General features: G+C 41.0%; 1 protein-coding gene across 1 annotated transcript; it reads right to left on the reverse strand.

Moving 5' to 3' along the window:
• Positions 1-21,623: 21,623 nt before the first annotated feature.
• Positions 21,624-33,344, reverse strand: BMP2 (bone morphogenetic protein 2). Its single transcript, XM_028112929.2, has 3 exons — positions 32,885-33,344; positions 31,353-31,702; positions 21,624-23,612 (listed from the first exon to the last, which is right to left on the reverse strand). Exons 2-3 carry the CDS (start codon positions 31,693-31,695, stop codon positions 22,768-22,770), a joined length of 1,188 nt encoding a protein of 395 aa, XP_027968730.1. The 5' UTR covers positions 31,696-31,702; positions 32,885-33,344; the 3' UTR covers positions 21,624-22,767.
• Positions 33,345-72,089: the final 38,745 nt, after the last annotated feature.

The raw sequence follows: 72,089 nt of genomic DNA on the forward strand, positions 1-72,089 counted from the left end.
GTATAACAGTATTCTTATGATAAAGCCAAAGAAAAGAAAATATTAAGAAAATCATAAAAGAAAATATTTTTACAGTACTGTAAAAAATCCATGTGTAAGTGAACCTGGGCAGTTCAAACCCATGTTATTCAAGGGTCATCTGCATTGAACTGTAAGAGCTCTTTATATGTAATGAATAAAGACCCTTTATCAGCTGTGATTTCAAATATTTTCATCCAGTTTGTGACCTGTTTATTTTCTTAATGGTGTCTTTTGAGGTGCAAAAGATTAATTTAGATGAAGCCCACATAAATTTATGAAATTTTATGAATCTCAATTTTGGTTTCATATCTAAGAATCATCTGCCTATCCCAAAGTCATGAACATTTCCTCTTATGTTTTCTTCTAGAAGTTTTATAATTTTTTACATTTAGATGGTGTGTTACATTAATTAATCTTCAGGTATAAAACCAACTTTGCTTTCCTAGAACAAATGGTACTTGGTCATGATGTATAATCTGTTATATATGCTGCTGGATTTGGTATGCTAAGTTGTCCGATTTGCTGACATCAAATTCTCCATAATATTCCTTTCTAAGCCCTTTAAATTCTTCAGGGTTAGCACAAAACTCCCCTCTTTTCATTCCTGATTTTGATAGGGTCTGGAAGGGAGGGGGTGTCACACTAGTTGTCTTTTCAACTTTTCAACTTTTGGCTTCATTAACACTCTCTACTGCTCTTCTGTTTTCCATTTCATTGATTTTCACTTCAATCTTTATTGTTTACATTATTCTGCTTTCTTTGCATTTAGTTTGTTCTTCTTTTCCTAGTTTCTTAAGGCAAAAAGCTAGGTTATTGATTTGAGATCTTTCTTCACTTCCAATGTAGGTGTTTAAAACTTTAAGTTTTTCTTTAATCACTGCTTTGGCTGCATCCCACAAATTTTGATATGCCATGCTTTTATTGTTTAAAATATTTTCTGATTTCCATGTGATTTCTTTTTTGATCATGGATTATTTGAAACGTTATTAATTTCCAAATTGAGGATTTCCTAAATTTGTTTCTGTTGTTGCTTTCTAATTTAATCGTGTTGTGGTCTGAGGACAGAATTGTATGATTTCAATCCTTTTAAATTTAGTGAGTCTTATTTATGGCCTAACATATAGTCTACCCTGGAAAATGTTCTATGTGTGCTACTGTTGGGTTAAGTATCCCACAAGGTGTTGGTCCATATTGGTTGACAGTATTATTTAAGTCTTCTGCATGTTTCTTAATTTCTATCATATAAAATACCATTTAATAAATTATTGAAAATAGGCTTTGATGTTTTCAACTGTTATTATTGAGTGGTCTATTTCTTCTTTCAATTCTTTCTTTCTATTTTTGCTTCATATATTTTGGGGATCTGTTATTAGGTGTTTACACTTTGATAAGTGTTATATCTTCCTGACTAATGGGCCCTTTTACATTATTAAATACCCTTCTTTGTCTCTAGTAACATATGTCGTCTTAAAGCCTCTTTTTTCTCATAATTGTAGAGCCATTCCAACTTGCTTAAGATTATCGTTTACATGGTACATCACTGTCATGCTTTTGATTTTTACCTATTTGGATCATAACTGTCGTTCTTATAGACAGCACACAGCTTGAACTTAAGTTTTATCCAGTCTGACAATCTCTGCCTTTGACTACAGTTTTCAATTCATTCACATTTAATGTAGTTATTGATATGGTTTCATTCACATCCGCCACTTTGCCTCTCTTGTTTATCTGTTTGTCTGCTACTACTTTCTGTGGGAGTAAACAGTAATTTTACAATGAACAATTTTAATTATTTTGTTAGTTTTTGCTTAAATATTTTGTGGGGTTTTTTTAGTGGTTGATTTAGGACTTGCACTGCAAGTTCTTAGATTACGACCTACTTCAGATTAATACTTACTTAATTCTTACAAAATACAGGAACTTATTCCAGTATAGCTCCATTTTTTCCTCCTTCTTTTTTGCTATTATTTTCATACATATTACATCTTTACCTGCTACAAGTTCAGTAGTGCAGTTTTATAAATATTGTTTTATGCAATCTCATATATTTTCAAGCAGTTAAAAGAAAAAAAAATTTTTATACAGTCTTATATATTTACCTGTATATTTATTTCTTGCAGTGTTATTTCTTCATGTGGAATCTACGTACCATCTAGTAAAATTTCCTTTCAACCTAAAGGAATACCTTTAGTATTTGTTATAAGACAGGTCTGCTAGCAACAAACTCACTCATTTTTTAATCTGGGAATGTCTTTCTTTTTGAAATGTCAATTCTGAAGGATAAATTTAATGGATTTAGAATTCTTGGAATGTCTTGAAGGATAATTTTAGTGGATTTATATCTTGGTTGACAGTCATATTCTTTCAACATTTTGAATATGTCATACCACTGCATTCTGGTTTCTTTTGTTTTGAATAAGAAGTAAGCTGTTAATCATAGTGTCGTTCTCTTATATATGATGAATCATTTTTCCTTTCTTCTTTTCAAGATTTTCTTTGTCTTTGGTTTTCAGCAATTTGACTACGAAGTATCCAGGTGTGACTCTCTCGGCACCTATCATACTAGGAAGTCACTGAGTGTTGGATCTGTAGATTCATTTTTATTTTTTTATTTTCATTATTTTAAAAGATTTATTTATTTATTTTAGGCAGGGAGGGGCAGAGGGAGAGAGAGAATCCTGAAGCAGGCTCCCTGCTGAGCTCGGAGCCCAATGCAGGGCTCTATCCCAGGACCCTGAGAGCATGACCTGAGCTGAAATCAATAGTTGGGACACTTAACAAACAGCCACCCAGGTGCCCCTATAGATTAGTTTTTAATCGGATTTGGAAAGTATTTGGCCATTATGTCTTCAAATATTTTTTTCTGATATTTTCTTTCTCCCCTCTTATCTGAGACTCCCAATTTGTGTATGTTAGTATGATTGATAGTACCCCATAAGTCTCTGAGGCTCTCATTTTTCTTTTTTTTTTCCTTTATCTTCTCCTGCTTGAACAAATTCTACTGATCTATCTTCAAATTTGCTGATTCTTTCTTCTGCAATCTCAAATATGCTGTAGAGCCCCTATAATGATTCTTCACTTCAGTTATTTTACTTTTTTATATACAGAATTTCCATTTATTTTGTATAATGTATATCTCTATTAAGAATCTCTATTTAATTAATAATTATCATCATATTGTTCTTTCATTGCTTGATAGTTACCTTTAGTTGTTTGAACATATTTATAATAGCTGCTTTGAAGTCTTTGTCTACTGAGTCCAACAACTGGACTCTTCAGAGATAATAGGTATTGGCTTTTTTCTTCCTGAACATGAGTGATACTTTACTATTTCTTTGTATAACATCTGGCATTCATTGTACATACTTTTTGCTGTTATTATTGAAAACTGTACACTTTGTTGAAAATTGGACATTTCAGATAATGTGGCTACTTAAGATTTCTATTTTTTCTTCCTGGGCACTATTATTGTTGTGCTTTTTTTAAGTGTTTAGTCATTTGCCTGAACTAATCTACAGAGTCTGCCTCCCTCACGGTGTGTGACCACTAATGTCCTTGCTCTGGTATTTTCTTTATTCTTGCTTTGTTAAGCCTGACTTCCTCAGGGTTTGCCCTTGTATTGGCATAGCTTATGGTCAACCAAGGATTGGTCAGAGGTTGTACTCAAACACCTTGAACCAGTCTACCATTTTAAGATAGATCTATGTGTAGGCTGGGAAAGGCATTTAAACTTCAGGTGGTTCACAAGACTGTCTCTGACTTTAACTTTCTGTGTGTGCAAAGACTCACAATCAGCCAGGATGAATATATAGCCAGGGATCTGTCCAGTCTCTATGAGTATGTGCAGAGCCTAATCACGTACACAGCCTTCCAGATGACCAGAGAGATTTTGGAGCTTATCAAGGCCCACTATGGCTATCTCATTCCCTGGCTCTCCCTGCTAAAATGTTTTCTCCAACCAGGATCACAGCTTCAAGCTAGTTGCAATGTTGGCCTTCCTTCTTTGTTTGCTACTGAAATCATACAATTTTCAATAACACTTAGGAATGTGATTTTTTTTTTTTTACCCCGTTCCAAATCAAGTCATTCCCCTCTAGCAGTGAAGCTGCTAGTTTTCTCAACTTGCCTTGTCCTAATAGAACTTCTGCACAGACTGAAATGGATCTTGTGGATAGAATGAATGGAAGCATCCCAGGCTAAAATGCCACAGATTTTCACAGTTCTAACTCAAGGTTCAGTAGAATTTTAAAAAATAAATGATTCTAAATTTGTTTTTATATCTTTGGTGGACTTATTTCAAGAGTTCTAAAATGGTTTTCATAATTTTGTTCAGTTTCATCATTGCTTTTTGTGGACATTTACCATCCTCCTCACTTCTACCTAGAAGCCTTTCTCTCTAGATTAAAATGTGTGTCATCAGAACCCCAGCAAAGAGATTACTAGCGGGAAGGTATCTAAAAATGATCACTTTATTTTTATTTTTTTAAAGATTTTATTTATTTATTTGAGAGAGAGAGAATGAGAGACAGACAGCATGAGAGGGAAGAGGGTCAGAGGGAGAAGCAGACTCCCCGCTGAGCAGGGAGCCTGATGTGGGACTGCATCCCGGGACTCCAGGGTCATGACCTGAGCCAAAGGGAGTCGCTTAACCAACTGAGCCACCCAGGTGCCCAAAATGATCACTTTATTACAAAATAAAACAAAAATCAACAATTAACCTAGAGTTTGGAAAATCTGATTGAATAGCGATAAGAAAGAGTAAAAGAAAAAAGAAAAATGTTTTATCTGAGAATTAAGATAACTGGGTTCTGGTTCTGATACTGCAAATTCTATTACATTGCTTCATCTTGCTGAGCCTCATATTCTCAGCAATCCAGATAAATAAATAAATAAATAAATAAGTGGAGTTGGGAGCACCTGGGTGACTCAGTTGGTTAACCAGCCGACTCTTGGTTTTGGCTCAGGTCATGATCTTGGGGCACCTGCATCAGGATCTGCACTCCATGCAGAGTCTGCTGGACATTATCTACCTCTCCCTCTGTTCCTCCCCCTCCTCCTTTCTCAAATAAATAAAATCTTTAAAAAAAAATGGCATGTGGAATCGTATTACCTACAAGCGTCTTTCTACATCTAATATTTGTATTTCAGATGAAAATGGCAAAACATGGCAGGGAGATGCTTAAAGGACCACAGTAACAGTGAAAATACAAGCAAGTCTATTGCACTAAAACACTTAGAGCTACTTTCTTGGTAAAACTCTCCGGTAAGCATATATTTGGCTCAGTGCACACTCAGAAACACGAATGTGTCACTCGACCCAAGCACTCATAGTCCTTTGACATGCTCATATAATCAAAATGTACAAGCAATGGCTTGCTTGAGAATATAAATAATAAGTAGATAACCAAGGCCTAAGCATCACAAATTATTGTGTAACATGATGTCTGTCCATCTAAAGACAAGATTTCAAATCTCTACTCCCCACTTAGTAACTGCAGGTAAGAATCCTTACTATTCTAGGCCTCAAGTTCCTCATCTGAAAAATGAGTGTAAAATCATTAAAACAAATACGGCATTTCAAATATACAGCACAGAGCCTGGATATAAATGCTCCATAAATTGTCATAGTTATAATGATTTCATATACCCAGGGGTGGTCCTCTGGGTTGACAACAGAGGTATCTGTGTGCATGAAGGTGGGAATCCACACCCAATCTCTCTCCCCTTTACTGGACTGATGCTAGAGTAAGTCATGCTAAGAAAGCCCTCCTAAAAACAAACATCAAGGACCCATTATAGTTTCACAACCCTATTGTGTGGAATTGGAAAAAGTGCAACTGGGTGAGATGGGAGGAGAAGTAGGAAAGATGAGAAAGGAGAGGGCACTAAACAGAAGGTGCAGAGGGCCACTGATTTGCCTTGGGTGGTACAAGCAGCAAAGTGAGAGCAATTGAGGGAAGCAAGACGCAGGCAGGGAGCAGAGAAGACTGATTCGGCCTCAGGCCACCTCATAGATCCCATTTCAGGAATCCAAGGGTTTCTCCCTTCTCTTTCACAACAACCCCAAGCATCTGTATATCTCTATGACTCACCATTCTCTCTCCTCTATCAGCATAACATGTAGTTTCACTCCTCCACCTTGCCTTCCAATTTGGTCCCAAGCCCAGCGATTTCCCAAAACTGTGTCTCATTTATCCCCCTTGGCGGGCGGCAATAAGGGTTGACATAATGCTGACCAAGTTCACCTATTCTGGTGTGTGTTGTTTTTTAACACATGGGCCTTTCTACTAAGGTTCTAGGATATAGCCTCTTCTCAGTTAGGATGTTAGGAGATATATTGGCTTCTATAACAGACAAAGTCCAGGGGTAGGATATAGTTCAATCCAGGTTCTGAACCAAGTTCCTGTGATGCTCTTGCCTCTGCCCATCCTCACCTGCATCATCAGGCTGCAGCAGTTTCAGGAATTAAACCTGGACATCATAGTAGACAAGAGTTTGAAGTAAGGGACTATTCCTTCCTCTGGCTCTCTCTATAGAGAAAAGAACTTCCTTTACCAGCATCTCCTTGAAAACATACCCATTTCTGGCCCAATTCCTATGGTCCAAGAAATGGCACACAATCGTTGGCTATACCCTGAGTTCTTAAACTGACTGGCAAAATTCTCAGGATTTCATGCCCACATGAATACTCTGGGAATCTTGGTAAAATGCAGATTCTGGTTCAGGAAGTTTGGAATGGAGTCTAAGATTCTGCATTTCTAGTATCCCAGGTGACACTGATAGTCTGCACTTTGAGTACAAAGGAATAGTGGGTATGTGGATTAGATAGGGAAGGGCTTGTAAGCTTTTATCCACCAATGAATTCACAGGGCCTATAATACTACACAGTGCACAAAAGGTATCCTACAAATATCTGTTAAATTTTGAAGAGTATCTTCCCCAAAATTGAAAAATTGACGCATAGTTAGGTAACAGATCTTTGTTATCCATTAGCCCTTCTCAGACACAACTGTCAACCTCTGAGCTTTTCAAAATTATTTAAAACACTCAATAGATTCTGAAAGCTGAAAATGAGTAAGAGATAGAATACTTGTACTTTGAAACTGAAGTTACGGAAACCTTCCTTCCTTGTGAACATGTGTAAGAGATAAGCTCAATAACCCTACTGAAATATCAATATTTAGACACACAGATCTTTCAGGTGCACAAAATTTTGCAATTAGATGTATTATATACAAAGTTACTAAATATTTGAGCCTAGAAGTAAACTGCATTATTCTTTGCAAACATTTTAGCGTGGCTTCTGGTATGGAACAAGGATAAGTGGAATGTGGAAAAAAAAATTTAAATGACACAAAGTATCCAAATTCAAACAGAGATACAGAAATGAATGCTGAAATAGATACTCTCTTGTTCACACAGGGTTCTCTGATTCATTAGGAAACATTCATTCTTACTGTTTGCAGCAGTAGCTTTGTGTTCTAGAGAGGGAGCGAAGATACTTGGATAGATTCTTCCAGAATTCCATTATACTCACCCAGAATGATGGCTCTTGAGAGAAACCATTATCTCCAAAAGAAATCCCTCAAAAGGAATACTGTAAAACATTAAAAAAAAGAGGGGGGACCCCTGGCACTTGCCAACTCTGATTCCCTACTAAAGCAACTTTTCTGGAGTTACAGAAGATAACCATCTTTATAGCAGGCAATGCCAATGGCTAACATAAACTATGCATGTACCTCCTATCTCATTTATCTGCTGAGTAGCAGGTCTCAGAAGACTGTCAGAGGCCCAGTCAGTTCCTGTGAAAGGGCTAATCCCCAATCCCCATTTCCTCATTCCCCTGCCCTTATCAGGGCAAAATGCATATTTATTCCTTCTGGTCTGATTTCTGGAGGTGATAATTAGTCTCATGGAAATGACTACAAACCTGTAACTGAGATTTCGCAGTTGCCCCTAAGCTCTAAGCCTGCCTCCTGCCAAGTTCATAGGTTCCTCTCTGGCCAGGCAGTTTAAATATGGCTGAATTTCTTCAAGTATAGCTGGAAAAAAAAGAAAAGAGAAAGCAGGAGACAGATATCATCATCTACTTTTCCTTTCTCCAAGCAAAAATCGGCCTAACCCCTCCAACAAAGGAAGTGTATGGAAGCAAGGCTTTCCCTGGCAATTAAAGTAACAAAAAAGCTTCTTGAACCAAAGTTGAGACAACTTTGAATGCCTCAGTGGAGCCAGTTCTACAGCTGAGAGGCTGGAAAACCCCATAAACAACTTAGAAAAAAAAAATCCCTACAGCTAAAATTCCTAAAAAAAACTAAAAGTTGCTGCCTTCAAAGAGACTTTTTTCCCATTGCATTCTCTAGGAAGACTGGGGGACTGGATGGAAGACAGAGACACTCCAGGAGGTTCCTGGACAGTAGGTAGCTTAAATGGCACCCCAAATTCCTTAGTAAAACCACAACTGTCAAAACTCTTGACTCAGAACCAAAGCATATTTTCCATAGGAATGATTGTATCTTTACTTCATTCTACCCTCCCAACTGCCCTCTAGTGTGCCCTATATTCTTTTCTAGAACTTAGTTTTGCTCACTCTCTCTTCCTACGCCAGGTCTGAACTCCTAAGAACTGGATGAACCAAAATGGCCACAAAAAGATAAAGAAGATAGTTCAGTTCACTTGTTCCTAAAAAGTCTTCCCCATTTCCCATTCCTTATTGATTTTAGACTCAGGAATTCTGAAGAGTGGTGTTAGTGATCAAGACAAAATTAGGGAAAGAGGGGCTGTGAATGGTCTATCTATTAGGAAATATACTAGCATTAGGAAAATTTGCTCAGGGAAGTTAATTCTCTGAGCTTATCACTGCCTTTGCAATATTGCAAATCTTTCAGCAACTCTAAATAATGGGCTTTAAGAGAGCGTTCTAAAATAAAATCTTCTTTGAAATACTAAACAATCTAGAGAATTTATAGGACCAAAAGTATTCAGATGAAAGTTTTATACCAGCTTTCATCACTGCAAAGTGACGAAAAATTTCCCCATCCTTCCCAGTTCTATGCAAATCTTTAATTAAGGAGGTGGCAGTGACTACTAAATATGTACCTTGCCACTTGAGTTTCAGGACACAGAACAAATAATTGAAGTCATTCCTTTACAAGATGAGACAAACGAGTAACTATGAAGATCATATAGTCAATCTGTATAAATTAACATTTAAAAGTCAATTAAAATCCACCTAAAAAGTCCTAGTTTTATAATTCTAAACAGTTGCTGCTTCTGAACAAAAAAAGTAATCCTTTAGTCTTCTCTTTGGTAACTATTCCTTCCTTCCCCACTCTCATTAGCCCTACTCCCAGATTTTTCTTTCTAACAAACAGAAAGAAAAAGGAAAAGCAAAATAACAACTGTTAAAATTCCAAGATTTTACTTCAAGCCAAGGCCACATTTCTAAGCAACTTTGATCAGGCAAATTACCTCTAAGTGTCTCAATTTTTCCCTCAGAAAATTGAAATAATTTATCACCTTTGATCTGCAAATTTGTGAGGGCATTTAAAGATCGAAAGAAACTTACCTGCTGGTATTTGTTTCCAGGAAGATATAGTAGGCATACTTTTCCGTATTCCTCCTGCTAAGTTCAACTAAAAACCCTGGACATTATACATAAAACAAACATCAGCAGATCTGAAAGGTTAATTAGAGGAAGGCAGTACAGCTAGGGACCTTGGGCTGGAAGAACATAGGTGGTAAGTTCTCTGGGGCTTCTTTCTGCTTCACATATTCCAGACTAGATACTGGAGAACTGGCACTTCATGATCATAGACACAAAGGAAAAGGAAAAGGAAAAGGAAAAGGAAAGGGAAAAGAAAAGAAGAAAAAGAGGAAGGAAGGAAGGGGAAGAGGCCCAAAGGAAAGTCTGCCCTCTCTTGCCAAAGGACCAGGGAAGAGTTGTCTAGAAATACAAAAATTTTTAGATAATACAAGGTCTACTCCAGCCAAACAACACAGAAAAGAACTGCAGCCCACCCCCCACTTCTGCCAGCAAAAGCCAAATGGAGAGCCTAGACATGCACCCTTAGCAGGCTATGACAAGGTGCTCCAACTCTCTCTCCCTTGAGAGTATGTCAAAGGAAGCCTAATGGAGACTCAGAATTTTTACCAGTATTCAGTGGTAACAAGAATACCCCAACTCACAGTTGTCAATGGAAGCCATAAGGGAACCCTGAAATTCCACCCCATCCAGCAGTATGAAGAAGCCCCATACCCCCTGGGTGTCACAGGGGAAAACCTAGCAGCAGGAGGTGGCACCCCCACTTCACCGACCAAAGCACTGGCAGAGGAGGCCTGTTACACAAGACTTAAGTAAGATCTAGAATCTTGTACTACCCGAACTGTTCAGGTTTCAATAAAAAAATCACTTGTTATACCAAGAACCAGGAAGAACTCAAACTAAATGAGAAAAAACAATCACGAGATGCTGCTCCAAGATGATACAGATGTTAGAATTATCGGACAAGGATTTTAAAGCAGCCATAAAAAAACTGCTCAGAAGAATAGTTACACACATACTTGAAATAAACGAGTGTACAAAAAGTCCTGGCAAAAAAATAGAAGATATAAGGGAAAAACCAAATGGAAATTTAGACTGAAAAACAAAACAACTGATAAAAGAAACTCCACAGATGGGCTCAACACCAGAATGAATAAGGCAGAGGAGAGAATCCGTGAACTTGAACATAACAGAAATTATTCAACTCAAGCAACAGAGAACAGACTGAAAGAAATGAAGTCTCGGGGATATATGGAACTGTAACAAGAGATCTTGCCATTGAAGTCCTGGAAAGAAAGGGGAGAGAAGATGAGATTGAAAAGAACAGTCAAAGACATATGGCAAAAAATTTCCTAAACTTAGAAAGAAGGGGGGGCGGGGGGCGGCCTCCAAATTCAAGCAGAGTGAACTTCAAACAAACAAAAAAACCAAAAAAATCCATTCTGAGACACACCACAAACTTCTGAAGACTAAAGGCAAAGAAAATCTCAAAAGCAGCCTGAGAAAAATGACTCATTGCTTATAGGGGTAAAAAACAATTCAAATAGCAGAGCATTTCTCACCAGAAACCACAGAAGGCAGAGGAAGTAGCACAGTGTTTTTTATACGTTGGTGGGGCGGGGAGGGGAAAAAAAAAAAAAAAAGATCAACCCAGAATCCTATACCCAGTTGACAGTACCCTTCAACAACGAAAGCGAAACCAAAACATCCTCAGGTGAAGAAAACCTAAGAGAATTTGTTGCCAGCAGACCTACCTTAAAAGAGTAACCGAAGAACAGCGCGTACCACGGGACGGGGAAACCACAGCCCCAGGCACCCAGCGGCACTGAGAAATCGCTGCCAAGCCGCCAAGTCGCCATGCCGCTCTGGCGGGACTCTCGCCGCCTCCAGCTCTCGCGGGAGTGCCGTCCTGGGTGCGCGCGCATCCAGCCGCTGCAAGGGCTGCTGCCGTGAGCGCGAGAATCGATCAAAGGACTTCGTGGAACTTTCATAACGAAGAGGGTCCACAGAAAGAACAGATATATGGGGTAAGTACAATAGGCTTTCCTTTTCTTACTGACTTTTCTAAATTATGTTCAATGGTGGAAGCAAAAATTATAACCTTGTCTAACATGGTTGGCAATGAATACAAGGAAATATTTGAGACCCCCATGTTCTAAATGACGATGGGTAAAGGGAGGTAAGATTTCTTCACTTTAGTTTCCCCAGTACCTAGTTATATACTAAAAATGCCTTACAGAGAGATGCACTAAAAAAAAAAAAAGAAAAACTATAGGTAAGTTAAAATAGAATTCTAAAAAAGGTTCAAGTAAGACAGGCAGGAAAAAGAAAACAAAAGGCAGTGAGTACAAAGAGAAATGATAAAAAGACAGACTTATGCAGTTATCAATAACGTATTGCATGTCATTAAAAAGACACTGTAGCATTAAAAGACAAGGGTTTACAGAGTGGCTTAAGAAATATGACCCAACTATGTGCAGTCTATAAGAAAGTAACTCCATATATAAGGATTTAGGTAGATTGAAAGTACAAGGATGAAAAAAAATGATGCAGGATATTTTATGTTTATGCATATTTAAGGCAAAAAATTGACAGGAAAAATCAAAAAATCCACTGTTACAGTTAAATACTTCAACACCTTTCTCTCAACAATTTATAGAATAACTAGACATAGAGTGAGCAATGATGTAGAAAAATTCAATATTATCAACCAACAAATTCTAAAGACATTCACAGAACACTCCACACAACAGCAGAATTCACATTGTCTTCAATTACTCACATAATATGTAACAAGATAAACCAAATCTTAGCCATAGAATGGATGCCAACAAATTTAAAAGATTAGAAATTGTATAGAGTATATTTGACCACAATGCAATCAAACTAGAAATCAGCAGCAGAAAAGCAAAATGAAAATATTCAAACACTTGGAAACTAAACACTTCTAATTAATCCCTCGGTCAAAGGGAAATTCTCACTGGCAAAAAAAAAAAAAAAAAAAAAGTGAAACTATAACACCAAAATGTTCAAGACACAGAAAAAGTAGTGTTGAGAGGGGAATTTGTAGTACTAGATTGCTTACAGGAAGAGGAAAAGTCTCGAATCAATAAACTAAGCTCTCACCTGAAGAGCACAGAAAATGAAGAGCAAAAATAAACCCAAATAAGAAGGAAGGAAATAACAAAGAGCAGAAATTAAGAAAATCAAAAACAAGAAAAAATTAGAGAAAATCAATGAATAGAAAGTTTAGTTTTTTGAAAAGATCAATAAAATCTATAAATCTCTAGCAAGACTGACAAAAGAAAAAAGAGAAAAGACACAACTAGTAATATCTAAAATAAAACAAGATACCACTACAGATTTTGCAGACACCAAAAGAATAAGGAAATATTACAAACATCTCCACACATATATTTGAAAACTTAAATAAAATGAGCCAATTCCTTAGAAGTAAAAACTGTCACAAATCATCTAATATGTAATAGATAATTTGAATAGCCCTCTATTTTAAAAATTGAAATTGAATTCATAATTAAAAATCTCTCCAAGAAAGAAATCTTCAACCCAGATGTTCACTGAAGAATTCTACCAATGCTTAAAGAATTAATGCCAAATTTATACAATCTCTTCCAGAAAATTCAAGAAGAGGGAACGCTTTCTAATTCATTCCAGGAAGCCAGTATTACCCTTATAACAAAACCAGACAAAAATAATACCAAAAAAACCCACTGCAGACCAGTATCCCTCATGAATATGGATGCACAATTTTTTAATAATATATTAGCAGATAGACTTCAGCAATGTATAAAACTATTATGCCATGACCAAGTAGGGATTATTCCAGTGATACAAGTCCAGCTGAATTTTTTGAAAACCAATCAATGTAATCTACCACATTAACAGACTTTCTGAAAAAGAAAAATCATATGATCACAGCAACGGAAACATAAAATGCATGAAAACATGCATGTTAAAAGCTCTCAAAACACAGGAATAGAGGGGAATTTCTTCAGCGTGATAAGGAAACATCTTTTTTAAAATACCTACAGCTAACCTCCTATATAACGAGGAAATGAATTCAAGATAAGAAAAACGTTAAGATGAAACAGGCTGCCTGATAGTTGGTCAACATTAGTAAGAAGGTCAGCTAGGGTAGAAGCACATATTGGAGCTAGGAGGGCAAGGGTGGGAGAAATGCCCCTTCTTTTTTTTTTTTTTTTTTTTTTTACCCTAATGAAGTCTTAAGGGCATCTTGTGTATGGGAGGATAAAAGTGTATTCTACCTGGTGAATGTTTTAAGTTCCTAAAAAGTAAATAACTGTTTCAGCCTTTTAAATTCCATATGAAATTATCAAATGAGTCATGAGAAAAATGCTAATGTCAAAATTAAAATTAAATGAATCACTGTTTCTGGCTGCAAAGCGGAGCACTTTGCTCTGTGCTTACACTCCACAGAAGGCCAATTGGCTCCCTGCTCCCTCCCTCCCTCCCCCACTCACTGGAGCGGCCCTTCTCCCCAGCACCTCAGAGGCTGGGTTATGGCTTGGAGGGGCGCCATATCTCACCCCACAACAAGCATTTTCCACGAGGTAAGTCTGTGAAGTTACTTGTCTCCCAAAACTCAGTCCCATCACCATGGAAATGAAAAATAACAATAGGATTTTGTGCCTTCTCCAAGTTGGCATCTCAGAAGAGACCTTCAGCACAGTTTCAGTTGTGTTCAACAAACTCTCAGGTTTGTGATGACAGAGGACCAAATCCCTCTCACTCCATGTCAGGTTGGTTTTTCCAGCTCCTCTTTTACTAACATATTTCCTTATCTCCCAGAAGGTCCTAATACCCAGAGGAAGGAAATGAGAAAGAGAGCTAATGTGAAATAGAACTATAGGAAAATTCTAATTGGTTTGGAGGATCAGGTTAAGTGATGGGTACAAAACCAAAGGTACCAATTTGCACTCCAGCCAGAGAAGGACCACGACTTAACTTACCTCATCACTGGACAGCCTTGTGAATCCCAACTCCTTTGGGACCCAGAGGTCAACGCCCCACAGATCTACGAGGCAGGAGCCTTCCTGAGAGTTGTGATTGGGCAACAGCTGTTATAGAGGGAGGCTCTTAGTTTTACACCACTGAGGCTGAAACACTGAACTTCCCAGAAATGGCACATAATACATGGACTTGTCCCCATCCTAAGAAGTTCCTTAATTACTATCCCCAAGGTGAACAGCAGTTTGTTTGTTTTTTTAAGATTTGTTTTAGAGAGAGCATGCTAGAGAGAAAGAGAGTGAGAATGTGCAAGCAGAAGCAGGAGGAGGGGCAGAGGGAGAAACAGACTCCCTGCTGAGCAGGGAGCCTAATGTGAGGCTCGATCCCAGGACCCTGGAATCATGACCTGAGCTGAAGGCAGATGACTAACCAACTGAGCCACCCAGGCGCCCTGGAAGTTTCATTGTCCTGTTTTTAAAAGTTCTAGAAATGGGAGCTCTTTGAGATACTGCTCACCATGCTATGAAAATGCACCTAATTGTACTTTAGGAATGTCTATCAGTATCCCTTCTACTCCTTCACACTATGTCCTAAAATTACCTTAGTGAACCCAAGAGTACGTCAAGGGGTGAGGTTAAACAGATCCTTCCGACATCCAGACCTCAACCTGGCCTCATCCGTGAAAGTGATATTCAGGCCTGAAAGGTACTCACAAAAGAGAGAGAGAGAGTCTGGAGCTCATTTCCATATTATATGATGACAACCTTCCAGAGATATATTTCCCCAAAAAGGCAGGGTTATCTTTTCTTTAGGATTGCTGTTGTTGGTAAAAGGATTCTAGAATTCTTTAGCTCAAAAACTTCTTTCTTCCCAGTTATATAAAAAGGGAGCCATCAAAAGTAACTTCTAAGCCTTTCTCTACACAGGTAAAATGTTCTGTAACATCACAATGGAAAGGGTTATGTGGAGCCCCACACTGGGCTCCCTGCTCAGTGGGGAGTCTGCTTCGCCTTCTCCCCCTCCTCCGGCTTGTGCGAGCCCGCTCTTGCTCTTTCTCTCTAGTATGCTCTCTCTCAAATAAAATCTTAAAAAAAAAAAAGAAAAGAAACTAACACTACTGTTCATCTTAGGGATAGTAATTAAGGAAACTTCTTGGGGTGGGGACAAGTCCATGTATTATGTGCCATTTCTGGGAAGTTCAAGGGGATGGCGGTGTTTCAGCCTCAGTGGTGATTTTTCATGAGTGATTTTTGAATATCATCATATCTGTTTTTTGTGTGATCAAAGATCTTGTGTGTGTGTGTGTGTGTATTAAACCACAAAAAAACCCCTAGCTTCTCCAATGTTCTCCATTTTCTTTTATTCAGCCAAGCTATCTTCAGGCAGCAAACACGCACTTAATCCTACGAGATTAGAAAATATTAGACTCTTCTCCTGGGCCTATTTTCCTATCTCTATTTAGCTCATCTATTGATTGTCATGAGGTTTGCAGTCCAATTCATTTCAGGGTCCTGGTGTTTAAGTATTGTACCTTCTAATATTGATAATACTAATGTGCTGGTGAGAACTTGCAGGTTTACTGCTTAAACCAGGCGACTGAGCAATTTTTAAGTCAGTGGTAAGGTTTCTTTATAGGAGAACATTTTGTCAAATTTATATGTACAGGCTAGACAGGCTTCAGAAGATCCTCATTTCCAAGACAGCCTGTGATGAACAAACTTTAGGGCTCCCTGTTTGATCCCCATGCCAGGAAATCCTGCCTGTAAATGAATCAGTAAAGTTGGTCAAGTTTTCCATGGATTTGACCGAATTCCAGCATGGGGAACCCTGCGAAGAGGAGAGACAGGGAGGCAGCATCTCAGAAGATGAACAAGGGAAAAGGGCAGACCCAGAGTGAGGAAAGCACGTCGGCTACAAACTGTATACACATGCAAGGCGAACTTGTGAACACACGTCCAACTTGGCAGATGTATAAAGATCGTGTATTTATAACACGCTCCTGAAACACCTTACTAAAATGAGCAATTTACATGACTTTGATTTAAAATTAGGCTTTTAAGAATTTTTAGAAACATTTCCAATCCGGTCCACCAAAAAACCAAATGCAGCTCCTCAGAGACGGTGTTCTCCACAAAGCCTGGACGTTGCCTCAGAAAGCAATCTCTTCTCCACCTCTTTGCCCCACAACAATCAAAGTGGCTGGGAGCTGGAGCTCAACTTTATTAGTGATTTAAAACACACCCTTGGAAACTAAGCTGGCTTTTTCTTGTCCATTCAGGTGGGAAGTGTGTTCCAGCAAACGGGAACAACACTTAAGATAGTTCTCAAGCAGATAATACCTTAAGAGCTCGACTTCAAAAAAAATCTCCTACCGGCCAACTACCCAACAAAAGGAAGGGTAACCTGGTAAGAAAACTAAGCCTTCCATATTAAGACAAAGATAAAATAGTTCAGCCGCCAGGATTCGACATCTTTAAAAATGCCTTTTCAATCTTTAACTTGTGTCTGCTTGGTTGTCTAGCAACCAAGTGCAGACAAGAAACTCCACCCAAAACAAAGTGAAACAATACAGACACTTAACTTCATGAGTGTGTGCGCGTGTATGTTAAGATCCTCAGCATGCAAAGATAGAAACTTGCTTTCAGGCAATTAAAACAGAAAAAGTCCTGATTGTCGAGGGCAGGAAAGGAAGTCAGGAGTGAGTAAAAAGCAACTTGGAAATGCGTAATGCGGGATGAGGGTCTAGTTTCCACACACCGGGCTAAAGCAAGGTTTACACTCTTAAGTAGTAAAAACAAACCATTAAGCTAGGCCCAGCACTGTCAGGAAGTATAAAACAGTTCTTGAAACTTTGCAGTTACTATACAAAAGCTTTTCATAAACTCTGTTTCCTGATCTTCATTAAACGTTCACATCAAGTTGCCATGGGGCAATTAGCTTGCCTCCTGAAATCAATAAAAAATCAACAATTTGGAAATAGTTGTACAGTAAAATAGTTCAATAATTATTCTCTCATAGTGTTGTGGCCAAGTGGTTCCAGTGTAAATGCAGTCCAGATGAGATCCTGCTCCTTATGAGGGAAGCTTTGAGCAAATCGGTGGTTTGCAGAGAGATCTCCCCATCGGAGCGGACTGCAACAATAATGGACTCCTGGCCCTGCCTTGGAGTGGGGCCCAGGGCGAGGGGCAAACACAGCCCTGACGTGGGGGTTCGAGTCAGCATCTGGCATACTGCTCAAGCACCTCAGAGGGACTCCACCTACATGAAATGATAAACCCAACAACAACAAGATACTAGGTGCCCTCCACTCAGCATATGGACTCGAGACAGGAGCAAATCAAAATGTTTCCTTTGGCTATATGGGGAAAAGATCTATGTGTATATGTGTGTGTGTGTGTGTGTGTGTGCGTGTGTGTGTTAGGCACGTGTACAGATATACAGTGTATGTTGATATATTAATATATATATTATACATATATACACACACAAAGGGTGTTGGAGGTTAGGAATTCATTCATTCCAACATTTCCACAAATTCTCAAATCTGTGTTGCTTATAAGAAATCTTCATAGCAGGACGCTTGGGTGGCTCAGTTGGTTAAGCAACTGCCTTCGGCTCAGGTCATGATCCCGGAGTCCTAGGAGCCCCACATCGGGCTCCCGGCTCAGCGGGGAGCCTGCTTCTCCCTCTGACCCTCTCCCCTCTCATGCTGTTTCTCTCTTTCTCTCTCTCTCTCTCTCAAATAAATAAATAAAATCTTTAAAAAAAGAAATCTTCATAGCAGTCCCCTAAAAAGTAAAAATGAAGTTGCTGAACACACAACCCTCATAGGACATTTTGCTGAAAAGGAGGCACCAACACGAAGTTATTTCTTTGCTGACCCCCCCACCTCACAGGGAAATCAGTTCCTTTTGCTTTTTCTAGCCTGAGCCCATTTACCTCAGTACCTTATTCATCATAAATTCCAATATCCATTAAATCAAACCTCAAATACCAGCCTGGGAAGCTTTGTATCACCCTCTAGGCTCAGTGGTGTTCTACAGTGAACTTAGAACTTAAAAAAAAAAAAAAATCAAGTATCATTTTTAGTATAAACAAATGCTTCAAATGTATGACATCTATTTGCTGCCTTCAAAGGGAAAACTTTTAACTCAGACGCTTGGCACTAAGATCACACGGGATCAACTCAGTGGACTGACTTAAGTGTTAAACTTTTTTAAAGTACGTTAAGGGCTTGCACCTGCTCCCCCATCCACATAGATGTACTGACACGTATTTGACTAAACTGACTGCGTACATGCCCAAGCAAGCAAGCAGAGCAGATTTTACAAGATAAGCAACCAAGTGTTTTCATGTCTGAGGGTGGCTAGAACACAAAATTGCCAGTCATCTTGTGGGGGAAAAGAATGCCTTTGAAAAAAATATGTAGAACATCATTTCAGATATGGTGAAATGTATTCAAATACCATCCTGTATACAGGTTTTGTTGTTTTTTTTCCCTTAAGTACTACTTCTTAGAGAGGGGCCTCAACTCAGTCCAACTTTCTGCTCTTGTGATTGAGAAGATAATTATCAGAACCTTGCTATTCAAAGTGTAGTCCATGGGCTAGTGCGTCTTAGAAATGCAGACTCTCGGGCCCCATCTCAGATTCATTGAAACAGAACCTATGTTAGAACATGATCTCAAGGGGTCTGTGTACACATCGATTTGCATTCCCCTTGAGGCAGTACTGGTGATTCATATGCACATTAAAATCTAAGATGTTTTCTTTAGAGCATTGGTCCCCCAAGTTAGGTAGGAGTTCACTTTGAAATTTGCAGAGCAGGGAGATAGTTTAAAACAACAACAACAACAACAACAACAAAACTCTGCCCTGGAGAATACCGTAAAGGCTATAATTTGTGTCAACAAAGTAGAGATGAAAAGGAAAACCATTTTACATGAGTGAAGCAGACTTGTGTTGTATCCATCTCATCCTACTCGCCCCCTAAACAAATAAACCAGGAAAGGAATAGGGCAATCTTGGTTCTTTGTAATTACCCATCTGTATCATACTTATTCTACACTTCAATTATTTATTGCAAGGCTATGTTCCTTTTGCCTTGTGACAGATTGGGCGCTGTGGCATCTAACATTCAGTGAACCAATATCTTAACATTAATGACTGCAGAAAAGAAACACACTCTTTAAGAAAGCACAAATGATTTCTCCACCTCCAGTAAAAAATTGAGGGAAAAGACATAGATCATTAAGATTATCTAGCGATAATCTTGGCCTCTTGAGGTACAATTCAAAGCAGCAATTGGAGTAGAAATTATGAAAAGATGGAAGTACAGATAAATTTGTAAATTTCCACCTTCCCCCTCCCCAATTTTGAAGGCAAAAAATGAAAAGAGCAATCTGGACCTGATGCACAGGTTAAAACCATGCCACGGAGAGCACACAGCCCAAGACGAGCGCAAAAACACATGACACAATTTAATCAATTTTGAAAGGTGATCCTCCAAAATTCAGAAACTAATACATTTTTTTTAAAGCCAACTCTAAAAGGATTCAAAGATTCCTACAGAATAACCGCTGAAGATTCAGAAGATTCAGTGTTACGGAGTTAGTTATGACACTTTTTCTCAGAATGGAGAGTGTGAGCCGAAACATCTGTGAGAATGTAGAATGTATGTAAGAATATTCTGTTTCTCAAATGAGCTGCCAAGGTCAGAGTCCTCAACTATTACAAAATCTCTGAGACTAAACTGAAGCTGAAAATACCATCATGTATACATATGTAATATATATCACATATCTTCGTAGGTTTTTATACAAATTACGTATATGTGTATATATTTACATGTTTGTGTATAGTTTATATACACACATATAAAACACGCAAGAGAACACATTTGAGTTGATATCACTGAAAACCATTTTCACAAAGAAAATCAGAACCAATGAAGCAGAAAAATCAAAAGAATGGGTTGAATTGCCAAATGGATGGAAATTCTTGTGCTATAATCTAACGCTCTCATCTAGAGTGTTTGGAGATGAGAAAACATGGGTTATTTATTATTTAAGATGTTAAAACAGTGCAGTCTGTCCCCCACCTCCATGCCAAGTGAGGGTGAAGGGTGGCTGGAGGACAGAGATCATCCTGCCCTCCAAAGTTAGTTCTAACACGATTGACTCTCACCTATGCAAGAGCAACGGGGATAGGCATGAAAGAGAATAGAAAGACTTCTAAAGCGGAAGGAGTAAAAGATAACTAGTGTTAATTCAAAAACACAGTCTACCTACTCTCAAGGCAAGGGTTAAATCTCTCGCAATCAAAATGTAACTACATTCATGGTCATCACAAGTTAATTCCAGGGGAGAACCTGATTATAAAAGTCTGTTCCTTGACCAGCACACTCTTTTTTTCAGCCAATTCCAACGCAAGGCTAGGGAAGATTAGAACTAGGCCTCATCAATCACAGCAGGATCAGAGGCAACACAGAGTCCTAGACGTTGACCTAAAACACTTCCAATAAAATAGTGGGGAGTTGTGGGTTGCCTGGCTGTACAGACATACCCACCGAACCCTTCTGTGGGTCTGATTTCGACACAGAGCACAGAGGCCCTGCCGCTGCAAGAGTTCACACTGAATGGCCTAATTTGACTTCGTTCTGCTTGGGCTTCTGTCCAATTGGCAGATATCCTTGTAGAAGCTGATCTTAGACACTTTCCCTTTCTAATTTTTTGGCACCATTGCCTCTGTTGCATGGGATATCATCTCTGAAACTTTATCTTGGGTTTCCCAGGTTTTGCTTATTTTGGAGCTTTGGTTTGCTCTTAAATCTTTCTCCTAAATCATGAGCCCCAAAGAGGGTCGCGTGAAATACTAAATCGTGGCTAATTCCTTTGAGGCAAATATCAATTATCAAGTGACTTGCTCGCACATTTCCAACCATTCCTTGCCTTTTCCCCACCCCCCTCCAAAACAAGTAACTTCAGAAGCAAAAAGGAAAACACGAGGTAATCATCATGAATGCTGTACAAATGCACCATTTTCTCTTACAGGTTGGACTTTATAGAATGAAATGCCAGGGCTCTGATATTTATTATCTGAAAGAGATTTGACATTTGGAGAAATGTGTTCACATAACCTTGGAAAGAAAAACAAGCTGATCCAACAGAAGAGGAGGTGGGCAGAAAACATGATGGACACAATTTTGCTGTGTGTTGGGCAAAGTCAGAAAACTGGGTCCTTCTGAGCATAAAGAGCTCCCAGATGAGGTAACAGTTAAATACAAATCAATTTCCAGCTCTTCATGAGAGCCACTACATATCAATTTTAAATATACATGACCACAATATTAATAATGAAGAAATCTTATGTTTTATTTAATACTTTGGCCAGACCAGCCCCTTTGAAGGGATCACTAGTTTAGGAAAGAAGAACAACAAACCATCATTCACTTTCCTGCAGGTTTCTCATTTTCCTAATTATTTCTATTGGTCCTGCTTTATTCTTTCTGCAAATTAAGGGGTAGGGGAGTGTTTCTAAATTAGATCAGCAATTTCTGGTTCTTATCCAAATATTCTACCTAATAAGGACGTAAGTTCTCATGGATTGGACAACCACTCTGCAACATTCCTGAGAATTGAATAATATAATAATCTTGAAAGTCAGCAGAGTGGATTATCCACTTTTTTTTTCTGGACTTGAACTTGTGACCTTAACAGTAGCACTGCAAAAAAGCAAATGTGCTAAGCACTTTGCCGGAGTAACCTTCCATGTAGACTTTTCATCTTAAATACACACAACTGAAAACAACTACAATTTTTGGAAAATTATGTACAAACCCAATACTTCTTTTGATTACATATAAATACAAATTAGCTATCTTTCCTAAAAAGTGGTTATAATAGTAAATAAATACAAAATAAATCTGACCATTATACTTCATGTGCTGGGGTTGAACCCATATAAAATGTACAACTAAATGCACTTTAAAATCTTTAAGGAATAATTCTCTGATTAAAATATTTGTTTTCCCAACTTCTTTTTGTAGATATAAATATATTTTCAAAATAACTGTTTTTTTTTCTCCATTCCATTCCATAAATAAAGTCTTCATTGGGAAATATTAAAGTGTCAACTTGTTCTTTTTTTTGCTTTTTTTTTTTTTGCTTTTTTCTAAAATATATATATATATTTATTTATTTATTTCATTTTGCTGTGCTAACGACACCCACAACCCTCCACAACCATGTCCTGATAGTTCTTTAACACGACCTTTTCGTTTTCATCAAGGTACAGCATGGAGATAGCACTGAGTTCCGTTGGTACACAGCACGCCTTGGGAATCTTAGAATTAACGGAGTTGACCAACGTCTGAACAATGGCATGATTAGTGGAGTTCAGGTGATCTGCCAGGGGAAAAGGGCATTCCCCATGACAATAAAAGGCGTGGTACCCCGGGGGTGCTACGATCCAGTCATTCCACCCCACATCACTGAAGTCCACGTACAAAGGGTGTCTCTTACAGCTGGACTTAAGGCGTTTGCGCTGTTTGTGTTTTGCTTGGCGCTTTTCTCTTTTGTGGAGGGGGTGTCCTTTCCCATCGTGGCCAAACGTTACTAACAGTGGCCTGATCTGTGACCAGCTGTGCTCATCTTGGTGCAAAGACCTGCTAATCCTGACGTGTCTCTTGGAGACACCTTGGTTCTCCTCCAAGTGGGTCACTTCCACCACAAATCCGTGGTTGGCGAGGCCCTGTGCCGTCCACCTCATCACAGCAGGGGTGACATCAAAGCTCTCCCACCTGCTTGTGTTCTGATTCACCAACCTAGTGTCCAAAAGTCTGGTCACGGGGAACTTCAAGTTGGCTGCCGCAGGTTTAATAATTTCATAAATATTAATTCGGTGATGGAAACTGCTATTGTTTTCCAAAGTTTCCTGCATCTGTTCCCGAAAAACCTGAAGTTCTGCTGAGGTGATAAACTCGTCGGTAGGGATAGAAGTTAAATTAAAGAAGAACCTCCGGGTTGTTTTTCCACTCATTTCTGGCAGTTCTTCCAAAGATTCTAATTTGACATAAAAACAGGTGGAAAAGAAAAAGAAAAAAACCATTCAGTAAAGTAAGTAATGACAATCTGATGATATATGAGAATTTGTAAACCTCATTTCAGGGTTTGATTTAACCCATGTAAAAGTCTGCAACTAGAAAATAAAAACTTCCCCTTCAGATAAAAAGAAAGCCTCCCTTTTCTGTACACATATGTCGACATGCAGACCATGAAGCAAAACTTCACAATTTGTTGTTGGGCTTTTTTGTTTTGTTTTGTTTTGTTTTTCATTGTGACGTTTTTAATCCCATACATGAATACTGCTTCCAGGTGGCTATAATAATGGGGAAAACACTGAAGCATTTCTTTGGAAGTCACAGACTTTAGGGCAAAAAAAAAAAGTCAGCACTATAGTTAGTAGAGGTCTAATGAGTGAGGATTTGAGGAAATTATTGCATTTCTTAAAAAGAAAAAGGCTTTAATGTCAATCCCTTAAACAGTATTCTAAAACATTACTCTGCAATTTAGATGATTTACAAATCTCAATATACAGATTTCAGTTTCCTAATTAAAGAGTCTGAAACTCAACATCAACGATGACATTTTGCAAAGCACACCCTACTATTTTATTCCAAGTCCAGAGACAAAGGCATTTACAGGGATCGACTTCTTTGGAAGCGTAAGGGTGGTACTAAGATACCGTAGTAATTAAGGCCAGACAATTTCAAAAGAAGGAACTTCCTAACTGTTGTCTTGTTCTCTCACCTCCTTATGACCTCAAAAACCAAATTTCGTGGTAGATAGTTTTGTAAGAAAAAAAAAAAAATGACTCTCTTCAATTCCTTTGTCCTTAAAAAAAAAAATAAACCATATTAAAAACACACACCTACCAAATAGACCCAAAACCAAAAAAATTATGAAAATTTATAAAAATACCATCATGAGATTCATAAGGGATAATTTCACCATACTACTACAGAATAAACATTCTGTATCTAGTATCATCACTTCAAAATAAACCATTTAAGTGGGCTATGCATAAAAGCTCTTTCTGATTTAAGATTCCTGAATTTAAATTTTAAAACAAATTTAAATATAGGAAACTATATTAATTTTATGGTTGTATTTCCCCTCCGTCAAGCAGTTATAAGTTGTTCAGAGAATGTAGATAGCAAAGGAGAATCACTTAAGATCACTCAACTCAGAGGTTTTACTTGTATAAACCTTCATCATCAAAGCACCAGTCATGACTGCAAGCTAAGTGGAAGTGCCAAGTTCAAGAGGGACAGTTTACACCAAATCATGGAGTAATGCTTTAAGGGGATGCTTCTCAAACTTCAATCTTCATACAAAACACCTAAGACACCTTAAGTCTTTAAATGCAGATTCTGATTCAGTGGGCCTGGAGTAGGACTTGAGATTCAGCATTTCCTGCAAGCTACCCAGGTGAGTCAATGCTAGGAGCTCACAGATTGCCCTTACAGGGTCAAGGTTTTAAAGGATGCTTTTCACATTCAAATGTAAATTCCAGGAGCATATTTTAAAGTGATTCTTGCCAAATAATACAAAAAGGAGGAGAAGAAACAGTAGTGTCAGCCAAGGAATAAGAAGTGAGTCCTTGGGTGGACAGCCAGGGACTCAGAACAGAAAGATCTTCCAAAGCTCATATGCTTGGGACAGGGAGAGTATTAGGCCAAGAAGTAAACCCTCCATGGTCCCCTCACGCCTGCTACTCTACACCTGTTGGGAATACCTTTTGGGAGCTATTCACACTCTAAGCTAATGGTACTTTAGGCCAGGCACTATTTTTATTTTTTGTTTTATTTTATTTAAATTCAATTAATTAACATCTAGTGTATTATTAGTTTCAGAGGTAGAGGTCAGTGATTCACCAGTTGCATACAACACCCAGTGCTCATTCCATCACGTGCCCTCCTTAATGCCCATCACCCAGTTTCCCCATCCCCCCACCCTCCCCCCCTCCAGCAACCCTCAGTTTGTTTCTTATAGTTAAGAGTCTCATGGTTTGTCTCCCTCTCTGATTTTGTCTTATTTTATTTTTAAAATAATTCTCCAACCAATCAGAGCAGGGCTCTCCTCAATGGCTCCAACAAGTATCAAGGATTGTGTTTAGCTCCTTCTTTTCTTTCCTCCCTGTAATTCAGGGGCCTTCTAATGTTTCCACTGAAGGTGTTCTTTTAGCAGAGAAGCCAACAGATACCAAAGAAAAATAAAATCAGCAGTGTCCCCCAGATGTAATGACATAAAGCCAGATCTGGCTTGAACTACTGACTTCTCTGATAGCAGCACACCTAAGAACACTCTTTTCTTTTAAAGAGGCGGGGAGGAAAGGCAAATTATCCAGGGCATTTACTGAACAGCTGTATTAATAAGGTGCCCAGAGAAATCACAATTGCAACAAAAACTAATTCCAAATCCATAAATGAAAAAGAAAGAAGTTATGAACACATACAGACATGAGCACACACAGACACAAGGGGACAACACACACACACACACACACACACACACACACACACACACACACACACACACACACACACACACACAAGCAGCCAGAGGATGAGCAGCATGAAATACAGGTAAAATGAGTAAAGATGGGTATAAAAAAGGCATAAAATAGAATGACCTTCCAGAAGATAAATCTAAGACTGAAGTGAATCATATAAAACTGTCACTATTTGACTAGACTTGACATGTTAAAAAAAAACAGCAATTTCATGTAGTTCAAAATCTCACAAAGTTAAGCAGCAGAGAGGATAATCACTTAGCAACTAACTTCGCAAAGGGAAGAACTGCACTATTAAACAGTAAGTAAAGTGAAGACCTTTCCCTGACTTCCCAGCTTCATTAAGAACCTCTATTTGTCCTTAATACAAAGGACTCCGGTGACACCCCTGTGGACGCAGGTCAACACAGGTAAGTCAGACAACTCCAAACCCAGTAAAAAAACTGCTCAAGTTTGGGGCACCTACCACCACTTCCTTTGATCTGCAAGGAATGAATTTCTTCTTAAGGGAAGAAAAATCAAAACCTATTTGAAGTAAGTAAAGAAAAAAGAGCTGCACATCATCACACCACACCTGGGGATTCTGAAAATATAGAGCATTTACCTAAGCAGATAATGTATGCTCTTTTAGAGGCTTATATAGTTATTAATTCTCTGTAAATAACCCTTTTGAATAAGCTGAACTGATCAAGGGATTTGGGTATTCCAGCCTGTTTTAGACCTGCGTTCTTGAACCTCTAAGTCCTTATGCAAACAGATGGAGCTATGTTGCAGAAATGTGGGGAAGTAAAGAAAAATAAGGCACCAGTGACATTTGACCTCTCCTCCAAAAGTGAAGTTCTAATTTAATCATCTACACTCTGTCAATTACTCATCTACATCCAAATAATACAAAAGATGAGGCTGAATTCCCTCAGCCAGCCTGGGTTCACTCTGGCCTCCTCTTCCCTAGACAAGTGGGAGAACTGGTCATTAGAGAAAGAAATCATCAGGATAACGCATCTAGCATGCTGGAGGCTTCTTTGTGCCCCGTCTGGCACTAAGATCTTTACAGGAATCATCTCACAACAAACTGTTTAGGTAGGGACTCTTATTATCTCCATTTTGGAAATGAAATTGTTGGAGCTCAGAGAGGTATGTGACTTTCCTAAGGTCACAGAACTAATAAATGAAGAGCAGATCTATGAACGTGAGTCTACTGCAGTTCCCAAGTTTCTGGCCACTAGGCGCCACTACCTAACACGGGGGAGGAGTCAAAATCTCAAGCAAGGGGCGCCTGGGTGGCTCAGTTGGTTAAAGGGTCTGCCTTCAGCTCAGGTCATGATCTCCAGGGCCTGGGATCCCTCACTTTGGGCTTTCTGGTCAGCGGGGAGTCTGCTTCTCCTTCTCCCCCTCCCCCTACTCATTCTCTCATTCTCTCTCTCTCTCTCTCTCTCTCAAATAAATAAAGTCTTAAACAAACATACAAACTCAAGCAAATGTCAAAACCATTAGGGGCACATTTATATTTGCTACAGTAATAACCACAGTGTGAGTTCTTTCCCAACCAAAAGGATAGAAATATACTATCACCCACGTATGGTGGAGAGAAGACACAACTAAAGAGTAAGAGGGTACAGTGGCAAGGCCCCCTGGGACATGCAGATCTTGTCCGAAACCACTGATATCTTGCAGCTGCCTTTCTGTCCTCAAGAATGGTGAGTTTTAGCAGAAAAGGGAATTCTCGTTATGTTTTGAGAATTTTGCAACACTCTTTGGACCAAAAATGGCCATTAAGACAAAAACAACAAAAACCTGGAGGATGCTATAGCAAATCAGTAAGACTGGAAATCACTGCCCTGAAATGAATTGAAAGTAGCTGAGAATAAGAAACAGTATTTTCTAGTCTATAAAATAATGGCTAGAGAATTAATATTATCAAGGAGAAAAGATATATAAAATAGGAAGATTAAAAGGAAACGGGTTTTTTTTGTTTTGTTTTTTTTAAGAAAAGACAACAAAAGATATGGCAACTAAAGCAAAAGTACTGTCATCCTCACAAACCCTGATCCAGCTTCTGCCCACCCTTAACTCCAACACCTTTGGAATGACTATGTGCCCTCTTACCGTCCTTTGACTACTTAGTGAAACACAAAATGGACAAGTTTAAAAAAAAGACAAAATAGCTCAATGAGAACGATAGAGAGAAACCACCAAGAGTGGAGGACAGAAAATATTAGTCCAAGAACAATCGTTGGGCACCAAAGCTTCAACCTCCAAAGACTTCCAAAGAGAATGCCTGTTCTACCTGATGGGGCCCTTCTTAAGGACACTGAACTACCTGGGGATACTAGAGAAGCGCATCAGGTAAGTATTGCTCTGGGGGGGGGCGTGTATGTCCAAATCCTTTGCTTACACTGGGCATTTGTGATACAAGTTCTCAAGCTCACAGGGCAGCCGCTGCTTCTTGAACTCTCCTATTATACGGATATTTTCATGATAATTACATTTGTGGGAAAAGGGTTAATCTCTCTTCAAAGGCTTTAGTCATGGAGGCAAATAAATTCCATTGTTTCATACAAAAAGAAGACTGTCCTTCAGAGTCTGGAGAGCAAGCACATGGTCCTTCTATATTCCACTCTGACGGGAAAGCATAAAGACTTTTTACAGTGCCAATGAAGTCCACCAATTTCAATGTGTTTTTAACTACAGCAAAGCAAAGAACAATATTTCCAGTTGAAGAAGTGATTTTTCTGTCCTCAGTGGCAGTTGAGAAAGGTCTATGTGGCCAAAGAACTTTTTAATGAGTGAAAAAAAATTGTTGCAGCACTTGGGTCCTCCTGAGTGAAAAGTATTATACACAGGACTAAGCAAAGTTTAATAGGAGAAATGACAACTGATAATTTTGTTTCAGATTGCCTACCATGTGGTCCCATTATCTTCATACAGCGGTTGATATCTGATACCCATGGTATCTCTGGTCTTATATTTCACCAAATCACCAGAACCCACCCACAAATAAAACCAACAGGTAATTCTTGGAATCAGGCCTTTAGTCCTCTACCAAATAAATGCCCGTTAAGGTTGCATGAGCCAAGTTCTGCTCTTAAGCCAGATGCCTTAATCACATGGTTTATTAAAAGATTTTTAGTGCCATACATGGCACAGGGTATTTATAAAAACCAAATCCTGGGTTCCACAAAAATGAAATGGTCTTCGAAAAATGCATTATGTGGCCTAACAATGATACACTAGTCATAAGAAGAAAAGAAATGGATTTGATGAAATTTGAGGGAAAAAATTACATGGCTTTTCTCTATCATGTAACTACATTAAGATCTGACATTACTCTTAAGTTGACTGGAAGCAGGTCGATAACTTCCATACTATTTTGCACATAACATTTATACTTTTAAAGTGATAAATTCTGACTTATAAACTCAAACATGTTATTTAAGTTAAAATAACACTCAATTTGTAGCCTCTTTAGTCTTGATCAAGCCACTTCTAGAGGAAGAAGGAGAAATACACAGACTTCACTGATAGAACCCTCATGCAACTGAGTGTTTTAGGTGTCAAATGACCTAAATGTTCCTCCTTTTAAGTTAGAAGAGACACACAGTACCTTCCTGGCCTTAAAAATAGTTAAGAGTGGTTCCAGGCTAAATTTCCAGGGGAGGTGACTGAAATATAGCTACTCTCGCTACTTTTCTATGCAGAAAAACAATTCTCATCAGCATCAGCTGAGAATGATGAGCTGCATCTATAATCATCCCAAGGTTATGTTGACAGAACACAGAGGAGTGAAAACATTTCTACATATGACAACAGACAACTTCTGCTTTCAGTGAATAAATCCCGAAGGAGTAGAATGATATCTTAGATCCTTTCCCACTGGATCTCTACTGCAAAAAGCACCTCACTTGGAAATGTGCTGGAAAATGATGGATTATGATAAATGGATTATCAGTTCAGTGTCCCCTTCACAGGGTACAGCTGCTTTGATAAAGAAGTACCTTTTGTTATGCGACCTGCCTCTGGGACTTCTTTCCAATACCCAGTACTGTTCTCACAAGTGTAGCCATCCTTCACACTGGGAGAAGATGCCTGGCTGCAACATTTCGTATTTGTTTATATCAGAGCATAGATTTCTACTTGAAATTTACTACCTCAAGGCAAGGCAAGAAAAGGGGAACTTTACTGCCAATTCCCCAATAACCTACAAGAGGTTGTTCTGTGACATACAGCTTTGGACCTTTCTCTAGAACTTGATGAAACCCATGCTCTATTTGGAATGTATTAAAAGCCAAAGGAGAATTTAAAAGTGTAGGAAAAAACTAAACTGGAACGTATTTTTGACTAATTGATCCAAGAACTTGGGTACAAAAGATGTCAATAGCTTCTCTCAGACATTTCAAATCCACTAAATGCTTTTCTGATGAAACAAGCAGAAATCTCCTACCTTAGGAAAACCACATTCAGTATCATAAAAGAAAAAAAAATCCACATTTCAATGCTCATAAAAAGAAAAAAAAAAACAGGCAGCTACTGCAAAAGCTTTTATCTGAAGGCTTGCCTTGTCTCTACTAGGGAGTTCATCTCAGATTTAAGTACAAAACAAGAAAGTCATTGTGGAAACAATAAGATTGATTGTGGAATTGATCTCCCACGGGGATTATTTAGGGATTCGAAATCGTCCAAACCAGGCCCAGATCAACTGTAAATTAGAAAGACTTTGGGGCCCCAGGCTTTTGATTTTTCAACAGTACCTCTGAAAATTCTGCCCTTGGCTGTGTCTAGCCTGAAACCCTAGCTTAAGCAGGAGAAGCAGACTTACAGGGTAAGGGCTTCCAAACAGACGTAAAGAGATCCCAATCTGCCCCCCTCCTTTTCATCCCTCCCCTAGGAAATTCTTGCACGTTTAGCTGACTAGGGGCATGCCTTTTGCCCGCATCTTCCCCATCACTTGACTTCTCTCCAGTTCCTGGAGGAGGAGTCGCTCTTCTGGCTGCAAGCCAGGAAAAGGGTGCGGATTTACCAAAGGGGAATCCCTGGCTCCCGCGCCACACAGGCAGTGCGTTAAAGCCAGGTTCGGAAACGTTCTTTCAAAGGCAAGAATGGAAACGTCTGCGGCGGCGCCCAGGCCAAGCTGCCTTTCCAGGGATGCTAGCAGTCGGCCCACGGTGGGGAGCTTTTGGAGGTGACTCTCCGCCCGCATCTCCGTCCCCGCTCTCTGCTCCACAACTCACCTTCGTGGTGGAAGCTGCGCACGGTGTTGGCGAGGCTGGCCGCCCGCTCCAGCCGGTGGTCCGGGGCGGGCGCGCCCGGCTGGCCCGAGTGCCGTCGGTACAGGTCCAGCATGTAGGGGGGCACCACGGCGTCCCTGCTGGGGGTGGGTCTCCGCTTCAGGCCGAACATGCTGAGCAGCCGCAACTCGAACTCGCTCAGGACTTCGTCCGAGGGCTGGGACGAGGAGCGGCCAGTGGATGCCGCGATCTTCCTCCGGCCCAGCTCGGGAATGAGACCGGCCGCGCCGCCCAGGAGGACCTGGGGAAGCAGCAACGCTAGAAGACAGCGGGTCCCGGCCACCATGGTCGACCTGCGGACAGGGCCGACGTGAGTCACCGCGTTCCCCGCCCAACCCTCTCCCCTTCCACCCCCGCGTCCCCCGGCTCCCGCTCGGTCCGTTGCCGCCTCCTCCAGGGTGCCCACCTGGTTTGCAGTACTCGAGGGGATACTTCAAAGGGGCTGAAGCTCGAACGTTTGGGAGAATGGAAAGCCCCTAGTTCCTGAGCCCGAAGGCTTTTCCCCTTCCATCTCACTCTCATCTGAGACGATTTGCACACAGGCACACACACCCCACCAGCGTCAACTGTCACCTTTTTTCTGTGACACTCGCGCTGACAGCCTGTGCTGGGAACTTGGGGAAACCACCCGTTGGTCTGACACCTCTCCTCCGTTCCCCACAAACCCAAACACATTGCCCAGCGCTCGCTTGCATATAAACACGCACGAATGGTGCATGTGACTTCCTTACAGGCACTGTATAGAACTTCCTGATACACGCGCGCGCATACACACACACACACACAGTCTATAACTTCCAGACCCAGTAAACTCAAGGCCACAACTTCCGAAGCCACTTGCAACTTGTGGCCCACACCTAAGTGTGACTCAGAGGTGTCAAGACAGGCCACTCCGACCCCGAACCCCCCACTCCCATGCAGTCAAGATACACACGTATATTCCTCAAATTACGTAAACAACCAGTATCTGTTAATTCACGTGTCAATAGAAGGTGGTATTGAAGTCCTGCCCCCCTTGCATTCCTGGAAACAAACAGGGAGAACCCCAACTTCTAGTATTTTCCTAAATGGGACTTGGCTCTGAGTAGAGAGCAGGTCTTTCTGAGAAACTTGAAGGGAGAAAGATGGCCATGGTTAAGGCGTAAAGGTTGGCAACTAACGGGTGAAATCCAGGGGCCACCCTCCCGAAGGGATTTGACTTTTTTTTTTAATCATCTAAGTGTTAACAGCCCTAATAAAATACTGAAGAGAGGGAAGGGAGGAGGGGCAGAAGAGTGAGAGCCAGGAGGGCCAGGCTGACGGTCGCCGGGGGCGGTCGGATGGGGACATACCCGCAGGGGCTCGGCAGCACGTGGACCTGGAGGGGGGTCTGTTTACGTCTGGCCAGGCACGGCCCCAGGACCGGCTCAGCGGCAGCGGCCGCCCGGGCCCCGCGCCTAACCCCCCAGTGTCAGCCCGGGGCCCACGTCCTCTACCTTTAGGAGACCGCAGACCGTCTAAGAAGCACGCGGGGACACGTCCATTGAAAGAGCCTCCACATGGAAAAAGCTCTGGTCCAAGGACCTGGCGCAGGGACCGGGTTCCCTTCCTTTGCCTCCTCCTCCTCCCGGGTGCCGGCGGGGCCGTCCTTCTCCTCACGCAGGGAACGGCGTCTCGGGGTCTGGCCCAGCGGAGGAGTGGAGGGGCGCGGGGTCCGGAGGCGGCGAGGCTGGGTCCGTTGGGGCAAAGGCACCGGCGCGAAGTGGGGAGCGCAAGCTATTCTCCCTGCAAGTTCAAGAAGTCTCCGGCCAAGTGCTGACACACAACAACAGCGAGCAGGGGGAGGAGTGCGGGGCAGGGAAGGGAAGGGAGAAAGGAAAAGCTGGTGCTGTCGTTGTCCTTAGGAACCAGCGCCCGCGGGACGCGTGGCCCCGCGTGGGGCCGGCTGCGGGACTCGGGGGGCGAGGGTCGGGCGCTCCGCGCTAGCTCCGCCGCGGCCCATGGCTCGGGGCAGCCATCCTGGGAGACGCCGGGTCCGGGGAAGGGCGCAGCGGCGATCTCGGTGCCGGGCGAGTTGCCCCCCCGCATCACTCTGCCTTACTCCAGCGCACCCCCATTAGCGCTCGCCAGCTGAAACCCCCGCGGCTCCGGCGCTCCGGCGTCCTCGGGCGCATTCTCCGGCGAGTCGAGCCGAGTCCCGGGCCGCCGAGGCGGGTGGCCGCGCTCTTCCCTCCCTCTTCTAGCCCCCGGGCCAAGCTGCGGTGCGCTTTGTGGCCAGCCTGGGGTCCGCTCACACGTCGACCGCCGTGTCGCTGGCCCCCGAGCTTCGGCCGTAGGTGATCGGCATCGCGGCGCTCAGGCTCGGCTCCCGGCTCCCCGGCGCTCTGCGCGCCGGTCCTCGGCTCTGGCGCGGCCCGGGCAGCCGAGGCCACGGCGCAGTGGCGCGCACGGCCGGGCGCTCCAGCCCGCGCGAGGTCTGCGGCGCGCTGGTGCCTCGGAGCCCCCCGTAATCCGCGAAGCGCTGGCCGCGAGGTCGTTCGGGTCGGCGGCGGAGCCTGTGGCGGCTGATGTCCGGCGGCGGCTGCCAATCCCCGGCGGGGTGTGGGAAGCGGAGCGGCGGGCGCAGCGCAAGCCGGGCGCAGCGCGGCGGGGCGAGGACTCCGGCGGCGACGGCGGCGGCGGCGGCGGCGCCGTGGCGCGGCGCTCGCGGCTTTTAAAGGGGACGCAGCCTGCAGTCTCCCTCTCCGCGGAGGCCGAACACCTCCCCCTCGGTGGCGCGGCTCGCCGGGGATCCCCGAGCGGGCGGGAGCGGCGCGCAGGGGTGTGGACGGCGCGCCGGGGCAGCCGCGGCGGGGTGGGGCCGAGGGCGGGGACGCGTGGCCGCCGAGGGGGGCGCTCGCGCATCCAGCCCCTGCCCTCAAAGGGGAGAGCGACTGGAGCGCGGGACCCTCTCCGGGACTGCGGGGGCGAAATTGAGAACACGGGGTCGAGCCTTTATTTCCCACCCGGCCCGTTATTCAACTTTCAGTTTGAAGTTTTTCAGTACTAGACGATGAAAAAAAGAAGAAGAAGACCTCAACCAAGTTACAAGGCATCTTGGCATAGGCTTGGGTAGACTCTTCTGTTTCCCCAGAGAAGAAGAATTAACAGGAAACTAGAGATTGCAAAGTAGGTGTCATTTAAACTTTAACCCACACAGATATATGTATATACATATGTAGACGCATGAGTACGCATTTACATTTATCTATGTATACATTTATGTGTATGTAAATGCACTATTTTATTCAGGTAAATGTACAATATACAAAAATATTCATGTGTGTCTCTATCAATATATCCATGTATGTAAATACATGCTAACGAAAGCACATTTCTATAAATACACGTCTATATATCTACATCTGTGAGTTGGTTGGGGTCCTGCCCTACATGATACTCGCAACGTTGACTCCTGCGTGTGTGGCAGTCTGAAGAGAGGATGATATTATTTCTTTTTATGGTAGCCATCACTTCCTGCTTTGTGATATTTATCTTGCCCAGCTCAGGGGCAGGCGATTAGCAGCTCAGAGGAAGGTAAAGTAATGCACAGTGTGAACCAAGCATACAAGACCTTAGAAGCTTCTGACCCACCAGGCCCCAGCAGCACGTAGATGACATGTGATCAAGTCACTTGTCTTCCTCAGCTGAATATTCCCCAAATCTGCCACACCATGGCATTTCGAGGTGAAGGCTTTCTGTCCCTCCCAGGATTCCAGCACCCTCCATGCCCAACACAACCAACCAGGTTGCCCAATGGATCCCAGAAGCCAAGGGCAGAAAATTTTTGGAAAAGACCAGATCAGCAAAATCAAGTTTGTCTGCACAGAACCTCCAGCCTGCAAAGCAGAAAAAGCCTGAAGCTGGAGCTCATAACAGCGTATTATCCATGTGTATTATTTTTTCAGTTGGGAAGCTAAAATAATTCTAGGTTCTGCTCACGTAAATCGGATTAGCAACCCACAGAGGGGAATTAGGCACTCGCTGTTTCTTAAAGTATAAAGGTCAAATAAGGTATTTCTGAGGAAGCCGACCTACTAGGAAAATAAATGGGGTGGGGGAGGGTAAAATATTCAGGAACATACTCTCCGCCTCCCCCCCAGAAATAAAGTGCTATAGAGGCTGATTGTCCCTATGCATCACTGGTTAGCAAACAAGTAGGCAATAGAATGTATTCTACCCATAGACACTTACATTAAAAAGTGTTTATTGTGCTTCCAAAACGATTTCCTTCCCTATCAAGTTTAACTGAGAAGTTAACAATTGTTTCTGTCATCAGTGAGATTTAGAAGACAAAACAATATGAGACCTAAATCAGTATGTAGCTTTTAAAGAGGAGGAGAAAGATGATAGCTGTTGGATGCTCCTCGAGTAAAGATGAAAAATAAATCTCTGGCGATGACATCAAGGATGTCTTGCAGCTTTAGGCCTCAGTAACTTGTGAAATGGAAACCTTGTCGGTGTATGAAGTTATCTTCGACAGTCAAGAATGAGAGAAAATGGGCACTTCTAGACACTCCATTCCATTTCAGTGTTGCCCATCACAAGATCCCTTTCATGTGTGATGCAGGATTTCTGATGGAGTGCTGAATGCCTTTCTCAAGCACAGCTTCCTAAATTTTTGGCCCTATTTGTGGAAGATCCAGGCTCTCTTGTTGTTTTTTAGAGATGGCTGCCCTCTTGTGGTGGAAATGAGTTCCAACTCTTGGTAGAAAAAAAGTCCATAAATAAATAAGTAAATAAGTAAGTAAATAAATAAATAACCTCCACAGGCTGAATTGGGGTACAAACTATAGGGTGATCATACCTGCTCACTTTCCAAGCAATAGAAATAATTAAAAACTATAAATATAAATGGAGATGACCTATCTCTTTTTACTCTCTCTGCTAATAAGCCACCGTCCACCTGCAACTCAGAATACAAGGTTATTACTTAAGGTTTCAGTGTCTGTGTGCTTTGAACATATCACTTACTGCTAACTGTGGCCAACCTTACCTTTTCAAAGGTTCATTACAAGTTTTTCAGCCCGTAAGGTGAGATTCATTCTTTGTGGGCAAATCAAATTTGGTGTATCTGCCAGATGTGGGGAGTGGCCAGAGGGGGTGTGTGGAGTTGTTTGGGGGAAGGGTTGATGGTAGTTTCAAGAGGGCACAAGCAAATTATGTAAAAAAGCAAAGCATACTCTGTAGGGACTCTGTATAAAAGAGGGTGCTGCTCTTCCCTTCCAGTCATTTCTTGCCAGTTTTGTAAAGAGATACCAGAAATCCACATTTGATTATGTATGGACATGACCTAGGATGAAATTAAGTGCTTAAAGAGTCATACTTTGGCAACTCTTCCTTTAGCAGTTCAGCCCAGATAATGTTTAATTTTATTGCATCCTGCAGCTATTAGCATTCACCATTGTTCTTGCTAGGTCAACCATTATGCAAATTAACATTAAAATAATGATCCTTACTATTATAAAGGTCACAGCAGGCATTAAATGATCCATCTACCTTGTAATTGTCATTCCATTGAAACCTGTGGCAACTCCCCTGAGAAACCTCTTGGCTTTTTAACATACGTATCACTTTGTTCCTAGTGTGACACCCAACACCAATTCTCCTTACTTCACAGGAACCCTTAGCCACAGCAAAAGAGCAGCATCTCATCAATCAAACTTTTACCTGTTTGGTGTGCAATTAGATGTGATAGAAAGGATCAGAAGCTGGAGTGATTTATTTGCAAAACTAGGCCTAGTAGGACAAATCAGGTTACTGCTTTCAGGCAAATAGAGACTACATCTTAAAAATTAGGGTAGAATGAGTTTTGTGAATTGACTAGATTGTATTTTAGGATGCACACAGTAGGTATTTTACAAACAAGTTGATTACAACCCAAGACCTAACTGGGTGACTTAGATTCTCATTCTGTTTCAGCTGTGCATGGCTGAATTTAAAATGGTCATGCTTGGGGCATCTGTGTGGCTCAGTCGGTTAAGCATCCGACTCTTGATTTCAGCTCAGGTCATGATCCTGGGGTTGTGAGACGGAGCCCTGTGTCGGGCTCCACTGGGCATGGATCTTACTTAAGATTCTCTCCTCCAGGGGCGCCTGGGTGGCTCAGTCGGTTAAGCGTCTGCCTTCAGCTCAGGTCATGATCTCAGGGTCCTGGGATCAAGCCCCGCATTGGGCTCCCTGCTCAGTGGGGAGCCTGCTTCTCTCCCTCTCCTCCCCACTTGTGCTCTCTGTCTCTCTCTCTGTCCAATAAATAAATAAAATCTTAAAAAAAAAAAAGATTCTCTCCCTCGGCACTCTCTTTTTTTCCTCTCTCTCCCTCTCTCCCTCTCTCTCTCCCCATCTCAAAAATAAATTAATTAATTTTAAAAAATAAAATGGTCATCTCTTGCGCTCATCTTTGATCAGGGTAAAAAAAAAAAAATATGTTCTCCCTGCCTCAGACTGCATGATGAAGGTCAAATGCATAAAACATGTGTGGAATTGGAGAATTTAAAAAATGCTATACAAACACAAGATCCTGATTGCTCCTCTATGTATCTTGAAATGTGTTTTTCAGCTTTCTGCCTGAAATATTATGGCCTGATATTGAGAGCTAGGACTTTGCATGCCTTTTTTTTTTCTTTTTCTCTAACAGTTTTTATCATATTGTCAAACAGTGGATATTTCATCAGAAAGGTCAGCATTTGAGTTGATGTGAGACAATAACAAATTTTCCTAGTCTCAGCTCTCTCATGAATAACATGTAGAGATTAATAGCTGATCTCTTCACAAAGCTGTTGTGGAAACTAAATGACAAGATAATATGTCAAAAGAAATACTGCAAAATTTGAATTACTATACACATGCAAATTAAGGTCATTGATTCTTCTAAAATTACATTTGTTTTACGTTATTTTCTTTTGTACTTGGTAGATACCAAAAATGAATGTTAAATGAACACATGCATCTGGAAAATACTTACGGCCTTCCAATAGGCTGTTTTAGATATCGATTAAATATTATTTCATTACCATATATCAATATCAATATATCTGCCTATCTTGTAAATGATACTAAAATATTTTGATCTTGTGTTAATTAGATTGTGAACAGTCAATGGCTAACATTTCTTTTTACATATTCAGTCTTCAAACATTTATCGAGTAGCTATCATGCTCATGGCACTATTTACTTAAGTCCCAGATAATAAAAAATATAGTCTCTGCCCATAATACATTTAGAATTCAGGAGAAGAGATGGAACATATTTTACAATTAATAAATGTAAGATGTATGAATAAGAACTTTAAGTGAAAAACAATTGCTGTAGGTTTAGCGAAGAAAACAATTTCACTTCTGAAATGTAGACTCATTACGTTTATAGAAGGGAGGGCATTTGAGAGGAACATTTAGGACAAGAATTGCTGTAGGATCAGTAGCGGTCTTTATGAATGTCGGCATTAGCATAGAGGTGTAGTTACTCATACTAGCTGCTTTCCACCTAATTCTCACAAGAACCTTGTGCAGTGGATATTATTATCACCACTGCACACACAAAGAAAATGTCCTTGGAGGGGTTAAGCCATTTTCCCAAGGTCACACATCAAGTAAGTAGCAGTCAGTACTCTATTCTACAGCCCTTGTTTTGTTCATTGGAGTATTTCTCCCTGCTACCCCCATGCCATGCTCCACCCCCACCATGCCAATGGTCTCAATTCTACACGGTAGGAACAACCCAAAGCCAAAACATCAGGTGGGAAAATACAGGGAGGTGTTTTGAGGAGTATGGGTGGTAGCTCAGATTTGGACGTGTGTTTGGACAGGGACATGGCAAGACTACAGGTAAGTCTGTTCTTCAGGCAGGATCCCAGCAGGAAAGTGATGGCACATCCTTTAGCAAAGAATTTAAAGAAGTTTAACCAAAGGCATTGTGCAAAGGCTTGGGTGGAGTTGAGGGAAAATGATAAGGGAGAGTGAAGCATGCCCTGTATTAGGAAGCCAGACGGAGGCTTTACAAACCTTAGGCCTACAGGGGCTCAGGAGCAGCCATGACAGGGGCCTGAGAAAGCGGCAGCTGCAGGAGGGAGACAGTGGCAGAAGTGGGGCACCTCTGGTTGAAGGTCAGCTGGGAAGGAGCTAGCAGGGAAGACAAGTATCTCACATTTCCTTTGCTCCTACTCTCTGAACACCTGTTGAAATCTCCCATTGACCTAAGTTAACCAGGACAGGTATATTAGTTATCTATTGCTGTGTAACAAATCACTGAAAACTTAGTGGCTTGATGCCCCTTTATTGTCTCACAGTTTCTATGGGTCACAAAGCTAGGCATGGCTTAGCTGGTTCTCTACTCAGGATCTCACAAGGCTGCAGTCTCATTTAAGGCTCAGGGTACTCTTTTAGGCCTATGGGGCTGTTGGCAGAATTCATTTCCTTGAACATATAAAACTCACTCATAATCACTTCTTTCATCAATGCCAACAGGAGAACATCTCTCTGATTACTAGACCCTCTTCTGAAAGACTCACCTGATTATAGACCCATCCAGGATAGGCCCATTTCCTTTTTCATTAAGTCAAATTCAATTGATTAGGGACCTTAATTACATCTGCAAAAATCCCAACACCTGCTGCCATACAATATAACCTAATAAGGGGAGTCATAGCCGATCATTTTCATGGATCCAGAGCATGCTCAAGGGGAGGGGACTATGCAGAGGCTGGGAATCTCAGTCTATGCAGCCCATAGAAATCAGTCTCTCAGGCCCAGAGCAAGGTACAGGGTAGACCTTGGGTACAAAGGTAAGCAGACTTCAGGACCTCAAGAATCTTAACTGCTAGTCTGAAGCACTTGGACTCTATCTTGTATAAATGGATCACTGAGAAATAATTTTACCAGAGGAATGGAAAGGCTAGAGATGCATGTGAAGAAAACAAATCTCATGTTTGGTAGAGTATAGTGGTAAAGAATAGAGAAAATAGAGAGACTGTAGGTAAAGGGACCAGATAGCAGCTTTTGTAACATACACGTAATGGTGATGGAGGCCTAAAGTCCACGTGAAAAAGAAAGAATGTGAAATCTGTAAGGGAGGTCAAATGGGTTGGTGTGGCCTGAAGATGGGCAGTAGTGCCAGGGATGGGAAGAATCTATATCTGCAGTTTTTAGAGCTTGGGTGACCAAAAAACCATGTTGCTGTTCACAGTAAGGAGTGTGAACCAGAGCTGGATGGGAGATGCAGGGATGGTTCTTTTTGGGTGTGGTTAAATATCTTCATGGAAGTATACAGCAGATAATTAGACACCAGCCTGCAGTTCAGGAAAAGGATTAGGGATTGGGTTGCAGATTTCTGAGCTAAATCTTAACCATTTAGAGAAGAAAGATTGCCAAGGAAGGTGTAGAAGATGCTGCAGGAAAAAGTCAGAGAAGTGAAAAGCAGACCGTGGTAATTTGTCTTAGAATTGATAGGGGAGTTTCCAGAAGAAGGCTGGTCCACAGTCTTCAGGGCTGGTGCATTAACAACAGCCCCTCGATGGTGTTTCTGGATCACAGGTAGAAAAAAAGAATGGAGTGGAAGGAGACTGCATGAAATGGAAGTAGGAGTGAGGGGAGGAAGCTGAGTCGGTGAGCAAAGAACATAAAGAAAAGGGATTACCGGTATTTGAAATGTATCTCCAAATAGTTCATGAAATGGCTGAAGTTACCTGGAGGCCTTTAACAAAATCAACAAAGGGTTTACATATTGGCTTTGTTGGAGGATTTCTGGGTGGTCATTTATTTTTCATAAGAAGAAATCTCCCAGGGAAATAGTTCTAATTAATACCCCAGGAATCGTCATCTACTTAAAACTTCATTTGCATATTTCTACACTTTTCACAATTTGTAGGACCACATGAAGTTCAGTAAGCTGGCAGAGTTAACCTTCAAACCACCAGTCAGTTCATCTCCTCAGCGCCCTCATGGGACCAGCTGCAAATTCTTTTCATCTTACTAACCTATTGATTCAGTAAGAATTTTGCAAAGGCAAAAGGGGTTTGGAGGTAGCAACTTTAGAATTATGATAAAAAAAATACGCAGATTGAACAATAGCAATCTAAGAGAATCACTTTAATCAGTAATTCTTTTAAGATTTTATTTGAGAAACAGAGAGAGAGAGAGAGAGAGAATGAATGCGGGGAGAGAGGCAGAGGGAGAAGCAAACTCCCCACGGAGCAGGGAGCCTGATGCAGGGCTTGATCCCAGGACCCTCGAGAACATGACCTGAGCCAAAGGCAGATGCTTAACCAACTGAGCCCCCCAGGTGCCCCTAACCAGCGATTCTTAATGGATATTCCCACCCCAGGGAATATTTCACAAATTGTCTTAATGGGATACAAAAGGTTTTGCTTTCTGCCTTAATTAATGTGGAACTTACTTGTTGAGCAAATAAGGTGAGGTATATGTGACTTGAGAGATTTAGAGAAATATCCTATATCATCCTCTCATATTTACTACAAAGCGACCACTCAATGGCACCGAAGAGAAGTTGCAGCCCACCACAGCCCCGCAGCCCTGTCCACTCCAGCACACACCTGATTGCCAACTAAGGGCTTTCCCCATTTGGTGGAGTTTGTGCTGCTGCCCAGATGTGCTAAGGAATTTCACACCTCCCAGAAGCAGCCCTCAATCAATGACCAATGGGAGTGTATCAGTACCTCACCTTCCTCTGGGAGGGATAACTAAGGTGCATGATCTAAACTGACTCCCCAAAATTCCAGTCACCCGCAGTGCGAAGAGCTCAATAATTCATCCTTTATTGGCTGCCTTCCCTGCCCAGCCTCACTCTTCTGTTCCCCTAATTGTGTTTCTCCACCTCCCTGTAACCTACCTGTACTCAAATCCTTGTCTTAGATTCAGCTTCTGGTGGAACTCAAAATAAACACTGGATGACAGTCAGCAGAATATCTACTGACCTGAGATCGCACCTATCTGAAGTGCCCCAAATTTAAATGGCACTCTGCCAAGAATGAAATAACACTGTTGGCTTAGGAGAGCTGTTTCCTGCATTTTCTTTGTTCATTTATTCATTCAATGACTTTTACTTTTCCAGGCACTGCTACGTTATGGAGGAACAAAGATGAACACAGCGATTTACACAAATCCATCAAACAGAAGTTTATACAAGGTACAAAAATTGAACCAACAAAGCTACTACCTTCCCCTGGAGGTCAGAGAAGGTTTCCTGGGAGGACATAATACTTGAATCAAATCATGAAAACTGAGCAGGTGTTGGGCAGATAGGCAAGGGGGAAGGGAATTCTGAGGAGGAGGAACAGCAGGGGTAAAGGCAGGAAAGCATGAAACATCAAAATGCATTAAAAAAATGGCCGGCAATTTAGTGTGACTGGACAGAAGAGGAGAGAGGGTACCAGCATTTTGCTGGGCAAAGGAATTTGGACTTTTCCCTACAGAATCTACTTTGAGAAAAATCTCTTTAGTAGAAGTGAGCATGATCATTGTTTGGAGTAGTGCCAGACTGGAGGCAGAAGGACAAATTAAAAGGTTGTTGTAATTATTCAAGCAAGAGATGAGAAGTCCTTGAACTCAGTAGAAGCATGGGGCAAAGGAGAGGGCTCTAAGAGATTGAAAAGATAAGATCTGATGGTACTTAATGGTCCATAGGGAATGAAAAAGAATTACATGACATTAACCAATGTAGAAAGTGCAGAAGGAGGAACACGCTCAATCTACAAGTATATAGACACAGAAAATTCTTGAAAAAAAAAACTAATGTGGCTTCTAGAAGCCAAAATTTCAATTCCCAACTATCAATGATTACGTCTTTAAGATTATTTCCCCAAGTTCATTCATGCCAGCCAGTGTATATCAAGAAGTAAGCTAAGTCTGCTTACAATGGGAAAGGAATCATTTTAAGCTATGAGGGTGTAGTTTTGTGTCTGAACAATTAATTAGTAAAAGACCATTTACATACATAAAGTAGCTAACAGATGGGCAATATTTGGTTTAATCCAGAGCAGAAAAAAGCTGTAAGACAATTAAGCTATCATTGCGCTAAATGCCCGGAAAATTAATGTTAACAATAGACCTCCTGCTTTTCTAACAATTAATTTTTGCTAACTTGGTAGTGATTCAGCAAATTATAGTTCTAGCATCTTATTAGGCAAGTAAGCTATTATATATACAGAAAAGGTGGGGACTTAGGGGAGTTAGTTTTTTAATATGCTGATGAACGGAACTAGCATATCTAGCAATTCAAAAGTGAAATCAAAACACAATTTTACATTTTACGTACATATAACACATAATTACAAGAAAATGTCACTGAACACCATTTAATCTATTTTTGAATATTTTACATTTGGTTAGGTTCCTATAATGGAAACCTCAGGACCATGTTTATGACCAAGTATTAGCCTTGTACTAGCTATTTTAAAATATATAGATGTTGTATCCTATTTGTCCTGATCATTTGAGACACTGTAGAGTGTTAGTTTTAAAGAAGGGAGGGAGGAAAGAATGCAGAAAGGGAGGAGAAAAGAAATTACTTCTACTTGTTATTTGTTCATTTGTCATAAAAGTAATATAAGGAGTAAAGTTCTCTGGTTATTTCAGAGCTATTTATTATTTGAATTCAGAGTAAGTTTGAATTCAGTGAATTCTAGCTTCACTTGAGCTGGAGAGTTAATACGATATTCCAAAGTACCAAATCAGAATCAGACAGAATGATAACTATTTGGCTATGTTCAGTCTAAGTACCTCTGCTATAATTTACCTCCTTTGCATATTTTAAGTGATTTTCATTATGGAGTTACTGGGAGATGTGTGAATTGCATTCCCACATGTCTTCCTTCATTTTCAGCAATAAACAAATGAAGCACTCTTAGATAGGAAGTAACTTTTAGATCAGTTCACTCATGTTTCGTGTACTACATCAGTAATTAAAAACTGAAACTGGGTGATTCTCCCATTTTGTTAATTTGGCTATACTTAAGCCACAAAAGGAATTGAAAGGTAAGAGCTCTTCTCCAGTTGTCTCTCTACCTCTTTTTGAAATAACATGCGTTAGGTGAACTAACCTTAAACGACTAATTAATTCTTCTGTGAAATCCCACCTTTATGAACACTTTCTACTGTATACTAACTAAGTTACAAGGAAAACCTCTTGTACTTCATGCTGTTTACTGAGCTCCATGGTCTCTCCTCCAAGTCTACGCAACAGGAATGCCTCCAGGGATATGTGTTTTTAAATAGAGTTTGAAGATCTCACTCTGGAGAAGGCGGTTCAGGGAAGAAGAACTAAGGAAAGAGGCCATTGTCTTGCTATACGGATCAAGTTGCCAGTCAGGAGAGAAAGAGCATGCAAACGGCAAATGCTTAGTCACCAGAAACCACCCCCATCCCACTCACAGTAAACTGAAGGCACTGCTCCCCATTTATAAAATATCTGAATATTTTCAGGAATTCACCTACATTTCAACATAAGTTTATAAATTATTAAATACTGAATAATAATATCACATTTTAAATAATGTTTTAAAGTATTTTTAAAAAAGAAAAGAAAATTATAATTCTGTTATCCAGATAACCTCTGTTAACTTCAAAAATAATCCACACAGATGTTAAAAAATTTAAACTGTACAAAAACATATAAAATGAAAATAAAGGTCTCCCTCTTTCTTTTCTACCCTAGATGAATTTTTCTGAAGGTAACCAGGGTTCACAGATACATATATAACCTTATGGAAATCAAGACATCGCACACATGCTAGCGCATACATATACGCATGTGTGTATGTCCGTGTGCAGATATTTTACACGAAGGACTGACAGCCACATCTTCCTAGATTTTCGCTTTTTAAATATACACATATATATTTTTCCCACCCAGGTCTTATTGTTTTTAAAGGTAGTATTATTGCCATGATTTGTTTAATTTGTCCCTCCTGATGGACATTTGGGTATTTCCAGTCTTTTTTTTTTCTTTTATAAAAATATCTTGATAATAAATTTATATAAAAATGTCCAAGTATATCCAGAGGGTACATTTCTAATAATAGATTTTCTGGGTCAGAATATGTGCATTTAAAACATTTTTTTTGAAAGACTGTAGCTGAACTGTCCTTCAGAAAAGTGTGTACTGATTTATTCTAACATCAACAGAATCATCATCAACCTTGTGTGTCATCAAACATTGATAAAATGGCAAAGTAAAAATGGTTATCTCATTTTAATTTGCATTTCTTTGTATTATGAATGAGGTCGAAATCTTACCACATACTTACCGGCCATTATATTTCAGTTTTTCATTAGGTCCTTTACCCATTTTTCTAGGTTGCTTGCTTTTTATCTTTGACTATCATAATACTACTGTCACACCTAAATTTTGTTCTTATTTTTACAGGCTCTTCACATATTAAAGAAAGGAGTCCTCTGTCAGAAATGTGTTATGAATATTCCTCCAACTGTTGACTGACTTATGGCTTTATGATGCATTTTTTCTATATAGAAATTTTAAATATTTTTGTAATTAAATGTATTAATCTTTAATTTTGTGACTTCCATGCTGTATGTCTTACTTCAAAGGGTCTTTTCATACACGATGGTCATAAATACACCAATGTTTTCTTAATAGTATCTTAATGGAGTCATTATTTTTCTTTAAATCTTTGACTCATCTGGAATTTATTTTGGCTTGCCAGTGTCCCATCACATTTATTAAATTACCCATCTATTATTACTGGTTTGAAATGACATCTTTATCATGTGTCATGTATCATCTTTATCCCATTTATATTTGGGACCCTTTCATTTATCTATCCATCTCTCTTTTTTTTTTCTTCTCTAAGTGCATGGGCTAGTCTCCTCCTATTAGAATATTAAGTACAAAGGAGTAGGAATCTTATATATCTTACATGCCTTGTTTGTAGATAAACAGTACCCAACACATAGTAGGTCCTCAAAAAACTTGTTGTATACATGATTAATAAAAAGATTTATTTCCTCATTCATCAACTTGAGATATAATCTACTGACTCTCCATATAAAAATGGAGAAATTAGTACAGTAACACATCTTCTCAGCTCTGCTCTTTATCTCTTGATTTCCTGTTGCTTTGTTATTATTTCAAATTTTTCAATTAGAATATGGACTTTCTGAAATCCTATTTCCCACATTGATTTAATTATAGTTCTAGGTATAAAGGGGTTTAGTGTACCCCACCTATAGTCTTATCAGAGGTTCTGTTAAGGCACGTTTGATTAAGAAGAACTCACGATTTCATAAGATTCAGTTCATTTCCATTTAATGAATTGAATAACACTTACATAGTGCATTTTATATACCAGGTACAGCTCAAGTGCTTTACAAATACTAAGCAATTTAATCATAAAAACTATAGTTCTTAAATTTTTGCATATCATTTAGTTGGTGTTAAATCTATATGCCCTCTTGGCTTGGTTTAGAATTTTTCTGTCAATCCCTTTATCTTACTTCTACCCCAAATAACTTGAAGACATTGCTCCACTGCTTCTGGCAACAGATATTGCTATAGAGAAGTCTGAGGCCAGCTTGATTTTTATCTTAATATTCAACTTGCTTTTTCTACTTGTATTTCTGAAGAAAATCATCTTGATCCTTGAAGTTGAAATTTTAGCAGGATGTATCTGTGTTTATAATTATTAGTTCATCCTAGAATACATCATATAACACATTTAATAGACTTCTTAGTTTAAATAATTTTCATTCACATACTACTTTCTTGTACTATATATTTTAATCCCCTTCTCTCTTCCATTTGTTGGGATTACTTGTCAGGTTCTTAATGAAAACTTTTCTTCACATTTACCTTGGGCTGCTTTCATAACCTCTGAATGCACATCTCTCCAAGTTGGAGATAGATGACCCCTCACAAAGTTTCCTCCAGCTGTTTGAGGTAGAGTAGAAATCAGGGGTGCATTTGGGAAATGAGAGACACCAAATTCTCCAGTTTCTTTGCGACTCTGACACATTACAAAGGTCTGAGTAATGTGGCCTTTCCTTTCTTTGAGTCCTAGAAGCATATTTCTTTCTTTCCCTTTCTTTTCCATCCTTTTCCTTAAACAAACAAACTTACTCTGTTTTACTCTGCCAGTTTACTTTGGACTATGAATATCAACTATTTATTTACTGTGCTCTATTTCACATGTTTTAGCTAGCTAGGTTTAAAAGCAGATGCCACGGGCACCTGGGTGGCTCAGTTGGTTAAGCGACTGCCTTCGGCTCAGGTCATGATCCTGGAGTCCCTGGATCGAGTCCCGCATCGGGCTCCCTGCTCAGCAGGGAGTCTGCTTCTCCCTCTGACCCTTCCCCCCCTCATGTGCTTTCTCTCTCTCTCATTCTCTCTCTCTCAAATAAATAAATAAAATCTTTAAAAAAATAAAAATAAAAAAAATAAAATAAATAAAAGCAGATGCCACCATATAAGAATAGCCTTATAATCCCACAAGTTTCATTGACAATAAACGACTTCCCCTAGGGCACAAGATGACTATGTTGAAGGTAAGACTTATCCTACTTTCTCAGTTGTGGTGGCTAGAGAAGTATACTGATAAATTGGTAAGAATACCAGATCAAACAACAGCATAAAGGGTAGCCATGTTTATTGAACACTCACAATGCACCCATTACCCTTCTAAACACTGAGCATAGGGGCGCCTGGGTGGCTCAATCAGTTAAGCATCTGGCTTCAGCTCAAGTCATGATCTCAGGGTCTTGTGACTGAGCCCCACGTCGGGCTCCCCACTCAGCAGGGAATCTGCTTGTTCCACTGCCCCTCCCCCTGCTCCTGCTCTCTCTCTCTCTAATAAATAAATAAAATCTTTAAAAAAGTAAACAGGGAGTGTAAATTAACTCATTTGATCCTCACAACACTATAAACTATGCACTTCTATTATCCCCATTTTATAGAGGGTAAACATAAAGCACAGGGTAGTAAAGTAATTTGTCCAAAGCTACTCAGCTCCAAGTAGTAGAAACAGGATTCAAATCCTGTTTCTATTCAATCCCATAAGTGGTGGTCTTAACTCTGACCTTACGCTGCTTAAATCACAGTCCAAGACGCATTAAGCTTTCCATATTGTATATGCGGACTTTAAAAGAAGTTTGGTTGCCTTAGGAAAGCTGAGGTAGCTTTCTAATTAAGTCAACTCTGTTAACTCCATCTATTTATTCCGATACTCCACATACAATCCTCACAATCGGGTTTATTCAAGTTCTTGCTAAGTTGATTAAATGATTTGATTTCATACTGGCCCATCCTGAATAAATAAAAACAGTTTCATCGATAGTCCTTTTAATGTGTTTGTTTGCACATTTAGAGGTTGTCACAGAAAATATAACAGTGGACTGTTATGTTGCAGCAAGCCATCTTTGTCTACTTATGCTCTGGTGAGAGAGAAGAGGGTAAATTTGGCAGCCAGCCACGTAATTGGAATTAACCTTGGCCACGAAGGCATGACAGATGAGCCAGACCGATCACTCCAATATTTGCCTGTCTGCATTTGGAATGCCTGTCTTAGACCATGGCACAGAAGGAAATGTTCCTCTTTTGAAATTTTTCTCTGTATACCAATCAAATTGTTCCCTCGGGACACATCATAAAGAAATGTCATTGAATACTCTAATTGTGGCATTCACCAGAGCTATTTTTTTAAAAAGCAACATTGGTCACAAACTCAGATTTTAATCAAAACCAGAATTCTGGTGAGTTGAGTGGTTTTCCAATATTTTTCAGCTTAAATTTTTTGATAGTCACTGCCCCATAAATGGAACCTGTATTCAAAAGATTTGAGCTAAATTAGTTCAGCATTTTACAGTTAAGTTAAAGTAGAAAACCTGCAATTTTCTCTGAGGACAACACACACACACACACACACACACACACACACACACACACACACACACACCACCTTACCAAAATACTTTTTTTTTCCCTGTCCACTGAGTATTACTCAAAAGTATCTGAAAGTTTAAAATTCAAACTTGGCAGTTGTATAATCCTCCCAGGGGAGGAAATTCAGGAGAATTTAAAGAAAATTGGCTTAGCAATGTGTTTTGAATATAGGCAACAGAACATTTTCTATTTGGGTACAACTACATCAATGAAACTTGAGTCGGTGGAAGTCTCGTCTGATGCCATTTAGAAGGCTGTCAGGGCTAAGGGAGGCGTTAGAAGAATACCAGTTGGAACAGAGAACTGCCTTAAGGAAAGACTCTATTTCCTTCCATTTCCTGCTGTAGATAAATGAGGACCAAATATAGGAAACCATAAGGTCATTTCAGCAAATAAAAACCAACCCACCATTCTGGGTATTATATATTGTGGTTATTGCTGCTGGTATTTTGTTCACTTGGTGGCTTCAAAGCACAGCTGCAAATTGTTTGACACTTTGACATTTCTCACACTCCTGGATCTGAATGGGATTGGCACTGCTTCGACCAAGAGACTACAGAGGAAGTTACACTAGGTGACTTCTGAGGCCAATCATGAAAGGCCGGGTGGCTCCCACTTTATTTTGTGGAGCCCTGAGTTACCTAACAATAACTCTACACTGAGGCTGCCACACTGAAGAAGACGGGCATAGCTTACTGGTTAAAAATACAGGCTCTAGAGCTCAACTGCATGGGTTCAAATCCTGACTCTACCAGCTACCAGCTGTATAGTAACCTTGGGACGGTTACTTAATCCTTCTGCACCTCGGTTTCCTCATTTACAAAATAAGGAGAAACAGTACTCCGCTGCACACTGCCCCAGGTCTTGCCTGTACCTTATACAGTTGTTTAAATGGTCCAGTGTGTTAGCAGCTTAGAATAGGGCTGGCAAGTAAGACACACTATGGAAGGATTTGTTAAATAAGCATGCAGGTGCTTTTAGATATGCCTCATAGGTTTACAAGCAGATTGCCCTTCATACAGTTCAAAATCATCCTGCATTTTATACGTCAGAGAACAGACTCCCCTCAAGGCAACTAAAGAGGCTGTTTAAAGCTCTGACGTATTTGAGCAACTCGGACCAAAAAAACTGCTCATGTCTAAAAAGCAGGGATGCTCCTGAAGAAACTCTTTTGCTTCTATTTCCCTTCTTTCATTCTACACTGATGTTTGCTGTGTTTACATCATTGAACCAGGCATTTTCCTACTCATGTTCTAGCACTGAGTAAGATATTTGAACTTATAAAATTTACAAGTCTAAAATAGTTACCAGTCTGTACTCCCCCACTCCGCAGCTTGCCTCACCCTGTGAGGGATTAGGTTATAAAAATGAATGAAATCATCATTCCTGTTTACTGGATAATCCCAAAGCTAAAATAAAAAAAGAAGCAGGGGAGATGGCAAAGAATATTTAAGGAAAAATGAAGATCTATCAGTAGAGAGAGACCTAACTACGTATCTCACAGGGTAAATTACTGGCAAACGCATCACAGCCTGATTATCTGTGGTTTTCCTTCACTCATTTTTCAGACTAAAATAAATGAAAAAAGAAGCTAAACGTTGCTTGTTAAAGTCCACTTAAGATAGAGGTCAATTAGCCAATGCAAATATACAAATATACTCATCTTTGGAGATGCCAAATGTGCTGGTCGTTTGCCGGTCTTCGATACTTCCTACGTGGCGCCCTGGAAACTACATTTCCCAGGCTCTCTTGCACCCCAGCTTCCTGGTCGATTCAGCCAAAGGGAGACTCTGAGGGAAGACTGGGGAATTGAAGATGGGAGAGACCAGGATATTTCTCTGCTACCCCCTCCTCTTCAGACTATATCATCTTCTCTATGATTTCAACATTCACTGGGAAGACCTCAACATGGCTGTAGTTTCCAATAGATGCGCCATATTCTGGTCTTGGTAACCACATGCCTTCTGCTAACCTGAGGGGTGGTATCTCTTTCTTGCTGTTACTAATCTCTGGATTGCCTCCCCATCCACTGTAGGGCTCCTTACCCCCCTCCTCATCTCTGTTATCAAGTACCTCTATTAAATTCCTTCTGTTTGAAACACCTGCAGTGACTCCAGTTTTCCTGACTGGACCCTCACAGATACCCATAAGCAGTGTTTTTGTTTGTTTCTGATCTAAACTATACAGGAGTAGGGGTCTTTTACTGACCTGCTGTTTTGTAGACAAACTGCACTAGTTATTTCTGTTAAGGGTGTTATGGAACTCATGCTAATTTTTGTTTCCCTGAGCTAACTGAGCTGTGTGATATACATAGGACTCACTCTCATTGCTCATTTAGAGGACACGAGAGTTGAGTTGCTCAGGAGAGTGAACTATCTACTAGATGCAAACAAATTCTCTTCAATTCACCTCCCTATGGGCTCCTCGCTACACATTCTGTTTTCTCATACCTAGTGTGCAGGATGTCAGACTCATGCATGGCATGGGGTGCATAAAAACTCATCACCCAGTAGGAAAGCTACTCTCATGACTATGATTTAACAGATAATCTTTAACATTGATGATTCCCTTCCTCAAGTAACAGTTTTATTGATCTCAGGCCCATGACAACTAGGAGGAATCCTTCCCCATAAACCATTTTATTTGTTTGCATGGCATCAAGTTGGGGGGGTGGATATAGAATGTGGGTGCTGGGCTCTATCAGGAAATGCCACTGCACCCCCAGGGATGTGAACCTCAGTAGAGAAGTGAGGATTTGCAGTCAGAGCTGACTGTTTGCATGGAGGCTTTATTGCAACTGCAGACTTAGCACATATGAAAAGGTTTTCTGTGCTCAGTTTCTGGATGAGGCAGATTGCATCACCAGGAATTCCTGTCCTCTAACACACAGTGACCAACACGCCTTAATAAGCATTTGCCTTTTTATTTTCAGGTCAATAACGTCATGCTTTCTGTTCATTATGGAACCAGTTTTTTTAAATCTCTTTTTTAAACTAGAGGGAAAGACGTAAAATAATAATTCCAATGCTGTGACTCTGGTATGTCCTGTGCACAAGTAGTCAGCCAACAAAACTCTGTGCAAACAATGGGAAATGTTCAGGTTTAAATAAGGCAGGGTTTCCAAGGCATGGCATCTGGCAAGAGAGGTTGTTGTCAAGGGAAGGAGCTTGTGTATCCTTCCATGAGGTAGATGCTCTTGGAGGGGGTGGGAAATGGGACCCATGCTGCCAAGGACAGCATCCTCTTAGCAAAGGAGTCAAGGGTTCAAAGTTAATGCACTTTGGTTGGAAACACTGACAGCAGAACCTGAGGAAAGCAGATGCAGCAAACAGGACATAGATCATCTCAAAAAGCCAGAGGATGTGAGCCGAGCCAGCAAGCCCATGTCAGAACCATAACAGCCCCAAGCAGAAGTGCAGAGGTACAGGAGGAGACAGAGACAGCAGACTGGCTCATGGGCTGGAAGTGGGCTGGGCCAGGAGAGAGCTAAGCTCAGAGGAGGACTGCCTTTGGAAGGGTTTCCTTCTTCCCTTGACCCTAGCCTAACTTCTGAATTATCCCATTTCTATAAGGCACTCAGATACCATAAAGTTGTGAAATGCCCCTCTTAGAAGCAGGAGCCACAGGGCTGTCTTAATGCCCTGAAGGATATCTTCTCATATACCCAAGTCTCTATGTTGATCCCTTGTTGGAGGAGCCTTTATCCACACAACGATAAATGATCATTTATTTTTTTAAAGATTTTATTTATCTATTTGAGAGAGAGACAGAGAGAGTGAGAGACAGCAGGAGCAGGGGGGAAGGGCAGAGGGAGAGGGAGAAGCAGACCCCCCACTGAGCAGGGAGCCCGGTGCAGGGCTTGACCCCAGGATCCTGACCTGAGCCGAAGGCAGACGCTCAACTGACTGAGCCACCCAGACGCCCTGACAAATGGTAATTTAGATAGGTTTTATTACCAGATCAATGAATTGTGCAATCCTAACATTCTCCTTCGTGTTTAGTACACATTGTGCTGTTCCCATTGAGATCCAAGTGAGTGCTGACAAATCAACTTACACTGCTAGAAAAGAGCCCCTGGGAAATATGTTTAGATCATATGAGCCAGAGGTTTTCCATGGCAGTGTCTAGATGACTTTGAATCAAGGATAAATTAGAGTTTGGCAATATAGTTATGGAGATATTTTCACACTGTAATAGTAAAATGCACAGGAAGGGAAGTCATCCGAACACAGACTGGGCACTCTTAGATAAGCATGCTGAATATGCAAATGTGTGTGTGTGTGAGAGTAGAGTATCGTGCATGGGGGTGATGGGGAAGAGATGACTCTGGGGTAGGGAGAAGGCAATCAGGAGCCAGGATTGCCTTGAAAGCAGTAGAGTACCTTCTTACTGGCTTCTAGAACATGCTAGTTTCTGCACTTTTATCAAGTACAGAAGAAAAGAAGGAAAGTGGAGCCAACCATCCTTCTTCTTATTCCATGTAAAACTCTGCCCAGTGGCCTTCCATTCATGGACTCATCCAGTCCAGCAGCTGCTCTCTGGTGGCTGGTAGGTGATTTCTAGCTTAAAAAGTATTAGATTTGGATTATGAAATACTTTTTAACTTTTTCATATTTGTCACCAATATCTGAAATTTGAAAAATTTCCCATAAAAACCTGGAATTCTTGCTTTTTGAAAGACAAAGATTTGACACCAAGTCTTCATTCCCACATAACATTAGTGTGTTGGGTCAAAGCAGTGAGGTATCCCTCTAGATGGGATATGTGTTCCCCAGGTTTCCAGACTCCATCACTCCCTTTTGTCTCTGTGGTCTCTCTTGCCATTTATCATCACACTCCCAATATTGTTTTCCTTCATACAGAATAAGATAAAAGTAAAATAGGTCTTGTGCAAACATCTTTATCAAATGTAGGAAACAGTGATAGGCATTGAGCATCTGTGCCTGCCAAGGAATGGTTGTTTTGTTTTGTTTTTTACACCTGTTTTACTTTGCTCATGTATGTTACTTGTGTGGCTGCCACAGGCACTTGAGTTAGCCTGAATTAGACTTATTTATAATAGAAGGGTGCAAATGACAGTGAGTGTGACAGTAGTCAATCTGTGGTACAAACATGATCAGTTAGGAGAGTGTCATTATTTCAGTCATTGTTCCGCAGACAGCCATCTGGAAATAAACATCCAAAATGTAGCCTAGAAGGCAGTTCAAGAATCTATCTGCCCAGATCATTGGGATTCATTTGAACCTCAAACCTCCTCTTGCATTTTCATAAGAAATGATTCCTGGAAATAGCTTTTAAAGGCTAACTGATACTACCCTTAATGGACTGTGTGAATGACCACAGGATTTTGTGTCAACAATGAGCAAAGGGAAGAGTCCATGACCTCCTAGAAGCTGACAGGTGTAGAGAGATCCAGGTGAGAGGGGAAGCTGTTCTTGTCAGTCAAGACTTCTCAGCACATGGGAGTACATGTTGCCTCAGTAGATGAGGTTTGTAAGTGGCTCTCCCAGGGCTATAAAATGTCTCTTTTTAAAAACAGATGGAAACATTGTACTGGGGAAGTCTGAGGACTTTAATACATTTCAGGTCCTGCAGATTTTTTTTTAATAGACTACAGAGGTAGTTCAAAGGGGAGGGAAATGCTATTAGAATGGAACAATTAAAGACCCCTAAAATATGAAACACTCACATGCACAGACAACAGCAATGACATCTACCAAGAGACACATTTTCAAAGGGAAAGAAAATAAAGGCAAGCACTGGATAAGACCAGTGAATGGGATACTCTAAGTCAGTGAGGCAACCTGGGACCCTTCTCCGTGGAGGGTTTGGGGGACTCTAAAATCACGAGATAACAGGCATTCTGCCAATTCCAGGTTTAGATGGTTTGTCAGTGCATCACATCAAATTTAAAGCACAGTTAAGCCCAAAAATCAAACACACTTCCTCACACTGAGATCTTTCCCCCACTCTTGACAACTATATTTCTGTACAATTTCTTAGTCTGGATCTTCTATAGCAGAAAGAAGTTAGAGATGGATCCAACAGATTGAATATAAGATTGAAAATTCAGATGCAGATTGGTCACTCTCTGTTTGTTTCCATGTCCACGTCACTCTATCCTCCAATCTGCATTCCTCTTTGCTTTGTGCCCCATGAGGTGGTATCTACGGATGGACTCATCCCATCCCTTGTGTCCTCTGGCTTCTGGCTTCTGGGGGACACCGGCAGGAGGCTGGATGGCAGGAGAGAGATGAAGTCAGTGTTTATTCCCCTGCTCTCTTCCTTGCTAGGTCTCATGTTTGGGAGTATGTTCCTGTAGCTTTGCTACAGCTCCTCTGTAACTGCTCCCTTCCCTTGTGCCTTCAGAAATGGGGTAGGAACAGTCTCTTCCTGTTGGTGAACCCTTGGCATCTCATTATCCCTTATTAGTTGCCTTAACTATCTGTCTTCGCTCTTCTGCACATGGTCTGAACATTAAACTCTCTGTAATCAAACTCTTTGTATGGGCTACCTACTCCTGCCAGGATCCTGACAGGTATAATTTCATTTGCTAGAAGTCCTGGGTAACTCTCTAAATGTTTGTGGCATTATGATCAAAAATAATGATCATTCTGATAACAAAGTTAGTTGAGAGCTTTCTGTAGGTCAGGCAGTGTATTTTATATTCATTGTCTCATTAAAGCTTTGCATTCACCCTAGAGGTAAGATATTGTTTGCATCATCCCTATTTTGCCTATAGGGAAATTAAAACTTAGAATGATTAACTAATTTGTTCACACTGCCATAGCAACAAAGGGATTGACCTGAGACTCAAATTCAGGTCTCTGCAGCTTTCAGAGAAAGACAGAGTGGACAAAAGAGCTGTCCCAGAGTCTCTGAGGGGATGTTGTGGAAGAAGATTTGGACTTTTCCTATGTAACGACAAAGGGTAGAATCAACACCAGAGGGCAGAAATACTGGTGTGCTGATAAATGTTTAAGAATGGGCTCTTGGTGTGGGAGGTGGCAGGATAATGCGTGATTTGTAGCTTTTGGCAAGTTCTGTGGTGTAAACACACCTACCATAGCTGATTCCAAGGTGCCAACTTGAGGTCACTAAGTGTGGAGTTGGGAACAGATGTGCACAGTCAGCTCTCAAGCTGGCATAAGTATGGATCTGCTCCAGTGTAGCCCTGGGTGGAAGTCTTGAAAAAGTGAATTTCCTCTAAAGAAAAGGAAGACCCATCTGACATGGCCACCAGTTGCTCTGTGAAGGAATGAGGTAATCATTGCTGTAGGTTCCCAGAAGCTCAATGAGCTGTTGTGGACCTTGTAGAGGGAATTCCTATCCTTGATAGGACCTGGCTTGACTTCTTAGGTCATGCCTAACGCTAATATTGAAAGATGTGTGTCAAGGTTACATGTATTCCAGGTGGGAGAGGAGGGAAGAAAGAGAGAAGAGTTCAGGCTTTGGAGCTGGACAAACCCCCAGATTCTGATCCCAACTTCAAAGGGCTATGTGACCTTGAACAAGATATTAAACCACACTGAGTATGTGTTTTCTCATCTCTGTAAAATGGAGAAAATAATACCACTTCCTCTTGGTATATGATTAAATGACAGAGCCTTGGGACAAGTCATGAAATGCATTTTCTCTGTCTTTCCTCTTAACATTCCCATTCATTTCTCTCCTAGCGGGGACAAAGAGCAGGCATCTATATGGGAATCACTTTATATACAAATTTGGTTACAGCATTAACATCCAAGATCCCTACTTCATAGTTTGACCTGTGGTATTAAAAATTATATAAAATATACTGAGCTATATTATAATGTGGTTCTACTGAAATGGGCTGGAAGTCAAAAAAGGAAAGAGAAAGGTAAGTCTATGAGAACTTTGACCACTAAATCTAACTAAAGGCCATGGAACCTTTCTAAGATACTCCTATCAGAAGTCTAGCCAGCTGGAAAGTGTTTTGTAACCCTGCCTCCAGTATAGCACTATCAGAGGAAGCAAATGAATGACCTGCCAAATTAGTTTTGGCCACACCAACACACCCTGGCACAGAGCAGTAGTGTTCAAGAAGAAAAACAGAGGCCACCATTCCAAGCCCTGCATCACTATACAGGGCAAAGTCAGTATGTGACTCCAGAGCTTGCCTGACCATGGAGAAGGGCTGCTGAAAACCTCCAGGGAAGGGCAAAAACCCTAGGACAAATCTTTTCCCTTATTCACTTTTCTAAGATCCCTTCCGGAAGCAGAGATGTTTGAACTTTAAACCACGTACTTATGAGCAGAGATGGATGCTGCCTTCATCATCTGAACTTAAGGCATCTCCCTCTAGACATAGTGGGCGGAGGAGATACAAAGATGGACATTACATAGGAAGCTGTTAATTTGCCTTGGCTCAAAGAAGATTTTGCTGTCAAGGGACAAAGTTAGACTTCAGAAAAGACATTCCCCCCCTTTTTTTTTCAAAAAAGTCATTTCTTTGAAAAAGTTGTTAAATTTATTTCAAAAGTCACCATCTAATTTAGGCTAATGCTTGATTTCAGAGAGGCTGGAAAGAAAAAGAAAGGATTGGTCAATACCAGACCAAACTAAAGGTCTACCAAGCTTTTTGAGTTTCCCAATCTTATGAGACTGAGAAATTAAGGTGGCGGCAATTGGTTAAGTATCTGATTCTTGGTTTCAGTTCAGGTCATGATCTCAGGGTCATGTGATCAAGCCCCACATTAGGCTCCACTCTCAAGGCAGAGTCTGCTTGAGATTCTCTCTCCCTCTCACTCTGCCCCTCCTGCTTGTGCTCCCTCGCTAAAATAAATAATCTTTTTAAAAAAATGTTTTAAAAGACTGAGAGATTGAGACCTCTCCAAAGAAATGGACTTCTCCAGCACCTACAACATGCCAGATACTTTGCTATGTTTTCTTGTTGAATTCTCACTACAACTCTATTCTTTCTTCTCCCTCTGTACATGTGGGAACTGAGGCTCCAAATCCTAAGTTATTTTAACACATTACTCATCTTCCTGCCCTATTTAACTTCTCGAGTCTTGAGTGGTTTTCATCAATATCAGGCATCTAGGCTAAAGCTCATGGGCATCATAATGATTGAGCAAAAAGTACAAAGCCCAGTCCAATCGGGGCATAGTCCACATCCATCTGAACTCAACCTGGTGGGTTTGTGTGGGTACACATGGCCTACTGAGCTGGACTCCATCCTCAACAGGCTCAGCCTTCAGATGGGAAGACAGAGTAACACAGGAGAAACACTTGGAGCATAATACTACTCAGGAGCTAATCAAAGTATAAATGGGGTGGCTCCATGCAGAAGTTCAACAAAAGCTCAATGAAGGGAAAAGTCCATGTGGGTGAGTGGAAGGAAGTGATGTGGGGATATCAGTATAGAAAAGACAGTCTTTGTAGAGGGAAGACAATGGTTCAGTTGGTTCTTGTGAGCTTAAGGGATCATAGGAAGTTAACTAAAGCACAGAAATGAATGTTAATGGGTGTAGGACACACACAGTAAGGTGACAATGTGATTATCACCACATACCCTCAGAAGAATTAAAACAAACACTAGAAAAAGCAAATACTGACAAAGGCGAGGAGCAACTAGAACCCTCGTACACTGCCAGGGGAAGTATCGAATGGTTCCAGACACTTTGGAAAACTGTTTGGCAGTTTCTACTAAAACTAATCATATGCACAGCCTATACGCAGCAATTCCTCTCCTAGGAATAGAACCAGAAAAGATGTGGACATATGTTCACCAAAAGATATGTACCAGAATGCTCATAATAGTACTATTCATAATAGCCCAACAGGAATTCAACAATAGAATGGATTTATAATTTTTGGTGTACTCACACAATGGAAAATTAATAGCAAAGAATGTAGACAGTCTACAACTATACACAAAAACAAGGGTGAATCTCTCAAATATAATATTGAATGAAACAAGCCAGACATAAAAGAACACATTATATGATTCCATTTATAGAAATGACAAAAAAAGATTAAATTGCCTCTGATATTAGAATTTAGGTTACGCTTTGGGAGGCAGTGACTGAGTGGGGGTATGGGGGGGCTTCTAAGGTGCTATTGTTTCACTTCATAATCTGGATGCTTGTTACACGGGTATGTTAAGTTTGTGAAAATTCAGCAAACTGTACACTTACAGTAAGTGCAATTCTTCCTATGTAGATGATATGTCAGTAAAAGTTTTAAACATTACATATGTGTAGATGACAATCCAGACTAGGACGGAGAGCTCTTTAATCCCCAGCAGTATCTAGGTGCTCTTGTTAAATGGGAAGGGAGGGTGGCCTTGCAGAAAGATGTCCTCTGTCTTTGCAATCCTCGCAGCCATGATGATGTTCATGGCGGGTTACTGAAAATTAGCAATGCCTCCAGATAAAGCGTGCATATGAATACACAAGAAGAAAAGTCACTTCCTCTTCTACTCCTCCTCCCTTCTTTCTCCCACACTGCCAGCCCCTAATCAGCCTCCTGCTACGTATTAGTTAACCTCCTAAATCAATACATCTTGATCTGAACCTAATAGGAAGGAATGTTTGCTTTTGTATCTGGGTTCAAAGTACAGACTACAGTAGTTGGCTTTTAAGTTTATGTTATAGGCTTAATTTTCTTGCTCAAAACGAAATGAGGAATACATTAAGACTGTGAAAGGGAAGAAAAAAAAACATGATTGATGAACTGGCTTATATGACTACAGTTCCTTTAGAAACGAAAATATTTGGTACGTTCCCTTATTATTGAGATCAAGCAATGTGCCTGGATCTAAATGACACAAAAATGGTTTGAATTAGAGTCAAATAATTGCCATTCTGAGTGAACATAAACTTTTTTTGAAGGGGGTGGTGAATGGGGATAAAAAATAACTAATAAACTCTGAGGCAAAGCTCACATCTGAGATTTAAGCTTCAAAGGTCTTAAAAAGGAGGCTCCCCCGCCACCCCACCCTGAGAGAGAGGGGGGGAGAGAGAGAGAGAGAGAGCGCTGCACGCAGCGGGAGGAGTGGTTTTCCCAAGCTGATTTTCCTTACGGGGTGACCCAGCCTGGGTCGGAATGTTACCATGTGATCAACCCAGACTGTGGCAGCAACACAGTCTCAGCACAGAAGTTAGAACTTTCTGCAGCATCATTAAAATAATTGGGAGAGAAAAAAAATGTTAAGCTCCACAAGCTTGAATCACAAGCCTCTTGGAAAGGTTAATAAGCTTGCTGCTCTGCACCCCCCTCCTTTCCTTCCATGCCTTGCCACCCCCCCACCCCCACCCTTCCCACTGGCAGCGACAGACTGGTTATAGGTCGGGGAAGGGAGATTCAGAATTAAAACTTTTGTTTTGAGCAGCTGAATGGATACCATTCCTCTACTGACGTTGCAGGGTTCTTGCTTATGACCGTGCCATGGAGATCCAAAAAGGGAGTCTCTGGGACCTACCAAGCTAGCAGGACTCTTGGGCCCAAAAGGAAGTCGGTCCCACAGCACTATGGTGTATCTGACAAAGGAAAGAAGGGAACTGGCTGAGTGGAGTGGAGGCAACACAAAAGCTGAAGTCAGACTCTTATCAATGAGAGGCAAGCAGTATAGATCCGGCAAGGGGAGACAGGAACCTTCTCTCACCAGAGAAGCAGAAGCAGTTGTAGTACAGCTCACAGAGAAAGTGCTGGAGCATGGATTGAATTCAACTGCGGTGCATGGTGTGCCAGCTGGATGCGGGCAGCAACTGAATAGCTGGATTTGTGTCAGGAAAAAGAGAGAAGAGGGAGAGAAGACAAAGAGAGACAGAGAGAAGGAGGCAGAGAGAGAGAACTGCAAGACATTGGACTTTCTTCTTCCTCAGTCCCATCTGGCCTTAGCATACTCTGCAGTCAAAGGCAGACTTCCTCCAGCAGAATCCTCTGGCCCAGGCTACCATCATCCCCCCTCTCCCACCAAGCTGCCAAGCTTGAGACTACGGATCAAGGTCAAGGTATGGTGGGTTAATGAGGGAACAGCTCCCTGCTCGTCCTCCTCATCAGTGAGCTTAGGCATAGTTGTGCTGGTTACTATTGGAGGCCAAGAGGGAAGTGTGCCTTCCATGGAGAGACAACGGATTTTCAAATTTAGTTAAAACTGGTTGATTCAGGTGAGCAGAGCCCCCTAAAGGAAAGAGAGAAGCTTAATCCTTAAGAAAGATACTTCAGAAACCATGTCCAGGGGAGCAAGGGCCCACAAAGGAAATCCTTACTTTCCTGTGTTGAATGAAGGCTCTCTTTCATGAGTGTGACTGGAAATGTGGACAACTGTTTGAATTTGGAGCTCATCCTTCACAAAGGCCACATTCCCTCACAGTTACAGTTGACTCCCTACTGAACTCAACCTTCTCAGCTGAGTGTAGTATCAGCCAAGCCGTGTCACAGAGGCACATTGGGCCTCTCCAGCTCAGTTGATTAGCCTTTTATGCTTTGCTTCATTCCACACCCTAATCCCAGCAAGGACGATGCCATCAGCCCCTTTAAGGAACACTGTTCTCTTCCAATCAGGCAGAATGGACAGTCTTTGTTAACTGATATTAAAACAACCCTAAAATGTTAACCCCTAAATGTTTATTTCTCACTCACAGGAAGCCTTCCACATGATCAGTTACCCAGGCTCTTTCCATTTTGTAGCTCTGTCCTCTTTTGGGGTCTTACAGTCTTCACCCTTAAGTACTAAATGGGAAAACAGATAGGAGGAAAGGCACCAGCATCTTAACCTCTTTGTTTGGAAGTGATATTCATAATCTGCTTGTATTCCACTGGAAAAACTTAGTGACATGGCTCAATCTATACTCAAGAAGGACTTGAAAATGTGGCACCTCTCTAGGAAAAGAATTTCCAGTCTAACAGCAGCTTTGATCTAAAAGCACGACTCATCGGAGGACAACCAGCCATGCCTCCCAAAGGATGTTATGTTATATATTACTTTCCATCAGCCATGGTTGATTGAACCAAGGCTATGCACTTGTACTGATCACAGACTGGCCACTGGACCAGACATGGCCCACTGCAAAACTATATACTCCAACTGGCACAATGACTTTTAGTTGAATCAAATGGATGCCATATTTCAAGAATTTGAACTGCCAAATATATAGAAAACAGACAGGCAAGTGGAGAAACAGGTAAGTAAAAAGAAATGGAGTCCCATTCACAGCAGGGCAAGGGAGAGATATCCACAAAGTCCTGCTGAGGAGCACTTTCCAAGTTCTAGCATTTGCAGGACCTGACTGTTGGTGAAGTCAACATAGTCAGAAAAGAATGGAGTCAAGATTCAAACTCAGATCTCCCTGGCTCTAAAGCCTGATATATATATATGTGTGTGTGTATATATATATATATATATATACACATATATATATAAGTGTATATATATATATATTGTTTTACCTCATTATACTACTTCCCTACTCAATGTTTTAGACAGAACTTAAGAGTATTTTTGGTAAATTCGTTCATTGTTCTGAATTCCCATGCCCTTCCTGTTTTAGAATTATATATTCACACACTTTGCCATGTAAATTTGCATTTCATCTCCCTGGAGGTGGAGTCAATTTCTGTATCCACTGATGGTAAAGTTGGCTGTCTGACTAACTTTAATCAATGAAATGTGGGTGGAAATGACTGTGTGCCAGTTCCCCCAAAAAAGACTGTTTCCTTTATCCCCTTCCACTCCTGTTACCACAGTGAGAAAAGTACTACCCAGGTAGCAACTGCCTCATCAGCCTGAGCTCCAAAATGTGACAAGTGGAGTAGATTTGAACCCAACTCAAGGCCCAAGCCAAGCTTAGTCAACCCCCAGCCTGAAGCAGAGCAGTCTCAGCTGACCTATAGGCCCATGAGTAAGAAACATAAATGGTGTTGTAAGCCCCTGAGGTTTACAGTGGTTTTTTTTTATATAGCTTTATTGTGGCAAGAGCTGACTAAAAATACAGGGCTGAAAAGCAAATATATATGTATATAGCTGCACTTTTTGAGCGTCTATTATGAACATTTAATACAGCATATTATTATTTTTGAGCCCATGAGTAAATAATCCCTGATTTAGCCTAAAGGGTAACCTACATCCTCTCCAGCTAGCAAAACTGAGGAAATCATATCACATGTGAGGAAGAAAAAGTTACTGTTTAACACTAAAAAACTGTAATTCATTTTCTTCAGACCAACCACATTATTAAAGTTTAAAGATTTTTTTTTTTTTAGAGAGAGAGAGAGAGCACGAGTGGGAAGGGGCAGAGAGGGAGAGAGAGGCTCTATGCCCTCTATGCCCAGGGCAGAGCCCGATGTAGGGCTCGATCTCATGACCCTGAGATCATGAGATTTCAAGAGTTGGACACTTAATGGACTGAGCCACCCAAGCGCCCCTAAATTTAAAGATTTAAGATTTATCCAAGGCTTTGCCTCCAGGTCATGCACTCATGGATTATGTACTGCAAAAGAGGGCCACCATTTCTCTTTTGACTCATTAATTAGACTTGGTTTCTCAGTCCTAAGATCAAAAATCTTTGCTCAATTCTCTATCTGGTTTTTAGGAAAACAAGAGAAACAAATCAAAGCTTAAAATGAATGACACCATTATTTCCCATTTACACATCTTTCTCTTGAGCGTCAGTCACACAACTTCTCTTTAAGACACACAAGACACACAGAGCTAGAAACAAGGCCAAAGGAGGATAGGGACTATGTTGAATGTATTTACATTAAAGGGACTTGCAATTCCTGAAGCAAATTATAAATGTGTTTCCACTGTTTATGCCTTAAACTAGAAAGCAGTCTTCAAGTCCTTTATTTCTGTGTCTGGGTAAAAATATGACTACATAGACAAAGAATCTTTGGGTTAGAAGTGCCCTCAGGTGTATTTTGATCCAGCTACAGACTCAAAATGAAGTGTTCAGGTCTCTATTCAATTTAATCAATTACTATAGAACTCCACTTGATGTATGAGTTGCTTGAAGGAACATTTTGCCAAGACCAGAAATGGCAAATGCATAATGTCTATGTCGAAGCTTCACTAACCATTCTATTTCCCACTAACCAATAATGCACTACCATGGCAGACATTACCAATCAACTCCTGGTCCTCTTTCTTAAGCCTAGAAGTGGCCTCAGTTTCCTTCTTAGTACAACACTGCCAACAGTCACTGCTAATCGATGAAGTTGCCGCCTGAGATAACTAGTTAGCTTGCTTGACCGTGCATTTCTGATCATTTGTTCTATGAATATTCTACCTTCTGTCAATTTCCAGCTTGTAAAACCAGTTTTAAAATCAATGCAATCATAAGAGGAAAAATTAGAAAACAGATAATAATCTGAACATACATTTCTTTTTTTTTTTGGGGGGGGACCCAAGACTATCTAGAGATGGCAATATAACAAAATGAACAAAGGCTCAGGGGGAATCAAAATTACTGATTACAGAGGATCAAGAAAATTAATAGGCCACAGATCTCCTTGGTCTGTTAGAAAAATTCCTTAAAAAACAGGTACATTTACTGCAGCTTCACAGAAAGCCATGGGAGGGCCTTGCCTATGGCAGAAATGGTCTCCCTGATTTAGTTACACACTGGGGGACCCTGGTCCAAAAAATAAGTGGCTGCTCTTCGGGCAGAAAAACAAATTTTGTGTTTGTCATAGTAGACCCACTATAGTTTCAGACAAACTGGGGAAAACTTGCTAAAAAGAAAATACATATTAGCATAAGTGACTCATCTGTGTTTTCTGACTGAGTGAAATAGGCAAATCAGAATTTATCAGTTCAGGGCTCCCTACGCTTTCCTTCTCCCCTCCCCCCTTCCCCCCTCCCCCCACCGTGAGGCACCGCCTCCCATGTTCCCTTTTCTCCTATTCTGAATGCATCAGTGTCCTGGAAATTCTGGCAGCCCTCCTAGGCCAGCTGCTGACCTGGACATTCCCAGCCTTCTACAAGGTCACGGGACATGCTGTATTCTGGGATTCTTCTAATGGAAGATGGGAAGGGCTTGAAATTTCATGTCCCCACTGCCCCCCTGACCCGAAGAGTTCCTGTCTGGTGGGTCCAGTTTACAAACACAGGTGCTTTGACCACCAGCTCTGTGATAGAAGCTGTATGGACCTGAATTACATATAATCCCCAATTATAAATTCAGTACTCTACTCAGCTCCTTAACCAACAAAATGGCTCATGAAATAAATACTAATACTCCCATTTTCTTTTTTTTTTTAAAGACTTTATTTATTTGATGGAGACATAGAGAGAGAGCACAGATAGGCAGAGCAGCAGGCAGAGGGAGAGGGAGAAGCAGGCTTCCCACGGAGCAGGGAGCCTAACACTGGGCTCGATCCCAGGACCCTAGGATCATGACCTCAGCCAAAAGCAGCCGCTTAACCGACTGAGCCACCCAGGCACCCCTAATACTCCTGTTTTCTAAAGGAGAAAAACATTGAGAGGAATCTTTGATAGGAGGGCTTGAGTTTAGATATAATTCATTTAAGGCATTTATTCTCATACTTATTCTCATAACAACAGAAATTGTTGCCTCAAATGAAGAATGTGCACATATGTCTCACAACTTCTCCCTTTTCAGCCTTCCGATAGCCTTGACTACTTAGTCCCGAGGGTATTATTTTAAAATGATACTGGCATGCCTCTGTCAATTACAACTATTGGGCTTCTAAGGATAGATCTCATCCTTTGCCCACAAATTCACCGGGTACCCTCAGCAGTGTGGTCATGGGCACACAATGAGTTTCCAGTCACACTTTTCTGGCTACACCAATAACTGGGGCCTGATTACAATTCTGTTTGGCATAGGGCATTTCAACAGAGAGAGGTGGCATGCTTGCCAGGTGAGAGGCCATCAAAGAATTCATGCCCCCTGCCCTATCTCCTTCCACTTCCTCTTTCTGTGGTGAAAAGTAGGTAAGGGTTGGAGGGCATGTTTAGGTCAATAAGAACAAGCCAAGTAAAGAAGACAAAAATAAATATAATTAAAAGGGGGGAAAGGGGGAGATGTGGAGTTGTCAGAAAGGAGAAACTCTCAACTTCTGGCAAAGACTCAAACCTGGAAACCCAGTGAGGTTTGCCCATCACTAATGATCACATAATAATATGTTCCCAGGGGAGGGGCTGAGAGAGGCTATTAAAATACCACAGCTCTGGTGCTCTATGGAAGAGGAGCTTTCTGAAACGTGGTCCCTGTCAGGTTTCCCTTGAGAGTCAAAGGAAAAAATGACTGCAGTTTGGCTCCTGCAAGGTAAAGTGTTGGGAAAACTAGCTGGGGAGGTTTCTCTCCCCAGCCCAGGGTTGGACATGCCTGCGTTCTCCTTGTATATTTTAAACATAGTGATGGGCCAGCTTGTTAAGTGTGCTGGCTGGATTGCTGGGTGACTGGCAGGCAGCCGTAAGTGAGCGGAAACTAAACCATTTGTGGGGTATGAGGTGGCCAAAGTAGCCAGACCCAGGCTTTTGTGATGTCTTCAATCAAAACAGTTACTTCAAAAGATGTTGGCGACTCTGCATTTCCTTCTAGGGAGACATGACTCTCCAGTGGAGTACATGTGGGTCTTTGGGCATCTCGACTGATCACTGTGGCCAAAGAAAAGCCCTAATTTGAACATATCCTATGGGTTACACATGGTAGGGCTCAGTAAAAGTTTTCTTTTTAATCAATTTCATGGAAGTATAATTTAACCAATTAAATTACCCATTTCAAGTGTACAGTTCAAAGAGTCTTGATAAATGTACACATCCATGTAAACACTACTGAAATCAAGACAGGGCATTCCCCATCACCCTAAAACATTCCTTCATGCCCCTTTTCAGTCAATACTGTCTTCCAACCCCAAGAAACTACTGATCTGTTTTCTGTCACTATAAATTAGTTTTGCCGCTTCTAGAATGTCATACAAGGAGAATCATACAGTATGTATTCTTTTGTACTTGGCTTCTTTTGCGTCCAATGATGTTTTTGAGTTTCATTGATGTTATGGGTATTAGGATATCATTTATTTTTGTTGTTGGGTAGTAGTTCAGCATATGAGTCTGCCATGGTGTATTTATCCATTTACCTGCTGTTGGACACTTGCATTTTTTTTAATCGCAATAAGACATAGTAAAGGGGATCGAGAAGACAGGAGAGGTTAAGTCAGTTATAGAAATACAGGTAAAAGACTTAAACTGGCACTTCACAAAGAAAGATATCCAAATATCCAACATCTGCAAATTAAAATAAGTTACCATCATACCCTCACTAGAATGGCTGAAATGAAAAACACTCACAATACCTAGCATTGGCAAGGATGTAGAGCAAACCAAACTCTACCGCTGTGCTTAGAGTAGTATAATTGATACCGTCATTTTTGAAAACTGGGAGTATGAACTGAAAGATAATACACCCAAATCTGTGATCTGGAAATTCCACTTACAGGTTTAAGCACAATGGAAACACATAAGAATGCGCCCCAAGGGACATGTACTAAAATGTTCACAGCACCACTATTCATGACAACTCTGAACAGAAAATTATCTAAGTATCCATCAATAGTAGAGTGGATAAATGCACTGTGGTAAACTTACATCATAGAATACTACACAGCAATGGGTATAAGCATTATACATGTAATAAAACATGCAACACATAAAAATATGGGTATTTCATAAACATTATGTTAAGCCAAAGTAACTAGATCAAAAGAATATATACATATGATCCATTTATATCCATTTCTGAACCTCATGTATAGTGTTAGAAGTTAGGATTGCGGTTGCCCTTGGTAAGCATATTGACAAGAAGAGAGGACATGGAACAGGAGCTTTCATAAGGCTGGCAATGTTCTGTTTATTGATCTGGTTACTCGGGTGTGTTAGCTTGTAAAAACTTACTAAAATCTGTACTTAATAATTTGTGCATTTTTTCTGAATGTTATTCAATAAAGAGTATCAAAAAGTAGGAAAGCTTTTGTGTTCTCAATTCTCCACACTCACTTATAAACACACATACACACACAAAGGTGCACACGTTATCACAGGAACTGAGAAACTGTTGGCCAGGCATGCTGCCAACTGCGGTTCATAAAATGGGGTCATGGGGCAGGAGCAGGTGCCTAGCCGTCCAAGTCATTGTCAAGGAGGCCAAAATAATTGTGACACTAGACTGAGGTGTGCTAGATAAGGCATTGAGACCTACTTGTAAGTGAAGATACCTACAATAACTAAATAATGATGTATCATAAAACATGGTGTGAATCTTTGGCAATGTCCAAGAGGGTTCCTTTTTAGCAGCATGAAGAAGGAGACGTGGCAAATTGAACCCATCAGCTCACGATCTTCATTAATCCCTCACGCCAGTTGGTCGTTAGTCCTGGTTTTTCAAAAAGTTAATTAAGGGTTGGGGGGGGTAGTCATGAGAACTAACAGAATTTGCAGTCAGGTTTGTAAGCCAAATGGAACAATATGAAGGGTGTAAAGGATGTAAAGCACTCATTCCTTAAAATACATCTCCAAATGTTGTCTAAAGTAGCACTATTGTTAATAAATTCCTTTTGGTTAAGGTTTTTCTGTAAAAAGATGGTTCATTTTTAAGATTTTATTTATTTATTTGACAGAGCGAGAGATAGCAAGAGCAGGAACACAAGCAGGGGGAGTGGGAGAGGGAGAAGCAGGCTTCCCACCGAGCAGGGAGCCTGATGCGAGGCTCGTTCCCAGGACCCTGGGATCATGACCTGAGCAGAAGGCAGACACTTAACAACTGAGCCACGCAGGCGCCCCAAAAGATTATTCATTTTTGAAAAGAATTACCAGTCATAAGTTGCCTACACTCCCCCTCTTTATTCCAAAGGCACCCCACTTTCCCTAGTCTCCAGGCCAGATGGCAACTGTTACCACAACCATGGTTGTTTCTAGAGGCATCCAACTCTCCTATCTCTGCTGGCCTAGGTGCACATAAAACAAACCCACAACTTTTTCCTGTCTTTTTTTTCTCAATATATGCAAGACACATCAAAATATTTCATAAGGAGCTATAAAATTAAAGAAATTACAAAAATATTTAACAATTAATATATAAAATACCAATCTCTGATTCTTAAATACCCAAAGGATTCCTGGGTTTCTCTCTTTGTTTTGCTTCTACTCCTGTAAACAGCTATAGTTCAGAGAAAAGAATCCTCGAGTTAGCATCAAAAGACTTGGACTGGAAAGTTTGTTCTTCAGTTAGTGTGGTGTGAATTTAGAGAAGATCCTCAGTCCCCGGCAGCCTTAGTGCCCTTGTCTGTCAATGAGGAATGATGTAAATGAGATTAGCTGTGTACAGGTGTTTTCTGAACTGAAAAATGTACTGCATCAGGGCTCTCGAAGTGTGACCTCTGCACCACCAAGAGCACCATTACCTGGAATTTGTTAGAAATGCAATTTCTCGGCCCCATCCCAGAACTACTGAATTGGAAACTCAGGTGGTAGGGCCCAGGAATCTGTTTTAACAAGCCCACCAGGTGATTCTGGTAAATTTGAGAGCTACTGTATTTCTCAGACACATACCTTTTTTTTTTCTTAAGATTTTATTTACTTCTTTGAGTGAGAAAAAAAAAACACGAGCAGGGGGAAGGGCGGAGGGAGAGAGAGAAGCAGACTCCACCCACTCAGTGGGGAGCCCGATGCGGGACTCGATCCCAGGGCTCTGGGATCATGACCTGAGCCCAAGGCAGATGCTTAACCGACTGAGCCACCCAGGTGCCCCACATGCCTGCTTGTAATTAGAAAATTACTCTCATCTCCCAAGGTCTTGTCTCAGACCCTCACTAGAATACTTTGCCCTTTCAGAAAGTATGGGAAGAAAGCTTCTGTGTTTCTCTCCTGGATCCTCCACTGGGGGTGGGGAATGACTTAGTTGATGGTGAGATGGGGCAGTCAGTTCTCCATGCAGAATGGGCTCTTGGCTCTGTTTCAGAGAGTTCCCTACGTACAGCTACTCACTGAATTTGTTTTGCTTCCTTAGAGCTAGCACATCTGGTGCAGGTCAGGGGAGGATGGCCTTTTAGAGACAGGCCTAGAAATTTGGGGGCTCCTCCTTGGGACGTGAGCCAGAGAAGCAGCAACCAGCACTGCATCTGCCCAGCTGTTGTGTGCTCCATGAGCCCAGACCTTCCTGCAGGCGAGTTCCAGATGAAGAGGTGTGAGAAGGAGTGGACCGCTCCCCTCTGACTTTAGGCCCAAGACATATCTTTCTCAGACACAAAATACCAGAAATCCTCCATTTGGAGGTCAAGACTCTGAAAGTGATCAAATTCTTATCACTGGGCTCTGTTCTCAGTTGATTTAAGGCAAGAGAAAAAGAGAGGCATGACGAATTGGCACCCTACACCTCAAACTTCATCTACTATACAGACCAGCTCTAGGGACTGACTTTGATAGCTACTCTGACAGTGGGCATCATCTTCCTGAGAACCTCTGCAAGGCTCGGCTCCACATTATCAGTCCAGTCTTAAATGTTCTCTTTGTTCCATTTTCTAGTCCGGTGGACAAATACTACTTTTTGGTTTCCCTGCATTGTGGAAAGGTGAACACATCTTTCATATGAATGTTCCTCATGTCTATGCATGCTCTCTCCCAGCTCCAGTTCTCAACTATGCCCACATTTTAAAAAGACTTGTTTCTGTTCCTGTCCCTACTCTAACAGAAGTTCTGCCATTAAAACATGTTATCTATAGCTGTATAATAAACCAACCCAAAGTTTAGTGGCTTAAAACAACAATAATGATTTTGCTTACCAATGTGTAATTTAGACAGGGCTTGGTGGGGGCAGGCCATCTCTTCTCCATGTGGTTTCAGCTGAGTAGCTTGACTAGGGCTGGAAGATGTACTTTCAAGATGATTCACTCATATGGTTGGCAAGTTGGTGCTGGCTGTCAGCAGAGAGCTTGGTTGGAGATATGGGCCATGGACCTTTGTTCCTTTCCACATGAGCCTTTCCATGAGCTGCTTGGATTTCAATGCAACATGTTACCTCGGTTCAAAGAGTGAGCATCCTAAGAGAAGAGGCATTTTTCAGTACACAGCATTTTTTTCAGACCTGTCTTCGGATATCACATAGCATCACTTCCACCGTACTCTATGGTGATGGCACGTACAAAAGCTGCCCAGATACAAGGGTACATAGACTCTACCTCTTGATGGAGGGTGGCATGGTTCTAGAAATGCTTCTGGGATGAGAAACATGGTTGGTGTCATCTTTAGAGAATACAACCCACCACTGAATTCTCTCACAGCATCTTTAATATAATTTCATTAAAATGCAAATATTTGTGGAAAGGTATTATGATAAATTACTATTAGTCATTAATGTCCTATTGAGGATGGGGTTATTGGGCACTCAGCTAAGAGGAAGAAAAGATCTACACTGATTAAAAGATAAATGACAAGAGCTTCCAGTTGTGAGTACTTGCTGTGTCAAGCACTATGCTACACAGTTTAAATGTATTATCTATACCACGCTTATACAAACCTATGAGGTGGTTATCAGAATCCCAAGCTTGGAGAGGATTGGAGAACTTGTCTGAAACCACACAGTTGGGAAGTGGTAGAGTTGGGATTCCAGATCAACCAGTCTGGTCTCAACTCCTTAGTCTGATTTTGAGCCCTCCGCTATTTAACAAATAGAACTTAAAATTTAAAAAAGCTTTTCATTTTGACGTTAAGTTTACAGAGAAGTTTCAAAACTAGTTCAAAGAGGTCCTGTATATCCTCCACCCACCTAT

The sequence above is a fragment of the Eumetopias jubatus genome, unplaced genomic scaffold (assembly GCF_037043125.1).
Source record: "Eumetopias jubatus isolate StellerSeaLion01/CBP00866 unplaced genomic scaffold, mEumJub1_p1.0 scaffold_9, whole genome shotgun sequence".
Lineage (NCBI taxonomy): Eukaryota > Metazoa > Chordata > Mammalia > Carnivora > Otariidae > Eumetopias > Eumetopias jubatus.

Bases quoted from the DNA above. Each gene is read 5' to 3' on its own strand.
- BMP2 (XM_028112929.2), bottom strand. From the start codon at position 31,695: ATGGTGGCCGGGACCCGCTGTCTTCTAGCGTTGCTGCTTCCCCAGGTC. The intron at 23,613-31,352 runs GTGAGTTGTGGA...ATGTCAAATTAG, and splicing joins GCGCAGCTTCCACCACGAAG to AATCTTTGGAAGAACTGCCA.